Raw genomic sequence first — 71423 nt, forward strand, 5'->3', positions numbered from 1 at the left:
GGCAGAGTGGAAGAAGGGAAGGCAGTGAGGACAGGCTGATGTGGGAGGTCTGTTTATCACCCAGGGTAATGGTGATGACCGACCCAGGCTTATGCCAATGCCATTTGGGTCTGTGTCCTACCACAGCCAGAGTCTGTTGATATCTGTGGCCCATATTGCCCCCAAAGGCCACAAGGATTCCCAATGTCTCGGCTGCCACTAGTGACCATGTAGGTAGTGCAGGACCATACTGCTGCAGGGACCATGCCAATCTGAGCGGTCTGCACAGCCACCCAGTGCTATGGTGATATCTGGGCCTGAGCTGCTACCAAGGGCCATGTCTGGGTCCTGGTTCCGCAGCAGCTGTGATCTGTGTTGATATTTGTGGCCTATGTTACTACAGGGACCATAGGAACCACGCATGATGAAATCTAAGGGTCACATTGAGCGAGTCCTTTGCTGGTACTGCTTCTCACTGTACACTGCAGCAAGAGAGTTGGCCCCAACCCTCAAAGGAGAGCTGGCCCCAATGAATAGGTCCCAGGAGAGCTGGTCTCCCCAACTCCCACCTCTCCCTGCTCTCAGGAGAGATGACCCCAACCCTCCACGTGGGAGAGCTGGCATAGGATGATATTGGCATAGGAGAGCTATCTGCCCCATCTAGGACCTGCTAGAGAGTGTGAAAAAATTGGTCCTGCAGAATGGCACGCACAGGACCTCCATGACTTGGGGTGGTTGCGGGATATCCGAGAGGAATTTCAGAGGCTCCAGTGACAATGGTGTGTCAGAAACCAGAAGCCTTGAGCCAGATCAATGACTCATTGCAATGAACATTTGCAAGATAGGACAAAAGGGTCTACTGTGTGCCACACCGTGGCTCCCAATGCCACTAAAGTAAATGAGGAGGGGTTGGAGAGGCAGGAAAGACAAAAAAATGTGGAGTGACTTTTTGTTGGTTTGGTTTGGTTTGAGTTATTTTTAATTTGCTTTTGGGGGGCAATACAAATGTGAAGGACAGATATGGAGGGACTGGGAAATGAATGGAATTGGGGTGCATTATATGAAATTACCAAATAATGAACAAAGAAATTATGTTAATAAATAAAACAAAACAAACAAGCTAAAAACAGAGTCTGTGTAGCCTTGGCTGTACTGATACTTGCTCTGTAGACCCGGCTAGCTTCAAACTTGGGACCAGCCTGCCTCTACCTCCCGAGTGCTGGGATTGAGGGTCTGTAGCACCACCATCAACTGGGATGTAATTTCTAGTGCAGCTCTGCCAGCAATGAACAAAGTGTCTTTTTGGACTGGTCTTTAAATATCTCTATTTCCTTCATTTTGTTGATTAAGTGACTTATTTAATGCTATGTTTTGCCTACATATGTGTGTGTGCAGTACATGCATGCTGGCACGCGAGGAAGTCAGAAGAGGGTGTTAGATGCCCTGGAACTGGAGCTATGGGTAGTTATGAGCCACCATGTGGGTGCTGAGATACGAACTTCCTCCTTCGCAAGAGCACCAAATTGCTCTTAGCCTCTGAGCCATCTCTCCTGCCCAACTTTAGTTTATTTTAAAATTTTTACTTATTATTGTGTGTACACGCATACTCAAGTGTTCACACGCCGTAGTGCGTGAACCTAGGCACACACGCGAAAGTCAGAGGACAGCTTTGTGGATTCTGTTCTCTGTTTGCACCATGAGCTCGGGAGACAGAAATGTCATCAGGTTTATGCAGCAAGAGCATTTACATGATAAGTCCTCTTACCTGCCTTATTTCTTTTCATTTTAAAGGTAAACTTACGCATATTTAAACTATGAAATATCTGTGATGGCTCGATGTAGTGGCACATGCCTATGGTCTTTGCACTTGGGAAGTGGAGGTTGGAGGATGAGAGGTTCAAGGCCAGCCTCGTCTACATATTGACTGTAGACAGCCCTCTATCACAAACAACTTCTGTAGAGCAAAATTATCCTGTTGAGAGGCCATGCATCCACTCTTGGGTTTGAGAATCACTTGCTTAATTTCCAGTTTTCGAGCATAGCACAACATTACAAAATTGTATTTTTCATTTTTAAAAATCTCGAATATACAAAAAAGCTGAAAATGCAATGAATACTTAGATACCCACATCTAGTATTGCCATATATGTTTCAAGTGTGTGTGTGGTGTGTGTTCTGAAGGCATTTCAAAGCAAAATTACAGACACCATGGAGTTTCTTTGCTAAATACTTCAACACGGTGATGTCACCTCACCTTACCACCATCCCATAATCATCCTCAACAATGCTGAGAATTATCCTGTATTTTCACCAACCACCCAATCTATTGTCTAATTTACACATTTATCCCAAAAGTGTTTTTCCCCAAAGATATTGTCAATAATTACCTACTCTCTTTGGTCACAATGTCTCTTACTTCATCTCTGTAATCTTGGTTTAAAATGACTTTCTGTTTTAGAGCAATCTTAAACTCAGGGTGAATCTGAGCAGATGGCACGAAGACTTCCTTCTTACCTCCTGCCTCTGCAGCACAGTCTTCTCCTCGCTCCAAACTCTGCGTGGTGAGCCTACACTGGCTTATCATCTGCACCCAACGTACACACCTTTTGTGAGGGCTCGCTCTTGGGAGCCGTGAGTTTTATAAGGTCTAAGAAATATATATGACATGTAGCTATCATTGAAGTATCGAACAGAGTAGTTTTGACTTTCCCTAATTCTTTGTCAGGCTGGGAAGATTGCTGACTTAGTAAAGTGTTTGCAAACCAGAGTTGGATCCCCAAAATCCCCATAAGAAAAAGAAATAGGGTGTGATGGTGTGCTTGTATTCCTAGCCCTGGAGATGGCAGGATCCCTGAGGCTCATCGGTCAGCCAACCTACTTTGTGAAATCCAACCAGGAAGAGAGCACTTGCTACTCTCGCAGAGAACTCAGCACCCGTGTGGAGGCTCACAACCATCTGTAACTGGTTCTAGGGGATCAGACAGCCTCTTCTGTCTCCAATGCCTTCGTGCACATCCTGCACATCCTGCTCACACTGTGCACATACATACACGCAGGCACACACTCATACACAAAATAAAATAAATAAATCTTAAAAAAGAAAGAGAAAAGGCGGACAGTGCCTGAGAAATGATACTGAAGCTGTTCTCTGCCCACCCCATCTGTACACACACAAAGAAAAAGGAGAAGAGAAATCGTCTCTTCCCTGTTCTCATGTCCCCCACCCCTGCCCCTGGCGACAACCAATGCTTTTTAGTTTTTATAGCGTTGCCTTCTCAGAATGTCATATAATTGGAAATGCACAGTCCACAGCCTCCTAGATTAGCTTCTTTCACTTTGGATTTTGTATCGAGTTTGCTTTCGTGGCTTTTCCTAGCCTGCTAACTCATTTCTCCTTAGCGCCGAGTGTCATTTCCGCTGCCTGTGTGTACCAAAGCGTATTCACCCATTCACAGAAGGACATCTTGGTTGCATCCAGCTTTTGGCACAAACAGAACTGTTGTAAACATTCATGTGTAGATTCTCATGTAGAATTGACTCTTTGACTCATTTGGGTAAACACCACCGAGCATGAGTTGCTGATCGTATGGTAAGGCTATGTTTAGTTTTGTAAGCAACGGCCACCAGCTGTCTTCCAAAGTGGTTGCAGCATCTTGCATTCCTCCAGCAATGAATGAGAAGTCTTGTCCCATACCCTTGCCAACATTGCTGCACAACGTGTTTTGGATTTTAGCCATTCTATTTAGTGTGTAGTGGTATCTCATTGCTATTTGAATGTGTAGTTAACTACAGACGCATGACACCATGCATCTTTTTGTATGCTTATTTGACAGATGTGTGTCTTAATTGGTGAGGTGTCCAGACCTTCTGCCCGTTTTCAAATTGGATTATTTGTTTTGTTATTATTGAGTTCTGAGAATTATTTATGTGTTTTGGATAAAACCACTTCATCAGTATTTTTTCCCAATAGCTTAGCTTGTCTTCCTTTTCTTTCTTTCTTTCTCTCTTTCTTTCTTTCTTTCTTTCTTTCTTTCTTTCTTCCTTCCTTCCTTTCTTCTTCTTCTTCTTCTTCTTCTTCTTCTTCTTCTTCTTCTTCTTCTTCTTCTTCTTCTTTTTGTGGGTGGGATGGAGCGAGGGCTATGTATGTAAGTGTGGTGTGTTGCGATTAAAACAAAAGCAGCAGTAGCAGTGCAAGAGAGAAAGGTGCCATGAAAAAGAATTCGTGTGGAGGAGTTTTTATTAGTGGAAAGGGAACATAAAAATGGAGAAGGGAAGGGGGAGACTGGTCTCTACAAACAGGAAGAGGAGAGAGAGAGAGAGAGAGAGAGAGTAGGTACGGCCCTTAAAACGGGAATTTAGTGAATGTGGTGAATAGGAGATGCTTAGTAGCTACAGCTGAGGGCGTTTCCTGTTTCCTGTCAGGACCTCAAGGGCAGGCCAGTGCAGATGCCTGAACACTAACACTCTTGTCAGGACCCCAAGGGTAGGCCAGTACAGATATGCCTGAATATTAACATTGTGTGTATGCATGTTCAAATGTTATGTAGGTACATGTGTATGTATGAAGGTGCACACATGTGCGCTTGTATAGAGGCCAGAGGTTGGCATTGGGTGTCTTCCTTGAACGTTCTCCACTTTATTTATTGAAGCAAGATTGCTCTGTGAACCCAAAGCTAGATGATTTTAGTCTGGCAGCCATCTTGCCTCTGCGGATCCCAGTTCCATCTCTGTTGTGCTAGGATGATCAGCAGGCTGTCATGCCCATCCAGCTTGTTTGTTTGACATGGATAAGACCATGCTGGTGCTGGCCATTCCGGACCCTTTGGCTCTTCACATATGCTTTACAATCAGCCAACTGGTCTCTAATACAACCTGCTGGAAGTTCTGCTGGAGTTGTCCTGGGGCTAGGGATGAGCGTGGATGGTAGAGTGCTTGTCTAGCCTGCCTGGAGCCCTGGGTTTGATTCCCAGCACTGAATAGACCCAGAATGATGTTGAGCATCTGTAGTTATAGCACTTGATGGGCAGAGGATCAGGAGTTCAAGATCAGCCAGGTGTGGTGGCACACGCCTTTGATCCCAGAATTCAGGAGGCAGAGGCAGGTGGATCCCTGTAAGTTTGAGGCCAGCCTGGGATACAGAGTAAGTTTCAAGATAGCAAGGACTACATAGAGACTCCCTGTTTTAACAACAAACAAAGTAACTAAGTAATGGCACTAACTGTGATATTTTATGATGCTCTGTGAACAAGTTGAAAATGTGCCTCACTTCTTGGAAGTTTTTGTTTTGCATTTTTTGTTTTGTTTTTTTCTTTTTTGGGGGGAGACAGGGTTTCTCTTTGTATCTTTGGAGCCTGTCTTGGAACTTGCTATGTAGACCAGGCTAGCCTTGAGCTCACAGAGATCTGCCTGCCTCTGCCTCCCGAGTGCTGGGATTAAAGGTGTGCGCCACCACTACCCGGTAGTTGTTTTCGTTTTTTTAAAATAATTTATTTAACTTTATTTCATGTGCATTGGTGTGAAGGTGTCAGATTCCCTGGGACGGGAGTTACAGAGAGTTGTGAGCTGCTATGTGGGTGCTGGGAATTGAACCCGGGTCCTCTGAAAGAGGAGCCGGTGCTCTTAACCTCTGAGCCGTCTCTCCAGCCCCTGTTTTCATTTTTAATTCATGAATAGGTACTGTATTTAGCCAAGTGCCTTTTCTGCATCTGTTTTCGTGTTTGTTTTTGTGTTTTGAGACAGGATATCTCTATGTCAGTGATTCTCAACCTTCCTAATGTGGTGACACTTTCATACAGTTCTTCATGTTGTGGCGATCCTCAACTGTAAATTATTTTCATTGCTACTGCATAACTGTAATTTTGCTACTGTTATGAATTGTAGTGTAAATATCTGTGTTTTCTGATGGTCTTACGTGATCCCTGTGAAAGAGTCGTTTGACTCTCAAAGAGTTCTGGCCCACAGGTTCAGAACTATGGCTCTGTCTTCCTGGAGCTCACTAAGTAGACCAGGATGGCCTCACATTCAGAGAGAGCCTCCTGACTCTCGCAAATGCTGGGATTAAACGTGTCTGCCGCCACATCTGGCCTCTGCACTCGGCGATATGGTTGTGAGAGTTCAAGATTTTCAAGCGTTGAGGCAGACTTGAGGGCTGGGGATGACTCATACTTGGCGGTGGTCTCAAGTTATTTTACACGCTGTTGGACTGGATTTGCCCTTGTGAAAAGATTGGCTGAACTGACATCAGGCCAGGACAATGGACTCAACAGACATCCCTTGAAGACAAGGGGTATTTGCAGAGTGTTTGCCTCCATACTCCAGCAAATATTTCCTTGAATAGATGCCGAGTGAAGGAGTCATCTAAAGAGTCCTCGGATGTACCGGGAGCTACTTCAACAGCCTTTGCACAAAAGGAGTTTGGTTGAGGATGTTGGCAGGCACACTGCTGCCTCAAGTTCTTAGAATTGTCGAACTCTGTTTTTAGTATGTCCTCGGGAGACTTTGAAATTGGTTACACAGCCACAGATATATTCTTTCGTTTTGATTATTATTCTTACACAAGCACCTACCGTCCTTTGTTTGATAATTCAGTAGGGCATCAATAGCACAGACTCAGCTCAGAGCTCAGTGAGCCTCTGCGGTGGGGTCCTCGCTTTCTGCCAAATCTCCTTTCGGGTGTCTGTTGTACCTGCAGCCCCAATATCTTTCACATCTGGTATTGAGTGAGTCTAAAATTATTTTTAATATTTATTTATTATGTATACAATATTCTATCTGCGTGTATGTCTGCAGGCCAGAAGAGGGCACCAGACTTCATTACAGATAGTTGTGAGGCGCATGTGTTTGCTGGGAATTGAACTCAGGACCTTTGGAAGAGCAGGCAATTGTTCTTAACCTCTGAGCCATCCAGCCCCAAGCGCGTCTAAAATGTATGTTCGTGAGAGATGTTAGTCTATAGTTTCTCCCTTATATTTTTGGTTGATTTTGTTTGGTTTGGTTTGGGTTTTGTTTTTTCGAGACAGGGTTTCTCTGTAGCTTTGGAGCCTGCCCTCACACTAACTCTGTAGACCAGGCTGGCCTCAAACTCACAGAGATCCTCCTGCCTCTGCCTCCAGAGTGCTGGGATTAAAGGCATGCACCACCACTGCCCGGCCCAATGGTACTTTCTCTACTTATCATTCATGTTTATGTAGCCTTATGTTTAAAGTGTTTTTTTTTTCTAAACAGCATAGAGTTAGCCCATGTGAGGTTTTTTAAAAAGATTTATTTTATTTTTAAGTTATACATCTGTCATTATGTCCATGCATGTTAGAGCAGGTATGCAAGTTGCCATGTTCAGGAACTGTCAGATCCCCTGGAACTGGAGTTATAGGTTATTCTGAGCCACCTGACATGGGTCCTAGAACTTGAACTCAAGTCCACTGCAAGAATATTACTCACCCAACCACTGAGCCATCTCCCTAGTCCTAGGCCATGTTTTTTAGTTGATTCTAACTTTTTCTTTTTACATTTATTTGCTGTGTTTGTATACCCTCGAGTATGGGTGTGCTACACTGTGTTTGTGGAAGTCATCGGAGACTTTCAGGGAAAGGTTCCCTCCTTCCACTGCGTGAACTCTGGGGACTGAACCGAGGACTTCAGGCTTGAGAACAATTACCTTTGCTCTCTGAGACGTCTTCCTTACCCAGGAAATCTCTTTTCCTTGGTGTAGTAAGCCCTGCTGTTAAAGTGGTCATTGATTTGCTTGGTTTAAAATCTACCCCATTTTTTTGGGTCAAATTTCATTGCCCTTACTCATTGTCCCCTACTATTGGTGATTTCACTGTGCCTTTTGTGCTATTCTGATTTCACTTCATCCCCAGCTTCTGGTACAGCTGGTTAGTGACTGTTAGGGTGTGCTCTGGCTAGCTGGTTGTTAGTGACTGTCATAGGGTGTGCTCTCTACAGCTGGTTGTTAGTGACTGTTAGGGTATGCTCTGGTCAGCTGGTTGTTAGTGACTGTTAGGGTGTGCTCTCTACAGCTGGTTGTTTCTGACTGTCATAGGGTGTGCTCTCTACAGCTGGTTGTTTCTGACTGTCTTAGGGTGTGCTCTGATCAGCTGGTTGTTTCTGACTTTCTTAGGGTGTGCTCTCTACAGCTGGTTGTTAGTGACTGTTAGGGTGTGCTCTCTACAGCTGGTTGTTTCTGACTGTCATAGGGTGTGCTCTCTACAGCTGGATGTTTCTGACTGTCATAGGGTGTGCTCTCTACAGCTGGTTGTTTCTGACTGTCTTAGGGTGTGCTCTCTACAGCTGGTTGTTAGTGACTGTCTTAGGGTGTGCTCTGATCATCTGGTTGTTTGTGACTGTTAGGGTGTGCTCTGGTCAGCTGGTTGTTAGTGACTGTCTTAGGGTGTGCTCTCTACAGCTGGTTGTTAGTGACTGTTAGGGTGTGCTCTGGTACAGCTGGTTAGTGACTGTCTTAGGGTGTGCTTGCTCTATACAGTGACTCATTCCCTTCCACTTTAAAACACCATCTCCCTCTGGGAGTACCATGGATGACAACAGATTCTTCCTAGCCTAACCCTCCTCTCCCATCGTTGCTGTCATTCATCTCATGCATGCATCTTCGAACACATGTCCAGCACACGCTGTTCCTATCATCCTCGAGTTTGCACTGCGGTTCTTTGCCCAGCGAGCCAGCTTCTACTCTTTTCTCTGATGCTCTTTCTATGTGTAAGTCGGAGTTTCTGACCTAGATCAGTTTCCTTCTCACTAAAAGACTTTTTGTCTTTACCATTTAAAAACAAAAAACCAAAAACAAAACAATAAATAGATGTTAGTTGTTTTGAGCTGCCTGGTAGACCTTCTATTTTTCTTTAGAAGATAATGACACAGGATGCAGATTTCTAGGTTGAGCTTTCTCTCTCAACAATTTATGTCTTTAAGTACTGCATTTTGTTCTCTTCTTGGTGACTTTGAGACAGGGTCTCATTATGTAGCTTTGCTGTCCTAGAACTCACTTTGAAGTACAGGCAGCCTCAAACTCACATAGCTCTCCTTGGCCCTGCCTCCCGAGTGCTGAGATTAAAGGTGTGTGTCTGCACACCCGGCTAGTTGTATGCTTTTAAGGTGTCTGATATGACCCCTATCTTTACTCTTTTGTAGATAGGGTGCTTCCACCCTGTTTTCTGTCACTATTTTCTTTTTTCGTTTGGCTCTTTGCGGTAGTCAGTGGGACATGCTTCGTAGGCTTCCATTTCTGCTCTTCGCATTTATCCTGCCAGCCTTCTCGGGGCTTCCTGGATCTTTCAGCGTCTGGCATTAATTTAGGGAAATTCTCCGTCATGATTGCTTCAGATTCCTCTGTTCCTTTCTTTCCCTTCTGGAGCTCTCGTTATGTGTAACTCACTCCTCCGCAGCCATGCCCTGGTCTGGGATATTTGACTTGTGCTAGTTCTTTTCCAGTCTTTCTTCTCTCAGCTTTTCTGGCTTGTACGTTTCTATCTACATCCCCTCAGACCAAGAGAGTCTCTCCTCAGCTGTGTCCAGCCTGCTTTGAGCTCATCAAATGCACCGGACATTTTTGTTATGTTATTCTGTTTTTTTTCCTTTTCTTTACTTACTTACTTACTTATTTATTTATTTATTTATTTATTCATTTGTGTGCGTATTTATTTATTTATTTATTTATTTAGAGGCATGGTTTCTCTGTGTGGTCCTGACTGTCCCAGAACTTGCTTTGTAGATCAGGCTGGCCTCCAACTCACAGAGATCTGCCTGCCTCTGCCTCTCAAGCCTGAAATGGTTTTTTTTTCTTCTTGTTGTTGTTTTTAATCTCAAACACTATTTTGTTTGTGTTGTTTTGGTATTTAAAAAAATTATAGCTAGAATGGTAGTGCATGCCTTTAATCACAGGAGGCAGAGGCAGGTGGATCTCTGTGAGCTCGAGGCCAGCCTGGTCTGTGTAGTGAGTTCCTGGACAGTTAGAGCCACCATAGTGAGAACTGTCTTGAAAAAAAAAAAAAACAATTTATTGCATTTCTATTTTGGTGTGTGGTGTGTGTGTGTGTGTGTGTGTGTGTGTGTGCCACAGTGTGTGTTAGAGGACAAGTTACGGGAGTTGGTCCTCCTCCATCACCACACGAGTCTTGTCATCAAGGTTGACAGCACTTTTACCTGCTGAACACAGACTGACTTGGGGTCCCTTCCCCACCACCACCACCACCACCACAGGGTCTTACAGTGTAACCCAGGCCAGCCTGGAATTCGCTAACACAGGCTGTCCCGAGACTCACAGCCCTCCTAACTCAACGTTACAAGTGCTGGGATCACAGGTGTGAGCCACCACTCTTCTCTGTTCTGTTTACTAGAAAGCCCATCTTTCCACCTACATTATCTACCTAGTCTCCTTTTCTGTTTTGTTTTGTTTCTCTGGACAGGGTTTCTCTGTGTAGCCCTGACTGTCCTGAAACTCCCTCTGTAGACCAGGTTGATCTTGAACTCACAGAGATTCACCTGCCTCTGCCTCCCAAGTGCTGGAATTAAAGGTGCATGCTACTACCTCCCAGATGTCCACTTATTCTTTATTTGCATTCCTGTTGACTTTCTTTCTGAGAGAGATGGTATCATTATATTGAGACTGGCCTCAAACACAGGCCTCTGTGTCTTGATGAACCTGTGTGGTGGAATAAGAACGGCCCCATAGGTTCCTATGTTTGAATACTTGGTCCCCTGTGGATGGAACTGTTAGGGAAGGATTTAAAGGAGTGTGGCCTTGTAGGAGGAGCTGTGTCCCTGGAAAGACTTTGAGGCTTCAAAAGACCCCATCCCCAGTGTTCTCTTCCTGTCTCCTACTTGTGGGCCAACCTGTGAGCTTTCTCAGCTGTTCCTGCCACCGTGCATTTGCCCTGCCTTCATGAACTCTCACCTTTTGAAACTGTAAGCCAATTAAACACTTTCTTTTACAAGTTGCTTTGGTCATGGCATTTTTATCACAGCAATAGAAAAATAACTAGAGCAGTCCGATTTGGTGGTATATGCTCATAATCCCAGTATTTAGGAGGTACAGGCAAGAGAATCAGGAGGCAAGGCCAGCCTGGGTTACATGAGACCCTATCTTAAAGCAGAACAAAGACAATGAGATGACTCATTGAATAAAAATATTTGCAAAACAAATCCGATGGCCTGAGCCTTGAACCTATGATAGAAGGACAGAACCAATTCATGAACGTTGCTCTTTGGTCTCTGTGTGTGTGTGCCTGCATTCATTTACTCCCAGCTAGCTGGCCCTCAAGCTTCTGGATGATTCTCTATCTCTACCTCCCATCTACTACTAGGAATGCCAGGGTTACCAATGCCATCTCATCTGGCTTTTTTACATGGATTCTGAGATGGTGGCACCCAGGTTGTCTGGCCTACATGGGAAGTGTTTTCACTTGCTGAGCCATCTTGCCAGCCCTGCCTTGCTGTATCTCTAAAATTCAGCAACAACTTTAAGTTGGGCATGGACATGATGGTAATGTCTGTAATCCCAGCGTTTGGGAGGTTTAAATGAGAGCACTACCATGAATTTGAGGCCAGGCCAGGCTACATGGGAGTTCCAGGCTAGTCTAGGCTACAAGTATAAGACCTTGTTTCCGAAAAAAATGGATAAATAAAATAAAAAGTTTTGTTGAGGTATAATTTGTATTCCATATAAAATGTATAGTCCTATGATTTTAAACATATTCATAGCTGTTTACCACCATCAACACAAGTTCATCCTTCCAGCTCCTGTTGTGCGATATATATATATATATATATATATATATATATATATATATATTTTTTTTTTTTTTTGGTTTTTTGAGACAGGGTTTCTCTGTGGCTTTGGAGCCTGTCCTGGAACTAGCTCTTGTAGACCAGGCTGGTCTCGAACTCAGAGATCCACCTGCCTCTGCCTCCCGAGTGCTGGGATTAAAGGCGTACGCCACCATCGCCCGGCTTGTGCAATATTTTTACACTGTGTGAACTGCATGGTTATGACTGGTATAATAAAATGCTAAATGGCCAACAGCTAGGCAGGAATATAGGCAGGATATCCAGGGAGAGAAAGGAAGAGGAGGAGAATCTAGACATGTAGGAGACACAGAAAGGAAACAGGAAGTGCAAGATGGAAGAAATGTAATGCCATGTAATAGAACCAATATTAATATAAAGGGGCTAATTTGAGTTATAAAAGCTAGTTAAGAAAAAGCCAAGCTTTCATAATTAATATGAAGTCTCCATGTCATTATTTGGGAGCTGGCTCGCAGGGCAGAAAAAGACAAGTTACATTTGGTGCCTCATGTGGGGCTCAGATATCCACATAGGGTCTTAGAAAGTGGTCTCATGGGTAGGCTCGATGTACCGAGGCATGACTCTTTAAGAGGACCTGCTGTCAAGTTGAACACTTGAACAGCCGACACTAGGTACAAACTATTCCCAGAGCTGGGGCAGATAAACGGGGCTCTGGGGCTGGTACCTGCCAACATGAGACAAGGATCTCATGGAATCGGGTGGGGGGCGCAGAGACAGCTGCCAGTGCAGCACATGCTAAGCAGAACCCCACGGCAGTTTAAGATTTGGCTCATGTGGTCAGAGGATGCTGCCGACATTTGCAAAAAAAGCCAATTCCAGGCCAACAAAACCTCTGAACAGGTTACAGTGTGTTTAAAAATGTAGATGTTAAATAAAGAAAAAGAAAATGAATATAGCCAGTCATAGAGAAAAAAACAAATAATTTAAAATTAATAAAATCTTTAAAGAAAGAATAAAGTAACATAAAAATAACAAGCCACATAAAGATGGGAAATAGACATGACATCTGGATCCTGTATGATGATTTGTGACTTTGAATTTTTGAGGTGCTAATGTATTAAAAAAAAAAAACAGTAGTTGCTGAGAGACATTAGCTTATGGAAGGTGCTAAGTTATAAACCAACCTATATATTTTAAGAATGTCTTCACTTCAGAATGGAAGTCAAATAAATTAAGTTGCATTAGGGAAGAGGCTATGTACGCTTTTGTTTCCACAGGAAACAAAAAGTTATGGTTCTCTTCAAAATTAATGAAGATTAGATTTCATTGGGGGAGACCCCCTGAAGATCTTGACTACAAACAAGAAGAAGAAAAAAACAAAAAGACCACAGGATAGGTGATGATACCTCTACTGTGGGAACAACCTTGAGACTGGATGAGACACGATAAATCTTCTTGGCTACAGAGTCCTCATGACATTATTACATGCCATCCTTTCATATGGTATGGATAGATGTTTGCTTATACAGTCCAGACAGACTTATAAAGTTGACAGACCCCTTTTACCTTCTCAAACATAAAATGAAAATTCGTGTTGGAGAGATGGCTTAGCGGTTAAGAGCACTGCTTGTTCTTCCAGGGGTCCTGAGTTCAATCCCAACAACCACATGGTGGCTCACAACCATCTGTAATGAGATCTGGTACCCTCTTCTGGCCTTCAGATGTACATGAAGACAGAACACTGTATAAATGAATAAATAAATCTTTTTTTAAAAAAAAGTTCATCTTTACCTGAATTGTACATACTGCGCATTCCATACTTTTGTTAATGTAGATGTATATGTTACCTTTAAAGTTTATGTGTTTTCAGATAAAAAGGACCATACACCAATAAAAACACACAGCCAAGGTGATCCAGCCTCTCAGAACGCCTCTGTTGCAGATTCTTCAAAATTCTGTATCCAGAACAACTTCAAAGTTGCTGTCATGGTCCAGCCTCATAAATTTCCAGCCAAGACTTTAGATAAGCCCTATACTTTCCCATCACACTTGTCTAAACAAAAAAAATATTACAGCTAGCTCTCCCAGAACTTGAACATTATCCCAGTTTTCTCAGGGTCCCCTAAAAAATGCCATCTCCCTCAGACAGCAGGAAGCAGTCTAGGAATATGATGTGCACATTCCCAAGAGGCAAGGTGGGTAGTTTTTGATCACTTGGTGGGTATAGATATTTGTCATTGTTTAGGAGGTTTGGTTACAAGTTGTTATTAGTAATGGTCAGAAGAAAACTAAACAAAGGAGAATAGATTCAAGGATCTCTTTCTGAAGAGAAAAAGAAGGGATATAGTATAGAAATGATGAGATAAAAGGGTGGATTCTTGATTTTAGTTTTGAAAACCACTAGTCTCAAATATTTTATACTGTAATAGATTTTTAAATATAAATTTTGACACAAATTTAAGATTATTTTTGTTCAAATATATATATAATACATACATACAGTATATATATATATATATATACTGTTATTTAAGGTATTATACCTATGCATCTCATTTTAAAATGTAATGTAAAGTTTTAGTTCTTGAAAGCTATTTAGGATAATAAAGAAAGACAGATTAGAAGTTAGTAATCTACAACAATCAAACTTATAGTCATGGTAGGCATGTTTTCAAGGTCAAATACAGATATATTTTAAATAGGTAGATGGTCTTCAAACACTTCAAAGACTTGCAGAATATGGCATAAAATGTTTTAATAACATAAGACTTTTCTTGACAGTGAGACATGTCTGCTCCCAACAGCACCAATTTACTTCAAAAAAGGATAGTGGGTATCAAAGAACTGCCAGATGGAGTTTGCTTTTTATGTGGCAAAGCTAGCCACCTGGGCGAGAAACTGCCCTTGACTCAACTGCTGATCATATGCTGTCCAAATTGAACCAACAGGACACCAAAGGAGGTGACTACTAAGCTTTACCAAGACAAGGTAGAACATTCCTTCAAAATTCCTGCTTCAAGCCGGGCAGTGGTGGCACACGCCTTTAATCCCAGCACTCAGGAGGCAGAGGCAGGTGGATCTCTGAGTTCGAGGCCAGCCTGGTCTACAAGAGCTAGTTCCAGGACAGGGAAACCCTGTCTCGAAAAACCAAAAAAAAAAAAAAAATTCCTGCTTCATAGAAAAGTCTGTCAGATATTTAGGCCTGTAGGCCAAAGGCAGAGGCCCCAATGTTGCAGAGGAACCTTGGGTGACTGTCCAGGCAGCCAGTTGTTCTATAGTTTTGGAAGATGTTTGTTTTGCACTTCCTGTTTACTCAGGTAATATTATATCATTCTCGGGTCTCTGATTGGGTTGAAGACCAGGTAGTTATAGTCAGTTTCCTGCTGTGGGACAATGGTCTTGTATTGTTTTAATAAAACACTGATTGGCCAGTAGCCAGGCAGGGTGTATAGGCAGGAAAACCAGGCAGGAAGTAGAGGCAGGGCAACAAGAATAGGAGAATTCTGGGAAGAGGAAAGACTGAGTCTGCAGTTGACACAGAGAAAGCCAGAAGCAGAAGAAGCAAGATGAGACTGCCTCACTGATAAAGGTACTAGGTCACATGGCTAACACAGGCAAGAAGTATGGGCTAATATAAGCTATAAGAGTTAATAAGAAGCTAATAGGCCAACCAGTTTATGATTAATGTAGACCTCTGTGTGTTTCTTTCATAAGAGATATAAAGTTTATAAGGTTGAGGGCCGGGCGGTGGTGGCGCATGCCTTTAATCCCAGCACTCGGGAGGCAGAGGCAGGTGGATCTCTGAGTTCGAGGCCAGCCTGGTCTACAAGAGCTAGTTCCAGGACAGGCTCTAGAAACTATGGGGAAACCCTGTCTCGAAAAAACCAAAAAAAAAAAGTTTATAAGGTTGAGAAGCATAAAAGCTCAGTTGTCTAAAGAAGATGTTTTTAGAATGGTAATACAAGTTATGGTAAAAAATGGTTAAGTATAAAACTTTAGACTGACTAAGATAGGATAGATAATATAGTACTTTCTCTAAATTTGCCAAATAAATATGGACTAAACATTGTGAATGTAATTCTTACCTGATAGTTGTTCTTATTGTATATAGTTTGCTGTGTTACTACTGTCTTTTTCACTTGGACAGAAAGGGAGAAATGTTGTGGGATATTTGTACACTGTGTGAAGGTCTATTTCTGTGATTGGTGTAATAAAAAGCTGGATGGTCAATAGCTAGGCAGGAGGTATAGGTGGGAATTCTGGGAAAGAAATAAAGAGGGGGAGGAATCTATGAGCATAGGAGATGCCAGGAGACACAGAGAGGAAACAGGAGGTTTAAGATGGAAGAGTGTTAACATCACATGCAATAGAACATAGATTAATATAAATGGGTTATTTAGGTTACAAGAGCTAGTTAAGAATAAACCTAAGCTATAGGCCAATTCATAATTAATAAAAGTCTCCATGTCATTATTTGGAATCTGGCTGGAAGCACAGAAAAAGACAAGTTACAGTCTTCATTTGCGGCCCTGGCAGCCACCAGTCTACTAAACTGAATTTCTTATTCTAGATGTTTCATAGAAATGGAATCACATGATATGTGAACTCTCATGATCATCTTACTTCATTTAAACAATGCTTTGGGGATTTGGCCAGATTGAATAACTGATTCATTTTTATTGAGTATTAGTTTATTGTTTAATGTATAAATACCCCATTCCTTTTTATGGCTAAATAATATTCCATTGTTTGACTATAGTTCATTTTTTATGATCTGTTCATCAGCTGAACATTTCTGTTGTTTCTGCCTGTTTGCTCTTATGAGTAATATTGTTGTACACATTCATGTACAAGCCTTTGAGTGGACATGTTCTCATTTCCCTTGGGAATACTTAGGGATGGAATTACTGAGTCATACGTTAACCCTGTTTCATCGTCCCAGAACACTTTCCTTTCTGGCAGAAGATGATTCAGGCTTATCGTGTACTTTCCCCTCACCCCACCCCTTCTCTTGACCCTGTGATCAGACATTTTCCCAAGAAGCCTTGGTCGCTTCAGTAGACAATGGCATTTAGAAACAAAAGAGGATGGTGGTAATGTCTTGCTATTATTAAAGTCATGGTTCCCCTAGACCTCCTCAGTGGATGAAGCTGTGAAATACAACATGTGTGCTCATGATCTTACAGACACTGACACATATACACCACGTAAATACACCATTACTCTTAAAGCAATCTATTCTATAGCTGATTTTTAAGGAACCATTTGATTTTTAATTGTGTGTATATGTGTGTGGGGGGGTGAGTGTGTGCAGGTGGCTGGAAGAGGGTGTCAGACCCCTTAGCATTGGAGTTAAAGACAGTTGCTAGAAACTGAGCTTGGGTCTTCTGGAAGAGCAGCAAGTACTCCCCCATTGAGTCACCTCTCCATCCCCTCCAACCTTACCTCTATAGCTGTTTTAAAGTCACAGATTCTCACGAACACCTCCATGACCAGTTCAGGTATGCGGGACTTCGGGTGTCTACGCCTTTCCATACTTACGACACTCATTATAACAATGACAAATCTGTCTATTTCTGCTTGCTAGGTCACATTTGCTTCCTGAATCAGTCCCACTTCATTCAATCATCATCCCATCACCTCCCTCCCCCCAGAACTGTCTTAGTCTCAAGTTCTGACCCTTTCACTGGATCAGCCCACTACTTGGCGATACCTTATCTGTTTAGGCTCCAGTATGCCTTGGCTCAACCTCCACACAGCATCCCAGCGTGCTTACCCCACACAGAAGTGCCCTTGCCATACAGGCTCTTGCCTCCCACACTGAGGTCCCTGGGTACCCTATGGGCTCTCTGCTGGGCTCCACTATCTGCTTGTCCACTAGCTCAGCCAGGGGCCCTCTTCACCTCTCATGAACTGGCTGCCCTTGCTCGGCTGGGCCCAAGTGGACAGGATCCTTACTTCACTGGGATTCTTGATGACCCACACCAGCCTGTCCTCCTGCCTGGATGCTCTCTTCTCTCCCACCTCCACCCCATTTGAGTTGTCCTTCTCAGTTCATTTGTTCTGAGGACCACTGTATATCTCTACCCAATACCTGGAGGACATTGTACTTTGCTTGGCTGCATCTAGAGGCTTCTGGAAGAAATTGGTTTTGAAAGGAAAAGGAAGAAAATGGAGGTAAGGACAGGAAAGAGAAGGGAGAGGGGAGAAAGGAACCAAGAAAGGAGGAAGAGAAGAACATGGGGTCATAAAGAGAAGAAGTGGAAGACCACAGAGCTATCTGGGTATGTCACATGGAGTACTGGGCATTGTGTGTGTTTGTGTGTAGGGGTGGGGAGTGGGTAGGGGCTTCTAGCAGCTCTGGTTGATAGTGTCTTCTTCCAGAGAGACTTCAGTTGCCTCTGGCAGCAGGCAAGCAAGCCACCTCAATGCTTGTCTTGCTCTGGTTTGCACTATGGCTTATTCCAGAACCCCAGTGGTCAGCCAGATTAGATTTGGTAGAGCCAGGAGCAGAAGTGGAGGGCTCCAAAGAAGAGGAGTGATTTAGAAGGGAGGACACAGCCTAGAAAGTGAATTGGAGGAAGAAAGACATGAGGATGGACACTGGTGATGGGGGGGCATCAAGCTTGAGGGAGGTGAGGAACTCTGGTGCTGAGGATTGTCAAGCCGATGGAGGTAAGAGGCACTAGTGTCTCCAGTATTTGGTAGGAAAACAATTAATTCATCAAAGGGAGGTGTGAAGCTCAAGGGAGGTGTGTGTGTGTGTGTGTGTGTGTGTGTGTGTGTGTGTGTGTGTACCACGGTGTGGTAATTGTCAGGAGCAGGGGGTGGAACCCTGAACCTGGGAGAGAGGGCTCTGGGTAGAGAACACTAACTAGTCACTGGTGAAGGCAAATGATCGGTGGGTCAGGTGACAGAGTTCCGGGTGGGAGGCTGCTGCTTTTGTTTTGGAGAATAACTGGAAACAAGGTCTCTGCACGGGGGCCCAAGAATAGGATGAGCCAAGAAAGCAAGCATGCACAAGCGCGGCGGGAAAACAGGGCTAGTCGGAGGAGAGGACTGTCTGTGGGAAAAGACTCCCTAAATGGGAGGTTCTGGCGAGGGACAGGGGGGCAGTGAGTGGAAGGGGCCTCAGAGATCGTATCCCTTGAGCCAGTGACTCTGATAACAGATACTGCGTGGGATCCAAGCCTGTTCCTTCTTTGCAGACAGTGAGGCCCCAGCCCGGAGACAGAGAATGGGGCAGTGAGGAGGGGCTTCTTCGCTCATTCCCTTCCTGGACTGTGGGTAGGGGGCAGTCTGCTGCCCCCACTTTCCACCCCACAGTGAAGGTGAGGAAGCAGAGGTCCCTCTGGTTCGAGTCTTCTGCCCTGGAGGTCCTGTCACCCGATAGGATGGGGACAGGGCTGGAGTCCCTCCTCCTTCTCCCTCCATTCACCACAGGGGTAGGTAGAGGACCTGACTGGCAGCTTCAGGCTGGATTTGTTTCTCATTTTGCTTTTGGCTCTTCTGGTGGAAAAATCGAGGCGCTCCCCTCGGTGCATCTGAGGCAGAGAAAGAGACCGTAGCGTGGCTTGGAGGCTGTCCTGGCTGGGAACTCAGGAGCAGGCGGGGCCTGGCGGAGAGACTGCCCCCCCTCCTTGTGAAGCCCCCACCCTGCACCCTCTGCTTCTTCGACAACGTGGCTCTTTGGCCCCGGATTGAGCCTAGCCGGGAGTCCTGAGGGAGAGGAGCAGCCAGGGCGGAGGGAGGCATCAGGGTGAGCCTTTGCCAGAGCACCCTCTCCAGACTCAATAGGAAGGGACGATTCTCTCTCAAAGGGGACTTGAAGTCCCTCAGGACGTTGAGGAAGCTGCAGCCCAGGGCTCAGGAGTATATCGTGGAAAGTCTTTCTCTTTCTTGCAGGGATCCTGCCTGACAGGGAGGCAGCTGTGTGTCACAGCCACCCCAAGGTCAGCATTAATCAACCCATTTTATGGATGTAGTAAGTGAGGCTTGTGAAGTTAACTATGCCTGATCAAGGATGGTAAAGCCTCCCTGAGGCAGAACCAGGATTTGAACTCCCCCTACCAACAAGGCTCTAGCACTCAGGAAGGGCACCTTGAAGGAGTCCTGCAGACCCAAGCCTTCACAGCAAGGCCACTCCTTTCTGTGTCTGTGCTTGCCTCAGCCCCTTATTTGGTAGTGAGGTGTCTCAGAGGTCCCCTCCATCTGCCCTCCTGTGGAGCCAGCACCCCCCACACGCTGCATTTTCCCAGTGGCTTGCCCCAGCCCCCTCCTCAGCCTGCAGCCTAGAGGAGCCCAACCGCTTTGCCTGGAATCTGCTGCCTCGGCTTTCTGTTGAGGCACCATCTGGACTGCATTAGGCATTGAGGAGAAAACTGAGAGCAGGAACATGGAGCTGGTCCCAGCTCCGTCTGCAGGAAGGGCTCCCTGAGCTTCGGGCTCCGTGCTCTTTCAGGGGCTATCCAACCTTAGCCCCCACTTTCCTGGCTCCCTAGAGATCACACAAAATGTGTGCAGGAGAAGGTGGCCCAGAAGGCAGAACCCAGACCTTCACAGAGCCCTGTTTGAACTGGTGGTCATCTCACCACCCTTCCTATTAGAGAGAAGACTAAGGTCCAGAGAGGGGTAGTAACTTTCTCAGGGTCACACAGGGAGCCATAGGAACCATAGGACAAGGCTTAGGAGCCTTCTGTGCATACATGTTTCTAAAGAACACTGAAGTACCCGGCCAAAGCAATGACTTAGGGAAAAGCTGAGTGTTCCCCCCTGAAGCCCCAAGAGCTGAAGGAACAAGAGAACCGGCAAGGAGCAAGCAACCTTCATCTTTCTGGGTCTAGTTTCTTGCTTTCGAAGCCCAGGTGCCACACTCCCCCTGGCACCCCGTCCCTGAGGTTAGGTAAGTCTCAGGGTGGGGACCCACTAGTTCTTCCTGAAGCTCTCCCCCTTGCCTAGCCCCAGCTCCAGACGTGGCAGGGTGAGAGCTGAGAGCATGGAGTGAGGTTTCTCTGCTCCCTCCCCAGTGCTGTGCTGGCGGCTCCCGAAATAAAAATCGAATGTGGGCTTGGCAGAGGCAGAGGGTGGGAGAAGCAGCCACAGCAGCGTGCTGGGCCTTCATTCTTTCCGTTGTAACTTCACCTCCTAACCTCTGGCATTTTAATTATGTCTCCTACCCGCTGGCTGTGCCTGGGCCCGCTTGTGAGCTCACCCTTTCCTCCAGCAGGGGAGGGAGGGGGCAGTTGCTGTGGTCTGGGAGCTGGGGGGTCCCTGAAATCTGAGCAGGGGGTCAGGCTGGCTGACCTCCTGCCCCGCCTCCCCCTGCCTTTCTATCCCCAGGAAGGGTCGGTCTTGGGAGGGGTCTAACTCTCAGACATTCAGCCTGGCACCTCTGGTCCTTTGTATGACTCAGTCCATCTTCACACCCTCGGCACCATTTAATGGTAGTCACTGCCTAAGGGAGGTGTGACAGGTTTACTGCCCTGCTTCATGGCCAGCTCAGCCTCAGCTGGTCTACCAGGGCAGAGCTGAGTCTAGGAAGAGGGACCGGAATAGCCCAGGCTTGATATTTCTTCACATTCCTGGCGTGGCCACTTGCCCAAAGGGACAGGATGGAAGTATTAGTAAACACACAGGAGGGCTGGGGGTAAAACTCAGTGTGTAGAGTGCTTGCCTAGTGTCCCTGAAGCCTGGGCTCATTCTCAGCACTGCATGCTCTGGGCGTGGCAGCACGTGCCTGCAACTCCAGCGCTCTGGAGGCGGGGACCAAAGATCAAGGTCATCCTCAGGTACTTAACGAGTTTGAGGACAGCCTGGGCTACAGGAGACCTAATCTCAAAAAAAGTCAGCAGGTGGTGGTGTCCCCAGATGGTAGGATTTGCTTAAGGAGGAGGAAGCAGGAGGATCATGAATTCAAGGCTGGCCTGGGCTATACATTTAGCCAGGCATGGCGGTGCACACCTTTAATCCCAGAACTTGAGAGGCAGAGGCAGGAGGATCTCTGTGAGTTTCAGGCTGGCCTGGTCTACATAGTGAGATCCAGGACAGCCAGAGTTTCATAGTGAGACCCTGTCTTAAACAACACCAGCAAATCAATTAGGGGCCAGAGAATTGATGACTTAGTGAATAAAGGCATTTGCCACTAAGCCAAACTACCTGAGTTGGACCCTGGGGACCTACATGATGGATGGAGAAAAGTGACTCATAAGGTTGTCTTCTGACTTATACACACACACATGCACACACACATATACACACACATACAATTTAATAAAAAAATAAAAATCAAGCAAAGGGATGGAGAGATGGTTCAGTGGTTAACAGTTCTTCCAGAGGATGTGGGTTTGGTTCCCAGCACCCACATGGCAGCTCACAATTGCCTGCAACTTCATTTCCAGGAGATCTGATACCTCCTTACATCCATGGGCACCAGATACTCCCATGGTACACTTATATATAAGCAGATAAAATACTCATACATATAGAATAAAATAAATCTTTTAAAAAGTCAAACAAACAAAGACATAGTAAGGGCTAAGAAGTAAAGTACCTAGGAGGTTTTTTAATGTATATAAAAATTAAATTTTGAAAAATTCTATTTTTTATGTTTGTGAGTGATTATTGTTTGTTTTGTTTTGTTTTGCCTGAATATAGTATGTGCACCCTATGTGTGTCTGGTGTCCACAGAGGTCAGAGAGAGCATAGGATCTGGTACAGGAGTTATAGGCAGTTATGAGCCACCATGTGGGAGTTGGGAATCGAACCCTGGCCTTCTGTAAGGACAAGTACTCTTAACCAATGGACCATTTCTCCTGCCCCTTTAAAGTTTCTTTTTTTTTTTTTTTTTTTTTGGTTTTTTGAGACAGGGTTTCTCTGCAGCTTTAGAGCCTGTCCTGGAGCTAGCTCTTGTAGACCAGGCTGGTCTCGAACTCACAGAGATCTGCCTGCCTCTGCCTCCCGAGTGCTGGGATTAAAGGCGTGCGCCACCACCACCCGGCTTCCCCTTTAAAGTTTTTAAAGTAAAATGATTCCCCAAGTTCAACACTCTAGGTTGTAGCCAACTCTGGGAGTCATGCCCCACCCTAGCATGGCCCAGAGCGGGCAGGAGTAAGATGCTCTCATGCTCCACCCTGGTTCACTCAGTTCCAGGCTACTGTTCAAAATGCCAGTGGCGGCTGATAAGGAACCCTGGTCCTTCCTGAGACAGCAGTCCCTGGGTGTATAGGTGGGGATGGGGAGCTCCACTGGTTCCCTGGAGGTCAGCTTCTCCAGGGCCAGCATGAGACAGCTTCAACTCTGCCTCAAGGTCACTACCCCTGCCAAGACTTCCTTGTTCTAGTCCCCCCAAGACCCTGGACCTGCCTGTGAGGGCAGCCATCTGTTGCCTTCTTAAATGAAGGTTTCGTCAGCAATAATGTAAGTTCTGCTTGGTCTCTCAGGCCTAACTGGGGCCTTGGTGGAGCTCTTAGGTGCAGAAAACCAAGACTCATTCAATATGCTGTGTTGGGGGAACGGTGCAGCTCATGAAGGGGGTTTTTGACCCAATCTTGACTGAAGAGCACAGAAAAGGCTCCCAAGGATATGTGACTTCCAGGCCCAGGAGGAGACAGAATCCATACAGCTTAAGTAAGGTGTGAGGATAGCATGAAGGTGGTCAGCACGGGTGGACCCCTAGGAGGTTCCAACTGAATTCTAGGTATCAGGCCATGATGGACAGGTCTAGCCTGTGGTAACAAGGTGGAAAAAGGAAACTGATGGCAGAAGGATGAGGACCAGAGTACCCTGAGATTGGCTTCCAGTCTTCTGGTTTGACTGTCAGGTCAGGCAGTGTATGTGAAAAAGATGAATTTGGGTACCCAAGTAGAGTGACCTCTAAAGACATTAGATGCTCCAGATACCACGGAGAAAATACAGAAAGGAGGCTGGCCTAGACCCAGGGAAGAGGAAACCCACTTTATCTTACCCAGACTCAGGAAAGATGGCCTACAAAGGAGCTGAACAAGGAATGACCAGTGTCACCAAAACCCCCGTTCAGGGGTCTGAGCTAGTTTATGCAGTCTAGTGACCTAGAGGTCTTTGCCTTTCTCTGTCCCCGGTCCTGTCCCCATTACCTCCCTTCAGGGTCCCATCTCTCTCTTCCCTAGTCACCCTTTCTCTTTCGTCCCTGCTTAGAAAGCTCAACCTTTCTATGGGACACCCATTCCACCCTATCTGCTCAGGCTCTGAAATCACCCCCAACAGCCACAAACACACCTTCCACTGGAGACTACTGGAGCAGGCTCAGGTCCTGGCTCCCTCAGTGCCTCATGCCCAGATGAGCCTCTACAAGGTACCAGGCTCTGAGGCAGCTCCAAAAGGGTGGGGCTCCAGGGCCTTCAGCCTAAAAGAAGAAGAAGCAGGAACTGCAAGCTCTTGCAGAATGAGAAGGGAGACCCCAGGAAGGCTTCCAGTGCAGCCTAGGAACTGAGGAGGTGAAGGCGGAGTTTTGAAAGGACCAGCAGGATTTTACAGCAGAGGAGAGAAGAAAGGGAAGGAGGATATGGCTAGGGAAGCAGGGCAAGATACTGGAGCTTGGGATGGGTGGGGATCCCAGGAGCACAGTTCAGAGGGGCAGCAAGATGCAAGATGAAAGGGTCATATCACATCAGCCCAGAGGCCACAGGTCACGTGCTTTCTCCCTGGCCACAGCAGAGTCTTACCCTAGGGCTTTTTGGAACCGATGCTGCCTCTGAGTTCATTCAGTCTATCAGAAAACTCTCTGATTGTGTTTCTGTGTTGTGCCTAGGCAAAGTGTCAAAAACTCTAAGAGACAGAATAAGGTCCCAGAATACAAGATTTCAGTTACAGCTGGAAGACACACCCTAAAGCCAAAAATGAGTAAAAACTCAAACTAAAACAATAGAAGTTACTCTTTGAAGACTGGACCTGTGTCTATCTGCCCTGTGGATGAAAAAATCCCTAAAGACAGAATCTGTGCCTTCCCCCATTAGGCTAATACCAGGCCTGTGACGATTCCATCTGATTAGGGAAACCCTGTGCCCATTCCCCATTCCTTCCATCTGCATTCCACCCCTCTGCAGCAGGGTCTCTTCCTTCGGACAGAGGCTGAGCTTGCAACTTCACCGTCAGAGGGTGTGTCCAGCCTAGTTCAGGAAGAACATAGCAGAAGAGCTGGACTAGGAGCTAAGACATCTCAGAACCTTCCAGAACATCCTGGCCTCCAGTGCTTCTCTCCAACCCCAGGGGCTCCTGTTCCTGGCGGTGGAAGGAGGGCTGAGACCTGAGAACCAAACCCTCACGAGTTGGGATGGACAGCCCTTTGTTAAGGAGAGGTGCTAGGGGGCAGGAGGGCAAGGGTGGGGAGAGGAGACCCTGGAGGTTGCAGAGATCTTGGGAAGGAAGCTCCATTGCCAACCAGCCTGAATGGAAGGGTTTCCCTCTCTTCCTTCCCCAATCCATTAAACCCTTAAATTAACCTCAGCCCCACCCTGAGCTAGGAGAGAGTGCCCAAAATACATCCTAAATTATATGATGCTTGGGGGCAGCCACAATTCTTCCTCCCTCTCCAGCAGGCAGCCCAGCTCTACCCAATGCTTGAGGGCCTCCCCAACCCCCAAAGACTTATTTATATAGCTCCAGCTCCCCTTTTTTGCTGTCTGGCCCTATTATGCTTGGGTGAGGCCCAAGCAGGCTCCACAGCTCTTCCCAGAGGCCTGGGGAATGGGGGGTTATGCCCTACCAGTCTGCTGGGCTGAGGCATAATTTATGGCCTAACCAGGATACTTTAGGACACTGTTAATGATAACATCAGGCTTTGAGATAGATCTTGATAGTCCCAGACAGGCACATTGAACACATGGTGGTCTTCCAGAAATGGGGCCCAGGCTCCAGGTTCCTTGAGTGCTGAGACTTCACACATATACACCATATGCATGCACTTACGCGCGCGTGTGTGCGCTTGCACACACACACACACACACACACACACACACAGTGATCTGACTTCAGCCACGGTCACAGATTTAACTGTATCCTTCCCCACATCGTCTGGCAATGTCAGGATTCTGGCTCCAAGGACCCTAGATTCAAGGGAGCTCTGAAGAGTCCTGGGCAAAGGAAGGGCCAAGCTGGCATCACTGTTTTGAGATCATGGATTCAGCTGAGGTCTCTCTGGACAAAGCTCCTTTCCATTGCCAGGGAGAAGGCAAGAAGATATGGGGGTGGGAGATATCCCCATGTGTGACCTGGAAGAACAGGATAATGACACAGTGAGGAAGGAGCAAGGGGGGCTTCTAGAGTCCCGGCTGGCAACAGCTCCTCCCTGCCCTCACAATACCTATGGGCCTGGATGACTGCCCATGGCTGCTGGTCACTCTCTCCTGCTCTGAGCACCACTGGGCTTAAAGGGGTAAAGGGCCTCTGTCCGCTGGCAGCCCAGAGGAGGCCTCTCCCCTCAGTCCTTCACTGTCTCTCTAGCCTTGGGCAAACGGGGTCAGTACCTCTCCCGTTCTTGAGGGCTGAGGAGTGGTGGAGTTCCTCCTGTTCTCCCCAGCCTGCCTAGAGCTTCCATTCCCTCTGTTGTAGGCATCTCGAATCCTGTTAAGTGTCCCTCCTTTCTGCCCTCACAGGTCTAACTCCTCCAGATCCAGCCTCAACTCCCCCTGCTCTCCCTTAAGAGCTGCCCTGTGATATGGGAGTTGGTACCCATCCTGAAGGGCAGAGAGGAACATGAGGGATCTCAGAGGCAAGGCAAGCTCAAGGAACCTCTTCCAGGCCATGTGATGGACTGGGTGTGATAGGACAGAGACTGGGGACCAGTGGGACCAGGCGGTGGCATCATGGGGTGTAGAGAAGCATGCACACACCTAAGTTCATGCCTCATGCGGGTGATTCAGGAGATGGGGCTCAAACTCTCTGAGTTTCATCCCCTCACTGTAAAAAGTGGGACCGTGACTGGCAGGATCTCAGCCACCAACGGTGAGTATGCTCACGGCAAAACTGAGCAATACTGGAAGAGAAGCGGGGGTGCTGAGTGTGGATTCAGGGTGAATCTACAAATGTGTGAGGGTATGCTGAGAGTGGGCATTTATTGGACGACTAGAGGATTCGACCATGACCCCTTTGAGGAGCCAGAACCCCTACATCAAGGGAGACAGTGACCGCAAATACACCCCCAGAAGGTGACATCTTTTCTTCCTATTAAGCTTGATTATCCGTTTGCTTGACAGCCCCTATGTCTCCCCTACTTAACCAGAAAACACAATTTATGGGCCTGGGGCCTCAGACCTGTCATTTGGTGAGAGGATACAGCCCGGTCAGGCTGGGGCAGAGCTCTGTGTAAAAAGTCAGTGCCCAGCCTGCCAGGCACCCGCCCAGACACTTAGTGCCCTGTTTACCCTGGCCCTGGGTGGTTGGCACAGGTGGCCCTCTCCAGGGAGCGGCTGGCAGCTCTGTCTGCAGACCCACCTGGAAGTCAAAGAGGAGCCCAGGACAGCAGTTTTGTAGAGGCAGGAGGAGAGGCAGAACTGTACCCAGGTACGGCACACCAGCATTGCAGTGCATAGTGTGTCCACCTCAAACCTTGGTTACCTGACTGGACAGATCACCAGGAGGCTGGATGCTGCCTGGGGAGCCTAGGTCTTTGGAGCCTTGGTCTAGGGTACCAGCAACCTCTGTCTGCCTCTCACTCCCCAGAGTCCACCCTCAATGCTTGGTACTGTGACTTTTGGCTTAGACACATTTGTTGCAACCCTCTGCCCACTAAAGCCAGTGACTACAGACACACTGTCTTCCTGTTTCTTCTTCATCATATGGACCAAGATTCTGCTCCTCCATCCTGCCATTCATAATATACAGAACATTTCCCCAGCAACACGAAAGCTCACAAACTCCAGAAGATACAAGGTCTTCATCCAGCATGGCCCCTCCATTGTAGCCATGAAGCCACTCATACCCACACTCCCTCACCCAAATATTTACTCCTTTGTACCCTCCTCCCAGTGGCACAGTTCTGAAACAGGTCCAAGGGAGGCCACCATGTTTGCCCTGGAATTCTCCCAGCCCTTTCCCTTCCCAATGCTCCCTCCCCTCCCCCATTTCCCCTTTCCAGTTCCTTGAGCACCACCTCGTCTCCTTCTCTGTTCCCTGGTGGTCCCCTTTCCAGAGGCTCTCTCTTCTCTCTCTGAGCATGTATTGGGATGTGCAAAGTTGCACATTGGGGTAGCTCTCACTTGACTAGCAGTGAAGTTGGGGGGTTGCTCTAGGGGACAGGGAGCAGCAGCTGGAAGTGACTTTGGGTCTCACACCACCCCGTTCCACACCCCCACATCGACTGCCCACCCCTCCCCATCCAGAGTGAGTCATCCCCACATCTGGAGCTGACCCATCTGGAGGCAATACGACCTACTCAGGCAGCTCACAGGGGCACCCCGTCTCCCCACTGTATCTTACCCTGTCCTCTCCAGGCAGTAGGGTCTGGCCTCCTACCCCACCCCCACCAAAAAAGTGGCCTGGTCTCCCAGCACGCAGGCACCCAGGGTCAGAATGGAGTAAGGGTAAGACATCCAGCCCATAGGGCCTCTCCCCAGGAGCAGTAAGCAGTGGCTCAGTGTCCACAGCTTGCACAGACTGTGCAAGTGGCCTTGGAGGAGCCCAGATCCAGGGCTGGGAGAGGCAGGAGCCTGGCAGTAAGGAGGCAGTGGTTTGGCTCAGAAGGCAGGGGCAGGCAGAGGGAGTTTATCCTGGCCAGAGGCCCTAAGCCAAACATCCTCCACTAACCTAGCAGACACATCAAAGCCCAAAGGGAAGGGGCCCTTTAGTAGAGGAAACCTGCAGTCCTGGATGTCTGACAACCTGGCTCTGGACACAGGACCACCCTGTCCCACTCAGCAGCAGCAGGCCGAACCAGACTGGAAGCAGCAGACTGGAGGGGACATTTCTATCCACATTCCCCGCCCCCTTAAACCTGCTTTGGTGCCACGAGGTGGACAAGTTAGCATAAAGTCCTAGCTTTGGTCCCTAGAACACTTTCTTCCTACACTGCATGTGCCTCCCTGGTCCACACCCACTCTTCAGGCAGAGAAGGTTGATAAAGGTCACTTTGCACCCTAGTATTTCATTCACAGCTTGGAAGAAAAGGACCCTTAAGCTGTGACGGACTGGGTGGAACTTGCACTTTCTATATAGACACGGCAAGGGTGGGGAGGGGGGCGGTTAGGAGACAGAAGGAGAACCCAGCATCAAAAAAATAAAAGCTGAAGTAGAATCAGACGGCGAGAACTGGGCTGCGAGCCACGGGGCCTCTCTGGGGGCCTCGAAGGGGCAGAGGGAGAGAGTCGGGCCCTGAGGCGCTAACACGGGAGCGGGAGGCGTTAACAGGGCCACTGCAGAGAGGCGGGATCCTGGAGCCAGCTTGGAGATAAAGAAGCTGGGTTGGAGTGAGGGGCGCGGCCACGTCAGCACAGACGCTGGCTGGGAGCATACAGCACGTGCACACGTATGTACTCGGACGCACGCGCCGTCACATGTGTGCGTGCACACGACTGGAGCCAAGTCTGTCCTCAACTGGGAGCCAGATGATGTGGCTGCTTTGCGAGTCCAGGATCGCAGGAAGAATGCGCTCTCCACCCACCTCCTTCCCCCGCCCCTCTCGCTCTCATTTTTTTTTTCTTTTGCCTTCCCTGCTTCCTTCCGGGATGTTCCCAGGCTGTCCCCGTGTCCAAACTTAATCCGCAGCCCCAGACCATTAAGAGGCTCTCCCTTCAATGTGTCCGTCCTCAGAGTAGCCCCCAGCTTCTTTGGGGCTGGGAGATTTCTGTAAATGTAACCGCAAGCCCCGTCACATCATGGATCGCTGGACGAAAGATTATGCACAGACAGGGTACAGTAGAAGCCTCTTTCAAGGGATAAGAATAGAATTGGAAAGTGAAGGACCCAGGAGTCACAAATTCTTTGCTTCTTTGTGGTTCGAGGCGCCCATCACAAGGAATAAACAGGGAGGGCAGAGAAACCATACTGGGGAGCCTGGTGGATGGAGCCCCAGAGAGAGTAGACTGGGGGCCTCCAGACCCTCAACCCAGTTTTTGCTCAGCCTCTCCAGTCTGCATCATGGTGGTTCTGTTTCATTTTCCACCCCAGACAGCTATAGTCCATTAGTTCAACAGTCTCCTCTCCTGCCACCAGCCCCCCCCCACTTCCTGGAGCTGCCCCCCCCCACCTCTGGTCTGGGCCCCGGAAACCTGCACTTTGGAAGTATAATGGTTCCCAAATGCCATTTCTTTGTCTCTGTTAAGCCTTGGGGAAGGTGAGCATTAGTAGAGACCCTCCAACCCAGTCATTAGGGTAATAAGCTCCCTGTACCGTTAATTGTCAGGTGCTCACCCTCCCTCTGCATCTTGGCCAACAGATTGGCAGCTCCGACTTGGGGTCAACTCCAGATGTCACTTAACCAACCCCCATGTCTATCACTCAGGAGGAAGGGCTGGATGACTTCCATAGTCAAAGAATGTTGGGAAGAAGACAAAGACCCTGGTCCCACTGGCAGAACCCCCGCTGCTCTTTGCCCCTCCTAGAAGGTAGGTCAGCAGTTGACCCTACCCCCATGCACTCCCAGAGTAGCTCAATTCCGGGGTGTAATCTTGCTAGGAGAAGGATGCATAAGCTTCAGCATACTATTGGGGGACAGAAAGCAAAAAAAAGCAGATATCCCCAAGCGAAAAGCAAGTAGGGTCAGTCTGAAGCTCCCTAACCCAAGGCCCTTTACCAAGGACTTTGGCAACAAATTTCTCCTTAGAGAAACCCAACTCTGACCCTGGAGGCTCCAACCAGCTTCCCCTCGGACAACACAGCCTCTGTTTACTTGGAACAAAGCACCATGGGGAATGAAGGCTGAATCAGAGCTGGCTGGGTCACTGCAGCCTGGTGGGAACATGAGGACATGTCCACACGTCTTCAAGAGAGAAGGGAGAGGCCCCTAGAGAGGGTGGAGAGGGCACTGAGAACCACTTTTCCAAGAAGATACATCTTTACTAAGAATGCGTTCTGGGGGAAGTGATAAGAATTCATTGGGCTTCAGAGAAGTGCATGGAAGATATTCCAGGTGGGAAGTGACCTAGGCTAAGGCCCGCAGAGAAATGGAGAGAGTGGGGTGAAGGTCTCTAGAATGTGGCAGCGAGGCAGAGAGAGAGCGCACATTGGATGAGGGACAGGTATGGCCGCCCTGAAGGTCCTCCTGCTGGAACTTTATGCAAGTGACAGTTGGAGCTCCTGAAGATGAGAGAGCAAGAGAGAAGCATGCTCCATCGGAGCCAATGGAGCCCAAGCTAAAGACCTTATGGAAGGTGACTGTGATGTCCCTAAAGAGCAAGGCTTCACGGCATCTCACAGGGGACAACTGTGATAGCCCCCAGTCCCTGAGAGCTCTCCAGGGACCCATGAGGGATTGGAAGGAGGGAGCAACCTAGAAAGAGAAAAATTTTCTTGGGTCTCATTGATGGTGCACCCCTTTAATCAGAAGACAGAGTTAAGGTGATCTCTGTGAGTTCAGCCTGGTCCACATTGTGAGTTCCAGGACAACCAGTGTTCTGAAAAGACCCCCCCACACACACACACACGAGAAAAAAAAAAAAGAAAAGAAGGAAGAAGAAGGGAAAGGGAGAGGAGAGAGAGAGGACGAGAGAGAGAGAGAGAGAGAGAGATGAGAGAGAGAGGAGAGAGGAGGAGAGAGAGAGAGGAGGACAGAGAGAGAGAGAAAGAGCGTCCTCAGGGCTCTCCCAATGTCACATGTGGAGAGTGGTCAATACCAATCATCCTTCCAAGCAGGTCACTGCCCTACCCCTTCTAACTGACCTTAAGTTGGGTGCAGATCATGTACTGAACAGTAGAGGGGGCTGCTGAGCCAGGCATTCGGGTATAGCGGTGCTTGCACCTGCAGCCCTTTAAGAGGGGCAGAGTGACAGCTGCTTTGAAAAGAGACAAGAGCCTTCTTAATCCCTGGGTACCTCATTCTGTCACAAAACAACAACCAGCTCAGCCTGGCAGTGGTGGCATGCATTTTTAATCTCAGCACTTGAGAGGCAGAGGCAGGCAGATCTTTGAGGTCAGCCTGGACTAAAAGGTGAGTTCCAGGACAGCCAGAGTACCCAGAGGGATCCTGTCTCTAAAACAAAACAAAAGCAAGCAAACAACAAAAACCACAGGTAGTGTTTATTTGCCATCTGCTGTATGCCAGACACCGAGCAATTGGGAGTGGGGGAGGGGAGACCTTGCCTGTGCCTGCCCAGCTTGTGCGTGAGGCAGTAGGAGAAGTAGGCTGTGTTTTGATTTGCATAGGACCCCTTAGTGTCACTGAGTAGCTCAGGCCATCCACTCTACAGTCTGTGTGTCACGCTGTTCTCTGATTCGTTGGTCCTCCCTTTGCAAATGAATTTAGAGAGAGCCTACCATCACACAGCAGACCACAAATGGTGTATTTGCTAAAATAACACAATACTGCCCCTATAGGCAGAGCTCCAGAAGAGTCAAGTCGCCACGAATACTAGGATATCAAGGGATGAAACAGGACACAACCTAGCTCTTCCTCCCCAGGGTCAGCGAGGCAGGTATAGGCAAGGACTCCTTCCCCCAATCCCCAGCAGTGTTCCTCCAAGAGATTTATGGCTCCCCTGGCTGAGATGTAGCCACTTGAGCTGTGTGTGGGGTCTCAAAACCTGCCTGGTTGTAATGGTGATTCAGCCCCCATGTCCTCTGTGAGTTGGCCTTCCTGGCCTCTGGGCTCCAGCTGCCTTCTCTGAGAAAGCGTGGGAGACCAGCTGACCTCCAGGCCCTTTCAGCCAGGCCCTACGAGGGCCCACAGACAATCAACTCCTTCTTCAGCAAATGGCCTGGAAAAGAGTGGACATGAAGGGAGCATGGGGACTTTACCCATGTTGGGAAACCCCAGCTGGAATCTGGTGTGGAATCCAGAGAGTCACAGAGATTTCAGAAGGTCTCTGGATCTTCCTGCCTCTGGTTCCCTGCAGGCAAGAGTCTGTCGGTGCCTGTCTGCATGCACATGCCACCCTCATTGCCAGCTCACTGGGTGGGATTGGGGGTGGGATTGGGGGGTGGGGAAACAGTCCTTAAACAGGACTCCTGTCTCTCTAAACAACTTTCATGCTGGGCAGTGGCAGCACACACCTTTAATTCCAGCTCCCGGGAGGCAGAGGCAGGTGGATCTCTGTGAGTTCGAGGCCAGCCTGATCTACAGAGTGAGTTCCAGGACAGGCTCCAAAGCTACAGAGCGACCCTGTCTCGAAGAAACAAACAAACAAAAAATCAAACAAGCAAAAAGACAGTTCTCACTGTTATGGTGGTGGCACACGCCTTTAATCCCAGCACTCTGGAGGCAGAGGCAGGTGAACTTGGTGAATTCGAGGACAGCCTGGTCTATAAGGCAAGTTCCAGGACAACCAGGGCTACACAGAGGAAAAACCCTGCCTCAATAACCCAAAACAAACAAAGAAAAAAAGCCAACTCTCCACTGAGCTTCATACCTGACTTCATCTACCAGACTGCTGAGCCTCTGAGTCTTAGTGGATGCTGGCAAGAGCCTTGGGCACTTGTCCCTTGCAGGAATTCCCAACATCCTCCCTATCTTCAGAAAGGGACACAGAGGGGCAATTTGGTATTATGGAGGCCAGAAGCAATTTCTAGGGACCCGTTGGACTCTGCCTGATGAAAGTCTGGGGACCACACTTTCTCCTTTTAGATGATGAAGGGAAGAAGAGGGAGCAGCTGCTCCCCAATGTCTACTCCTGTGACATTTTAAATGTGAGCAGGCACAGGCTTACCAAGCAAAATCCAAGACACTTTGAATTTATTTATTGGGGGCCATGGTAGCCTTTAATCCCAACACTTGGGGAGCAGAGGCAGGCAGGTTTCTGAGTTTGAGATCAGAAACTCTATCTATAGAGTGGGTTTCAGGACATCCAGGGCTACACAGAGAAACCATGTCTTGAAAAAAAAAAAAGATTATTTAGGTAACTTTGAATTTCACATTACAAATAAATTTTAATATTACCTAAATGCAACTTTAATTGGGTGTCTCTTTTTTGTTGTTGTTGTTGTTTCTTTTCTTTTCTTTTTTTGATTTTTCAAGACAGGGTTTCCCTATAGTTTCTAGAGCCTGTCCTGGAACTAGCTCTTGTAGACCAGGCTGGCCTCGAACTCAGAGATCCGCCTGCCTCTGCCTCCCGAGTGCTGGGATTAAAGGCGTGCGCCACCACCGCCCGGCCTGAATTTTTTTTTTTTTTAAGACAGGGTTTCTCTATATAGCCTTGGCTGGTCTTGAACTCAGAGATCCACCTGCCTCTGTCCCCCAGTGCTAGTTTCTTTTCTTTTGGCAACAATAGATCTGGGTAAAGTGGATGCCAGAAACCCAGAAGTAAATGACACCAGCTTCATTCTACCCCTCGGGCCACTGGCACAAGCCACTTCCCTTCAGTTCTCCAGCCCCACCTCATCCCCCCCCCCCACTACAGGATACCCCCTGTCCCTGGAGTCTTCTCCTCTTCCCTGAGGCATAATTCTACAGGCTCCAAGCCTGGACGTTTGGCAGGGTAGCAGGGAATGAACGGGCAACAGAAGTATATCTCAGGACATGGATGCTGAGAGACACTGGGGCTTGGGTAGGCGCAGGAGGATCAGAAGTCAAAGTTAGCAACAATTTCACTCAAGAGGCAGAGGTATGAGTGTTGTTCCTCCTTGCCTGGGGCCAGGGGGCACTAGTAAGGCTCCTAAACTAACTGCTGCAGAAGTGGGAAGTGGAGGCAGGCAGCAAGAGGCTTACTCCTTCTCATCTCTCTCCCCAGACTCAGTCACCAAAGGCTGCGAATGGAGAGGGAAAGATTTTCTGGGGCCAGATCCCAATTGCACTTGGCTTAGTCCTGGAAGGTTCTGTTTTTAAGAAGTAGAAAGAGCCAAGGGATAATGAGAAACAGAGGCAGAAAGTGGGAGAGAGACCAGAGACCTATTCCTTGGAGGAGAAAGAGCGAGTTGGAGGGTCCCTGGGCGTCAGAAGGGGGGGGGGGGGAGTGCAGGACCAAAGCAGTCAAAAGAATGCAGAAAAAAACAAAACAAAACAAAACAAAACAAAACCACAAGTCCCTTTCCTCCAGGGACCCACAGTGGTGACGGAGGAGAACAAGAGCAGGAAAACGGAAGCGCCCAAATTGATACCTTTAGAGATGTGGCAAAATACTGAAATCGGAAAATGGAGACTGGAAGAAAAGGTGAGGTTTAGAGAGTCTTTCAGTATGAAGAGAAAACGGGGATCAGAAGGCGGGGGAGGGCTCCAAGAAGCCAGCTGTTTCCCAGTGGCCCAGTCAGAGTGGACCCCGTAGCAGGGGATGCAACCACACCAAAGCCTCCCAAAGTGACCTTCCTGCGTCCCCAGACCAGGCTGCGTCCCAGCCACCACCTCAGTGCTCCTCTTCCCTGGGCTCGGCCGCTACACATCTCTCTTCCACCCTTGACAGTTGTCACGCATACACTTGTCTACCTGCTTTCTGGCCAGAGGCCTCTCAGATCAAGTCCCAGGTCCCTGCGTGCACCTCGGCCCTGGGCGATGCTGCCACCTGGCGGCCCGACTCTGACCGCCTGAGTCCTTCCAGGAATCACACCCGATTTAGAGCTATAGGCTTTTTGATCACAATAGACAAGTCCGTAGCCTCGGTTTCCGCATTAAGTACTTAGTAATTAAGTCCTTAGCCTCAATTTACCTTTAATTGAAAGGAAATGTACCAGCAACTTCCCACAAAGTTGCAAGGGGGGGGGGGGGGACATTAACGTTCCAGTACCGTGTGGATGCGTGCTAGGGTTTTCCCTCCCCAGCCCAGATGCCTTTTCCTCTCTCCTTGGGCAAAACACAAAGGACCTTCATAGTTTATATGACCACCCCCACCGCCACCACCGCCGCCACCAGTATCCCTCTTGTTCCTTGGCCTGACTTTCTGAAATATCTGCCTTCTTCCCTTTGCATGCCTTTCTCATCTCAGGAACAGCATCCCGCCTTTCATGTGAGATGAGGGGTGGGGCAAGGCATAATTCAGCAGTCTTGAGCTGATCACTCAAATTTTTTATTTTAAAGATATTTTTGTTCGGGGGGGGGGGGTGGTGCACATCTTTAATTCTAGCACTGGGGGACAGAGGCAGGTGGATCTCTGAGTTCAAGACCAGCCAAGGCTATGTAGAGAAACCCTGTCTTTAAAAAGAAAAATTCAGGCCGGGCGGTGGTGGCGCACGCCTTTAATCCCAGCACTCGGGAGGCAGAGGCAGGCGGATCTCTGAGTTCGAGGCCAGCCTGGTCTACAAGAGCTAGTTCCAGGACAGGCTCTAGAAACTACAGGGAAACCCTGTCTCGAAAACCAAAAAAAAAAAAAAAAAAAAAAAAAAAAAATTCAGGTTTTTCAGGGTTGGCAGTAAGCCCCTTTACCCACTGAACCATCTGCTGGTCCTGTTTATTTCCTTTGTTTTTGTTTAAGATTTATTTGTTTCATCTTCTGTGCGTATTTTATTGCGTATATGTATCCCACCATGTGCATGCCTGGTGCCCTTAGAGTTCAGAAGTAGGTGTCATCTCCTGGAACTATAATTCTGATGCTTGTGAGCCACCGTGTATGTAGATGCTGGAAACCCAACCTAGGTCCAAGGACAAGTGCTCTTAACCCCGGAGTCATCGGCATCTTCCCAGACTGCCCCTGCCCCATATTCGTTTTCCTTCCTTCCTTCCTTCCTTTCTTCTTCTTGTTGGTTTTTGGTTTGTTTTTTGTTTGTTTGTTTGTTTGGTTGGTTTTTTTTTTTTTTTTTTTTTTTTTTTTTTGAGACTGGGTTTTTCTGTTACTCTGGCTGTCCTGAAACTTGCTTTGTAGACCAAACTGATCTTGAACTCACAAAGATCCACCTGCCTCCACCTCCCAGATGCTGGGATTAAAGGTGTGTGCCACCACCACCCGGTTTCTTTATTACTTCTTTATTACTATTATTATATTATTAGTGTTGCTGCTTCTACCATTATTATTATTATTATTATTATTATTATTATTTAATGCTGGCCGGCCTGGATTTCATTAGGTTAAATCATACTGACTTTGAACTTACTGAGATTTTCTGACGGTGGGATTAAAGGTTGGTGTCACCACGCCCTGCTCTAACTACTTAAATGCAGCCCAGAAGAGGGATTCCCATAGTGCTCTGCTACATCCGGCTTACAAAGTGGTTAAATTAGCGGCTCCCACCTCCCAGTTCCTCAGACTCGAGCAAATTCAGCTCCTCTCCACTTCTATTCCCTGAGCTCGGACTGGAAGCCTTAGTCTGGCCCAACTCAGGTGTGTTAACTCCGCCCTCACTCCGAGATTGGGCCCCAGAGGTGGAGGGAAGTTGGAAAGGTCGTTCCCTGCACACGGAAGCTCAGTGACCCCTTGCCAGGATGCCGGACGCCTGGGTCCCGGGCTTCATTTTCACCCTGCTCTTCGGCCTACTCTCCACCAATCTCCAATGTGTAAGCGCCAACGAGGTAAGCAAGACTTCTGAGCCTTTTCTCCCTGCATTACCTTGGCGGGAGTTCCTTGTAACCACTGGCAATTAGCAACTTCCTTTCTGTTTTGCTTGGGGAATGTGGAGGTAGGGACCTCGGAGGGAGGCTCTGGGAAAACCTGGGTCGCTAGACTTGGTCGAGTTGTGTTTTTAGTGGATCTGACTCCACCCACAGCCCTGAGTGGGAATTTTGACCCTCGTTTTTGTCGTGGCTTGTCTTATTAGCTTCTCTGTGTACGGCTGAGGAACCTGAGGTCTCATGTGTCTGGGCTAAGTGGCTCTCCTTCCCTGTTCTCCGTGACTGGAGAATATACCTTGGGGGAGTATATCAGCCCTCTCTGGGACTTTTCATAAGTGTACTAGGGAAGAGGAGGCTCTTGATTCGTTCACGCTTGTCCTCAGAGGACTCCTGACTTCCTTGACCTGGGCTGGGTGGCTTCTGGCTTGTGATCCAAGCAGGCAAGGTTTTGAGGGCTGCCCCAAACTCTTGTTTCTCTTAGTATCTTGGAGTTCCTGCAAACTGAGAGGTGGTCAAATAAGTCTTTGTTTTGTTTTTCGAGACAAGGTTTTTCTGGGTAGCTTTGGCTGTCTGGTACTCTCTAGACCAGGCTGGCCTCGTACTCAGAGATCTGCCTGCCTCTGCCTTAAAAATTAATAATTTACAATCTTAGTTGAGAATCTGTTGGGTTGGGGGTTAGGGGTGAAGACCCAAGCCTGCTCCTCAGAGCAGTTAACCGGATGTTTGGAATTGAAGCTCTCCGTCCAAAGACACGCGTGAACCCAGGTTCAAGGCATTCTTTTCACTTTTGGACACCAGCCTCCTTTGTTGACCCCTCTCTGCAGTCCCAAGTATAGGCATTGTCAGTCTCCCCCCAGTAAAAGCTAATATACCCCACGTTAAATCCCATTCTATGCTAACTAAAACTCGGGCTCCTAACCATCCCATATCAAACCACTCCCTGGTTAAGATGGGAAGGGGATAGTCCTGGTTCAGGTTTGTGTGTCTTCGTCCATTCCCCATCTCCCCCAGGGTTTCTCAGTAGCTATGGAGCCAGTCCTCTGTAGACCACGAGATTCGCCTACCTCTGCCCCCAGAGTCCTGGGATCAAAGGCGTGTGCCACCACCACCTGATCTGGTTCAGTTTATTTATTTATTTTGGTTTTTTGAGACAGGGTTTCGCTGTAGTTTTAGAACCTGTCCTGGAACTAGCTCTTATAGACCAGGCTGGCCTCGAACTCATAGAGATCCACTTGCCTCTGCCTCCCGAGTGCTGGGATTGAAGATGTGCGTCACCACTGCCCAGCTCTGGTTCAGTTTATTAACTTTCCTATTAAACCACTACTTTTTAAATTCTTACATAGTTCATCAACACACAGATTAGGCTGACCTTGAACTCAGCAGAGGTCTGACTTTGCTACCCCAGCCCTGGAACCAAAAGTGGATTGGAATTAAGGTGGGTGTGACCACTGCTTAAACTGCCTACGGAAACAAGGTGCTGGCAGTAGTTACTCAAGCCTTTAATCCTAGCCCTCAGGGCACAGAGGCGGGTGGGCCAAACTCTGAGTTCAAGGCCAGTCTGCTATAGCACTAGTTCCCGGACTACCAGGGTTACAAAGAGAAACCTTGTCTCAAAAAAAAAAAAAAAAAAAAAATGTAGTACAGGAAGAGGGGAGAGTCTGATGTTTGGAAGAGCAGGGGATGTGACTGAGTTCCTGGGCCCCTTGACTGTGTTGTGTTTTTGTTTTTGGCTGTCCTGAAACTCGCTTTGTTGACCAAGCTGGCTTTGAACTCAGAGATCCGCCTGGCTCTGCCTCCCAAGTGCTGGGATTAAAGGCGTGCGCCACACCACCTGGCTTCCCTTGCTGTGTCTTTAACTTCCTATACCTGTTCTCGCTAAACAACAGTGCTCCTGTGAGCTTGGAGAGAGGGAATGGTTCCCAGGGGTGACTGTCACTGGTGCCCTTGTCTTCACTCAGCCCATGAGATGCTATTGTACTGATCCTTAGCAAAGCCAAAAGCTGGCTGGCTTTCTATTCTTTATTTGTTGAGACAGGGTCTAACCCTGGCTGCCCTAGAAATTGCTATGTAGACAAAGCTGGCATCAAAATCCACCCACCTCTGCCTTTGGTGTGCTGGGATTAAAGGCAAGGACTGCCATGGCTGGCAATGGTTGTCATTTTAAGTGAGGTGGCCAGAGAGGTAAATTCCTTGAGGACACCTAAGAGATGAGCTTAGACACAGTAGAGCTATCAACAGGGTGGATTTCTGTATGGAGGCCCTGAATCTCCCCATGCAGGGACCTGTGGATGAATGGGCCAGTTTAGGGAACTCTTTAGAGATCTCTCTACCTGGGACGTGGGGTGCAAAGGGGGAGGAGCTTGGGTTGCTTTCTGGCGTTTTCTGGAGCCAGGCATCCACTAAAGGTGGCTTCCTGGGCCAATCCCCAACTGTGTGTGGCAGGGGGAATCAGCTGGGAGCCAGGTATAATGGTCCACACCTTTAATCCAGCAGTCTGGAGATAGGCAGGTAGATCTCTGAATTCCAGGCTAGCTAGGGCTATACAGTGAAGCCCCACTTGTCTCATAAAAAGGGGGTGAAGGAGCGAGGCATGGTAGTGCATGCCTTTATTTAATCCCAGCACTCAGAAGGCAGAGGCAGGCTCTAATCATTAACCCTGAACATGGAGCTGGAGGGAAGGAGAGACAGAGTCTGAGACCCACTGCCTGAGATGTCCGGATGGAGCAGTGTCTGAGACCAGCCTCCCATTCTTTTTGAAACAGGGTCTCTTGAATCCCACTCTGGCCTCACACTGGCTATGTAGCCTTGGATGCTTCTCCTGCCTTCTTGGGTTCTGGGATTTTGGACATGTACCACTATTGCTGGTTTATGCACACTCGATTTATTGTCATTGCTGGAAACTGAACCCAACACCTAAGTGTATACTGGGCAAGCAGTCTAAAGACCCAACGCCCAGTTTTTGAACTGTTTTCTGACTTTTGCTGTTTTTTTTCTCCTCCCACAGGTAATGAAATGTACCACCATGTAAGTATCAGACTTGGGCTATAGTTGTCAGTCAAGGCTTGGGGTAGAGGGAGTGGTGTGTGCTCAGATTATGCCTGGATAAGGAGACAGACACCTCCTCATTCAACCTACTTTTGTTGAAACCATAGCCCCTCTCCCACCTTCCAACCTTGGGAGCTGCATGACTGGAGCAGCTCTGGCTGCTGTTAATCCCCAACCTTTCTTGCCTGGAGGGTGAGTCAAAAGAGCAAACCCACACTTGAGCCCCATGCCTGCCCTGTAAAGTTAGTAGTATGATCATTCTGCCTGAGGAACAATGGTATACCCATTAAACTTAGGTCTCAAGTCTAGGCCCCCAGTTCCTGCCAGTAAACCCAGGACAGATCTGTACCCCATACCCACTAAGGGTGGCTTGCAACCTGAGCATTGGTGTCTGGGGAAACAAGGTCACCCTTTGATCTGACACTTTATGGTATCATCAATGTCTCCCCATCCCTATCTCTCTTGACCAGAAGCTGCCCCAAAGGATTCAGATGCTGTGACCGTGGATGCTGCCTAGAAAAAAAGATATTGGATCTTTCAAGTGAACCCTTCATGTAAGCCCAGGGTCAGCCTTTCTGGGCACTATTCACAGAGCGCTGGGTCCACCAAAAATAGAATGGGGGTGGGTGATGGAGAGGATGCGGCAAGGGGGAGTGGTCCAGGCACTCAGGGAGATGTTATCCGCTCCCCAGGGTCTTGTTCATCATTTTCATGGTCATGCTACCTCTCCTGTGCATCTGCGGCGTGGCGAGACACATTTGTCCTGCGTGTAGACCACAGCAGAGCCTCAGAGCGAATCATCAGACACCTCCAGAACCACCTTCCAATGCCCCGCTAGAGACTATGATCTGGGTCACCAACTTGGATCCCCCACCACCCTATAATCAGGTGGGTCTTTCTGTCCCAATGCCTAACTGGTTTCACGGCTCCCTAACCAACTTGTTGAAGTAATGGATTGGGGAGGGCTGCCAACCGACTTTGTCGTGCCTTACTCAGGCCCGAAGCAAACCCAGTACACACTTTTTCCCCGGCAGGTTGTTCCGAAGTCAACTCCCACAGAACCACCTCCTCCCTACAGCCTTGAGGCCCCTGTTGGCCAAGTGAGAAGCACAGCCTTTTGAGCTACCTCACCCCCGCAAACTTCTTGGATCAAGCCCAGGACTTCGGAGACTCTGGAATGACTTTCGTTGTGGGAGCTGAGCTGGAGCCATAGTCTCTGTCCCAACTCCCAAGCTAAAGATTGAGGGTGCCTGCCGTGGGGTGCAGGGAGATCATTACTGGCGGAATGCAGATCTTGACTGGACAGCTCGCTCTGCCGTCCTACAGAAGTATACTTCTGTGCCTGGAGGAGATTGAAGACTGAACTGCATGGACTCCGAGCCACCTTCCAACAATGCCTGCACAGACAGGCCTCCCACTGTGCACCTCCATAGCCACGCACAAATCCTTGCTAAAGTTTCACTGACTGCTCTTTCTCTGGCTGGGAAGTAGTGATGGAGATGAGCTCAGAGGCCAAACTCCAATCAACTCCTTCCAATGGCACTGGCCACCTGGGAGGACTATGCATCCAAGCTGTGAATGAGTGCTTTGACTTTAAGATCCCTGGGGCTTGCGGGTACTAAAGAAATGGACTGGAGAGCTCCCCCGTGTCCTGGTCTCTTCTGCTTTCTGGGAGATTAGAACTTGATAAACATGGGACTCTTAAGGGTGGTAGCATCCAGAAAACAGGCCTCTAGAAGGTAGGGTGGGGAGGGAGCCCGGAGATATGGTTAGACATCTGTGGAGGGAAGCCTACAGAATGTGTCCTTCCAGATCCTCTCCTGGAATCTGGAGGGAGAGGGGTGGCAGACCCCACTCTACTCTGAGCCCAGGTTTAGCCCCACCTACAATTAAACCCCTAATGGGGAAAATCTGTCCTGTGGCTGAGGAGCTGAACAGAACTCAGTCCTTGCAGGGCCTGCGTGGGGCACAGCTTGGAGCTCTCTGACTCACCCTCAGTTGGGGCAGCGAAGCTAGGTAGGTCCTGGTGCCAATGCTTGAGATTTGGCAGGGAAGCTAGGTACCTCCACCTCATCCTCCACTTCGCCATGTGTGCTGTGGTGGACTCAAGGCCAGCCTTCCTCCTCAGACACTAGAGAAGTCCCGCAGCTGACGTTTGACCTGCAGGAGGAGGTCACCTGCTTGTCATTGACTGCAGCAGTGGCGTGGCCTGAAGAGACCAGGGACTGAGATAGCTTATTTTATGACTTTTAATATTCATTGGATTTTCTGTGAGGGCATTGGGTCCCCTGGAATGGGCATTTAATAGGTGGTCGTGAGCTGCCATGTGGATGCTGGGAATTGGACCCACGTCCTGGAAGAACAGCCAGTGCTCTTCACAGGTGAGCCATCTCTCCAGCCTCCTGGAATGACTTCTATTGCCATTCCAGCGGTGGGAGTGGAAGAGTTGCCACCTTTTCAGAGGTGATCTTGCACTATCCATTCATGCCACCATGTACATATGTGTACTATGCCTGGCCTGGCATCCAGGATAAGTTCAGGCGCAATTCTACAGATAAGTCTGCAGAGGGGCCTACACACTGAATCTCATGGAGCTATGCCTCTCCTGGTGCACTGGGGTGGGTGGGGTGTGACAATGGTCCGTGGATCTATGGAAGCTTGCTCTGAAAGCCATGTGCACCCACACTAGCACCACCCATTCCCTAGGCACAAAGGATCTGCCATGCAGTCCTGTATCATGTCTGTCTTTTACTGTTGGGAGAAAAGGGAAATTCAGAGCAGTTTATTTTTTTAAATAAACTCTGCCATTATATATTAAATGTGTGTGTGTTTGTTTCTTTACATATCTATTAAGATCTAGAAGAGCCAGGTGCTGTCTCTTCTATTCCAGAATCTGAGGCAGGATTAAAGCCAGCTCTCATCTCAAAATTTCAAAGCTGGGATGGAGGCGGGGAACTGGGGATACACCTCAGTGGTAGAGAACTTGCCTAGCATAATCAAGTCCAAGTCCCCAGTTCCTGCCCCAAAAATTCTAGAAGGATATGAGCCACACAGCAGAGCTGCTGGGAGCAGTGTGCAGGCAGCTAAGTGTGGGGAGGATCCCCCCTTCTAGACAGTTTCTTTGTATAACCCTGGTTGTCCTGGAACTCTTGTAGACCAGGCTGGCCTCGAACTCACAGTGATCCACCTGCCTCTGCCTCCTGAGTGCTGGGATTAAAGGCATGTGCCACCACCGCCTAGTTTAAGATTTTAGTTTTAATCTATATTAGTGTTTTCTGCATGTGTTTCTGTACCAGTGGGCATGCAGTGTTCTTGCAGTACCTTAAGAGGCCAGAAGAGTCACCAAGATCCCCGGAACCAGACATAGCCACACCATGGGGGCTGGCAATTGATGCTGGGTCCTATGGAAGAGCTGCCAAAGCTCCAAACGCTGAACAATCTCTCTAGCCCAATGAACAAACCTTGCTTTTGTAGATTAGAGAGATGTGTTTAGGGAATTTATTTATAGGCAGATGTAGAAATTTCTGAAGGGCTGGGGATATAGCTCAGTGTTTGTCTAAGATGTACAAGGCCCTGGGCTCAATCATTAGCACTGGAAAAAAAATACTAGGTGAAATCTGATCAATGACAATTGCTATAATTTTCAGTCCTGTTATGAAGACAGAGGCAAATAAGACTGACAGGTGGCACACATGACATGTAGATGACCCTGAGGAAGAAACAAGCAACAGATATGGAAAGGCCTGGATATCTGCGGACATAGGAAAAACATGGAAAACCCATGCACTCAGCCTCTGAGTCTCATGATGGGCTCAGGGTCTTAGGGGTTGGGTGAGAAGTAGCCAGCTGGGGACTGGATGACCAGTTTGCCAATGAGTGAGAATTCATCCTTTATGGAGATTTAGCATCCCAGATTCTCGAGTGACTGATGAAAGACAGTGGGTGAATGAGGAGGAAGTGTGTGAGGGAATGGAAACAAATAGCTTGGTTAGCACCTAGAAGCTCTTTGGACCGCCTTAACTTCCTGAGAATGCTGGGAGGGGCAGAGTGGCCTGGATACACAATGAGGAGTTAAGGAAGCTTGTTCTTGGGACAGAGGGAGAAGACACTGCAGGTGCTGGATAAGGGAAGAAGTGGGGATGCCATTGCTGTCATTACCTCACCCCAGAGCTGAAATTCAGGACCACAACTTTTGCATCCAATATCACCAGGACTCAGCTTTCCCGTTTGCACAAGAAAGAGATGAGCCCCTTCCTAAGTCTCTGGTAAAATAGACCTTCCTTCCTTCCTTCCTTCCTTCCTTCCTCCCTTCCCTTCTTCTTCCTCCTCCTGTGTTTTTTGAGACAGGGTTTCTCTGTGTAGCCCTGTCAGTCCTGGAACTGGCTCTGTAGACCAGGCTGTCCCCTAACTCAGAGATCCATCCGCCTTTGCCTTAGAGTATTGGGATCAAAGGTATTTACATATGTCAAGCTAGGATATACCTTTCCGGCTCCATTTTGAGAAGGACTTGGTGGGAGGATGTGACAGTCTGCTTAAGGCCTGAAGTCTTTTCTGTTTCCTGTATCTGGCTAAGTCAACTTGACACAAGCTAGAGTCATCAGAGAGGAGGGAGCTTCAGAAGAAAATGCCTCCCTAACATCTGGCTGTAGGCAAGCCTGTAGGGCGTTTCCTTAATTAGTGACTGACGTGGAAGGGCCCAACCCATTGTGGGTGAGGTACTGGGTTCTATAAAAAAGCGATCTGAGCTGGATGTGGCGGCATTTGCCTTTAACCCCAGCACCAGGGAGGCAGAGGCAGGTGGATCTTTGAGTATAAGGCCGATTTATTTTATTTTATTTATTCATTTTTTTGGTTTTTTTGAGACAAGGTTTCTCTGTAGCTTTAGGTCCTGTCCTGGAACTAGCTCTTGTAGACCACACTGGCCTCGAACTCACAGAGATCCTCCTGCCTCTGCCTCCCGAGCACTGCCCCATTTATAAAGCCAATCTTGAACAAATCAAGTTCCTGGACAACCAGGGCTATTACATAGAGAAATCCTGTCTCAGGGAATAAAAGGGAGGAAGAGGAATGGAAGGAAAAAGAAAGAGAGAAAAAGAAAGAAAGGCTGAGCAAGCCTTGAGGAAAACGCCAGTAAACAGCACCGCCTATGGCCTCTGCATCAGCTCCTGCTTCCAGGTTCTGCCCTGTTTGAAATCCTGCCCTGGCTTTCTTCAACTATGGATTATGATGTGGAAATGTAAACCTCTCCTTCCCAACTTGCTCTTGGTCATGGTGTTTCATCCCAACAATGGTAACCCTAACCAGGACACTCTCCCAACCCCCCCCCCCCCCATTCTGAGCACTACCTGCTGCTCACTGGCCGTTCTCCAAGCTCTCCAAACCCTCCCAGCACCCTCGCCCACGTAGTACTATAATTATGACTGTCACATCTAAAGTCTACCCAGTTCATCTAGGACGACTCCGGGTTCTGGTTAAATTAGTCTTTTACCCAAGAGCCAGCACACCTGTGTGCATGGACCCACTTGCAAATCCAGCCCACGTCTCCTGAGGCCCCCACTCCTCCAACACACCCCCAGAGTCCCTTGAGGTTGCTCACCCAGACCTGCATTCCCAGACCTCTCATACCCCTGCCCTAAGTTCCTTATGCTTCAAAAAAATATATATGTCAGCTAGGTATGATGGTGCACACCTTTAGTCCCAGCAGTTGGGAGGCAGAGGGAGGCAGTTCTGTGAGTTTAAAGCCAGCCTGGTGTACAGAGTGAATGCAAGGCCAGACAGTCAGGGCTACATAGGAAGACTCTGTCTCAAAACACAAAGCATACAACAAAGGAAGCTATCTCACGAGGGCATCTCACCATCTGTTGTCCTGGAAACCCAGCAAGACCCTGGATGACCCCTCTGGCTCCCAATTCCCTCTCAAGCTCACTCCTGTGATACTTCCCTCATGGAAGCCCTGCCCCAGCACCGGACTCCTCAGAAACCTCAGACCCCTGTCATCTGCTCTTCCACTGCCTCTTCCCACCTTCATTTCTCTCCCTTTATTCTCACTATTCCGGGACACAGCTTCCATCCGGGGCACTGGTGACCTCAATTCTACTGAAGTCAAAAGTCCATTTTCCAATCTCGCCTCTCAGCGTTTGATCCACAGGCCAGTGTCCCTGCTCCAACAATCTTCCCATGCCTGCGTGACTCCTCTCTGCCTTCCTGTCCCCGGCAACACTGGCTGCACCTGCTTTTCTCTTTCCTCTGTCACCTCTGAGTGGCAGTGGACCTGAGGCTCTATCTTTGGCTCTCTCGCCCTAGCGCTAGCATGCTCACTCCCGCGGCACTAGTCCTGCCTCCTGGGACTTTGTTATAGAGCTCATACACCTGCCCAGCGAGAAACCACTCCGAGCACACAGAGATTAATAAAGGAAAACTGTAATAATAGCGGCTGACTAGTTCTGGATAATGCACAAAAGGGAACCAGCCCTGCACAGAAATTGTTAGGTAATAACCTCTGATCATGAGGAACTGAGTCAGGCTGTACTGGGCAATCACCCCTAGCCATAAAGAATTACTTGGCCCAAGCCTGATCGGTGCGCTCCACCTGTAGAAACAATATGCAGGGGTACCGAAAACAACCCATCCCGGCTCCCAGTCAAACCATTAAAAAAGAAATAGCTGCAACTTCCTGGTAGCTATGATACATGTCCTCAGCCCCTCTGAGTGCACTCAGCCTTCATCCAACGGAAAGGTTCGAGTCCCTCGCTGTTCCAACGAAGCACCCCAGCCTGTTGAGATCAAGTCTGTCTTCTTCTCTGCCTGTTCTTCTTAGCTATCCATGCAGCGTTGCTCGGAGACTCTAAACGTCAGTTCTATCAGAAGCACAGATCCTTCCAGCCATTTTTTTAAGGAGCCTGGTTACCGTACAGCGCACCCTGGGTGCTCCTGTAGCCAAATGTGACTTTGTGTAACTTAGCATGTCCTTAGCAAGTTTAGATCTTCTGTACCATCCGTTTATTACTCCTAATCATCAGTTTCATAGACTGTGTTTGGAACCTGGGATCTTTATCTTTGGCCAAGACTTCCCTGTTGAACTCTAGATGTTCTTCACCATGCAGCACGTCCCCTTAGAGCTCATGGAGCACCTCATAGCAAAAGTGGGCTCTGGTTTCCCTTCACCCTTTCCCAATCCATCCTTCCTGATGTCCCCTCACAGGCAGATGGCCTAGTTCAGGTTAAAAACAAACAAAGCAGGTATTTTCTGTTTTTTCTTTGCCTCATTCCTTCATTTTTCTCAGTTATACCCCAAACAGACCCACATCTATCTCTCCCTATTTCAGGGTCACAGTCCACATCAGACCACTCCAGGCTCGGCAAACCCACTCTCTCCAGGCTATGCTAAGGCCTCTCGCCCAGGTTTCTGCCTCTGCTGCAGTCTCCATCCTGCCCCCTGCAGCTCATGTTGTGCAACTACACTAAGGGAGATCTTTGTTTTTTTGTTTGTTTGTTTGTTTTTTTAAATTTGAGACAGGATCTCAATACTGGTGGCACAGGCTGGCCTAGAACTCACTGTATAGCCTAGGAGACCAATAAGCTCACAGACATCCTCCTGCCTCGGCTTCTTGAGTGTTGATATTACCGGTAGGGGTCACCAAGCCTGGCTACCCACACCCCACACATATACTGCTGGTGACTGAGTCCCTCAAGAACCGGGACCTACCATGGTCACTAGGCCCGTCCAAAGTAGTTCCAGGCCCAGTTCATAGTGGGTATCCGACCTTGGTGATTGACCACCTGTGGACCACAGCAGTCACGGTCACCTCATATGAAAAGGCAGCCAGCCCAGGCAAAAGGAGGGGGCTTTTTTGCTGATGGAAACTGATGGATGCAACCTGAAAATAAAAGAAAAGGGAGCCAGACCTCAAAGGAAGCTGATGGTCACTTATCAGAACGTGCAGGACGGCAGGTCCTCTGCGGGAGGGGAGACTCTGCGCAGAGGTGCAGGGGCCTGAGGTTTATAGGGCAGCAAAGAAAGGGAACCTTTGGAACAGAAAATTCCGTCTGCAGACTGCAGATCTGTTACTTCCGTGTTGCGTCCTGTTCCGTCCCCTCCCCCACCCCCAGTCTTAGGGTCATAAAAAGCCAAAGGAGGTCCTTTTTCTTTGAAGTGTTATCTTGTCAGGTGTTTCCTGGCTCGTTAGTGCCTTAGAAGTTCTTATCTGTGTCGCTACTCTCCTCAGGCAGGTGCTGGGATCCTTTGTGCTGAGTCAGGAGTTTCTAGCTAGCCTGAGGCTCTTTGTTTAGGTCATTAACCTTTCTCTGTGAGTACACACTTTCTCCTTCTTCTTCCTTCCTCCTTTCTTTCTTCAGCCAGTGAGACCCTCCTGCACATATCAGACACTGTGTGTGTGGTGGGGGTAGCTGGAGGGCAGGAGGTACCGAAACGGACGCCATTCCGTTCTCCGTGGAAGACACACCTAACCCAACAATCCCTTGTCTGTGCCTTTGTTGCCTGCTGAGTGCCGGAACAAAAAGTCCAAACGCGGGTGAGAGAAGTACAGGGCTGCTGTAGACTGCTCAGATAAGGTGGCCAGGAATGTTCTCTTTGAGGAAGTAACATTGAGCCAGTTGTAGAAGACTGAGAAGTAGATTGTGGCGTGCAAAGTGCATTGGGTTACCCCACAGGGGCAGCAAGCACATGCTGAGACCCTGAGGAGACTTGCCTCTGAATCCCAGGGTTCTTATCAAAGGGCATATTCATTTCCAAGCACTGCTGTTAACTAGTGGCGTACTTTGGGTAGCTTTCCCAACAAAAAGCTATTTTTCCACAGTTCTGGAGCCAGAGGTGTGACATGTATTGACTAAGCTGCTCCTAAAAGAAGCTCCGGAAGAATTTATTCCATATCCTGTCCTGGCTTCTGGTGGCTGCCAGTAATCTTTGGTGACCTGAGCTGGGAACTGCCGTCAGAACTCTCTCTTTGACTTTGCATCTGATAAGGACATTCCTCCACCGACTGAGGTCTCAACCACAACCAGAACCTTCTGTTAATTACTTATGCAGGGACAGTGTACAACAATTTCCTCGAAGTTAAACCTCGGTCTTGGAGGAAGTTCCTTAAGACAAAAAGTTTAAAACCAGTTTGAAACGTTCACGCAGGGAAACTCCTTAAGCTCAGGAAGTAAACAACACAAAGGCTTCAGGAAGTCCCTGAAACTGACAAGACTCCCTGGTCTCTCCCTCCTCAAGCATGTATAAGCACTAAGGACACTGAGAGCTGCTTTCAGATCAGTCAAGTTGCATGGAACAGACATAGTCCAGCTCCGGAGCTCCCTGAGAGTGACACTCGCTAAACTCTTGAGTTACCCACAGACTGTGCAGCGTGGCACAGGATTCCAGCTTCTGTGAGCCATCATCCATGCTACAGTGGACTTTGGTGATGCAGTTGCCTTTGAGTCATTTCTGTTCCTATAAGTAACCCTTCACCCATACTTCTATAAGTAAATAAAACTCACTGGTTCACAAGCTGGGCTTCGGTGATACCCTTATTTGGGTTCCCTGTACGGGGAACGTAAATGTTTGTTCATGGGTTCCCAAGAATAGTGTCACGCAACAGATACCTTATCCCAAATAAGGTCTCATCCTGAACTTTCAGGTGACCTTGTTCTGTTGGAGGCTCGGACTTGCCCTTGCATGGTCCCAGGAAGCCCCATTCTTCTCTCTCTCTCTCTCTCTCTCTCTCTCTCTCTCTCTCTCTCTCTCTCTCTCTCTCTCTCTCTCTCTGTCTCCCTCTCCCTCTCCCTCTCCCTCTCCCTCCCCCTCCCCCTCCCCCTCCTTATTTTTTTAATAAGAAAAACTTATTAGACATATCCTTAGGAGCTTCAGAAATGAGAGCACAAACTCCTGGATATCCCTAACGAGAAAGGACCTTAGATGTGGCTGGAGAGAGGCTCAGTGGTTAAGAGCACTTGATGCTCATGCACAGGATTTCTGATCCGCAGCTCCACATGGGGGCTCACAACCACCGGTAACGCCAATCCCCAGGATTCTGATGCCCTCTTCTGCTCTTTGAGGGCACTGTGCACACGTATGTGGGGCATGGACATATATGCAGGCAAAACACCCAGATACATAAAATAAAAATAAATAATCCTTTAAAAGGGAGAAAAGAAAGGACCTACAAGAACACCCCAAACAGCACATCTCACAGCGTATTCCCATGCCCTGCCCCATCTCTCTCTCTCTGATGCTATTCTTGATTGTCAACTTGACTACATCTGAGATCAACTAAAATCCAAGTGGCTGGGTACACCTGTGAGGGATTTTTTTCTTAAATCATTTGAAGTGGGAAGATCCACTTGTTGTTGTTGTTGTTTGTTTGAGACAGATTTCTCTGTGTGACAGCTCTGGCTGTCCTGGAACTCACTCTATAGACCTGGCTGGCCTTGAACTCACAGAGATCTCCCTGACTCTCACTCCTGAGTTCTGGGTTAAAGGCCTGTGCCACTCCAGACTGGCTTGAAGACCCACCTTTAATAGAGATCTTTTGAGGTAGGAGGATTAAATCTGGGCAAATTCAGCCAGGTGGTGGTGGTGCACACCTTTAATCCCAGCACTCGGGAGGCAGAGGCAGGCAGATCTCTGTGAGTTCGAGGCCAGCCGGGTCTACACGAGCTAATGCCAGGACAGGCTCCAAAGCCACAGAGAAACCCTGTCTCGAAAAACCAAAAAATAAAAAAATTTAAAAAAAATCCGATCAAGTTCATTCCTTCATTGGCATTAGAATCTACTTCTTTGGAATTCTGGTGTATACTGAAGACCAGCAGAGACATCCCACCTTGTGGTCTGAATCCTAGTTGATTATTGGACGTTCCATCGGTAGACAGCCATTGTTAGATTAGCTGGATTCTAGCCTGTAAAGCCATTCTAATCCCCTTCTCTCTATATAGAGTCATTCTACCTACCAGTTCTGTTCCTCCAGAGAACTCTGACTCATGTAAAGAGATAGTGGGAACTTTCCAGATTCGAGTAAATCACCTCTCACTAAAGAACCCTAATTTACCTGAGCTGGATGCCAAAGGGCTGAGGAGTTAGTCACGGCCAGGAAGCCACTTTATTATTCTGTAACGCAGGACTTCCCCTGTTGCGGTACACCATAAAATCCCGACGTTCTGCCCCTCATCCCTGGGGGATGCTGAGTTCTCGTCATGCCACAGGCATGTGGGAAGATTATTGACGTTGTACAGCCTTGCCTCATTATCAATGAGACTGAAGGCAGAGGTGACTCAGCTAAGATCACATGGCTGAGAGAGCCGGACTTCAGACTCCTCCAAGTGATGGAGACGGAGACAGAGACACACTACCGGGTAAAGAGGTGCCAGAGTGGGTGCTCCTGGGCAGGGTTCGAACCAGGGAACCAGGGAGAGCTTTGAGCCAACGCAACAGCTTTGTATCTTTTACAAATTTTTGATTACATTATTGTTCTCTCTCTCTCTCTCTCTCTCTCTCTCTCTCTCTCTCTCTCTCTCACCCTCTCACCATAACCTGTGTGTGAAAGACAACTTCTTTTGTTTTGTTTTGTTTTTGTTGTTGTTTTGAGATAGGGTTTCTCTGTGTAGTCCTGGCTGTCCTGGAACTCGCTCTGTGCTGAACCATCCTGTCACTATGTATTTGAATTGCTATAATAGATAAATTTCCAAATGCGAACCTGGCATGGTGGTACTTGCATTAATTCCAGCACTTAGGAAGGAGAGGCAGAAGGATCTCTGTGAGTTCAAAGCCAGCCTGGTCTACATGGTCCACATAGTAAGTTCCAGGCCAACCAGGGCTATATCGTGAGACTCTTCCTGTTTAGTTTGGGTTTCTATTGCTGTGAAGAGACACCCTGACCAAGGCAACTCTTATAAAGGAAAACATTTAATTGGGGCTGCTTTATAGTTCATTGTCGTCATGGTGGGAAACATGGTGGCATGCAGGCAGACATGGTGCTGGAGAGGCAGCTGAGAGTTCTACATCTTGATCTGCAGGCAGCAGAAGGAGACTGTGTACCACACTGGTTGTAGATTGAGCATCTGAGACATCAAAGTCTGCCCCCACAGTGACACACTTCCTCCAACAAGGTCACACCTCCTAATAGTGCCACTTCCTATGGGTATTAAAGCACATGAGTTTATGGGGGCCATTCCTATTTAAACCACCATGCTTCCTCAGACAAAAGAGCAATGTATATGTTTGTATATACGGTGTTAGTTCCGTCAACCTGATACAACCTAGAATTACGGGGAAGAGACTCAGTGAATACTGTTTACATAATACTGGCCTGTGGTGTGACTACGGGGGTTGTCTTGTACTAACTGGTGGGTGAAGACCCACCCTACATGGGAGTGGCACCTCCTGGAAGCAGCCCAATAAAGGGATCCCCCTCTCAAGAAGGAAAGCCTTGCCTTTTGTTCCCTTGCCCTTGGCTTTCACTGGTCAGTTCATCTACCCTGTTGCTGCCTCTGCTGATCCCGTTAGTGATATTAGAACTGGCTTCTTCTGGCTTCCAAGGTGGACTGAAGACCAGGGGCTATCTAGGATTGCTCCAGGCACCAGATTGGAACTGCTGAGGCACCCAGCCCCATGGACTGAGCAAGCAAGCCAGTGGATATGCATGCATTTGTTTCTCTCTGCTCTTGACTGTGGATGAGACCAGCCACTTCAAGCTCCTGCCACTGGTACTTCGCTGCATGATGCAGTATAAACTTGTGCCGTAAGCCGAATAAACTCCTTTCTTCTTCAAACTGCCGGTCGTCAGGATAATTATCACAGCAGTGAAGCTAGGACAGTGTGCATGTGGGCTCTGCGTATTGGTACTCACACATGCAGTCACGTGTAGTGGCCAAGGTGGCTGGCGAGATGCCCTCTTCTATCTACACTTTTTCCCCCTTCCTTCCTTCCTTCCTTCCTTCCTTCCTTCCTTCCTTCCTTCCTTCCATCTGTCCATCCTGAGACAGGGCCTCTTTTTGAACTCAGTGTTTGCCATACCACCTAAGGTGCTAATCTGGCTGGCCAGAGAGCCTCTGGAATCCACCCTGCTAGACCTGGGTTTATAATTCATGTGACCATGACCAGTCTTTTACATGGTGCTGGGAATCCAAATGCAGGTCCCCACAGTTGTGCAGCAAGCACTTTTCCCTAAGCAGTCTCTCCAGGGTCCTGATACTCGAGACCTTGAATTCTCAATCCTGCCTATGCCATACGGAGTGGTAGAATTGCGAATTACAGGCATGTAAAGATACATGTCCAACACCTGCTGGGTTGTTGTCCCATCTTTGTGTCTTCCTGTGACCATTTAAAGTATACTGACTAGCCGGGCGGTGGTGGCGCACGCCTTTAATCCCAGCACTCGGGAGGCAGAGGCAGGTGGATCTTTGTGAGTTCGAGACCAGCCTGGTCTACAAGAGCTAGTTCCAGGACAGGCGCCAAAGCTACAGAGAAACCCTGTCTCAAAAAGTAAAAAAAAATAAAAAATAAAAAAATAATAAATAATAAATAAATAAAGTATACTGACTAGAAACATTAGAAGTTTTTAAAAATGTTTTATTATTATAATATTACCGTTTTCTGTGTATGGGTGTTTTGATGAAACATGTCTGTGCACCACAATCCTGGTACCCAGGGAGATTAGAAGAGGATGTGGCGTCTCCTGGAGCTGGAGTTACTGATGGTTGTAAGCTGCTGTGCTGGGACTGGGAATGGAATCTTGGTCCTCTGCAAGAGCAGCCAATGCTCTTAACTGCTGAGCCATCTCCTCAGCCCCTAAAAGTTTTTTGTTGTTGTTTTTTAAACTCAGTTTTCTGCCACCAGATCTTTTCATAGGGGCAAAAGCCATTTGCTGAACGCAGGTCTTACTCCTAGTGGCCAGGAAAGGACATTGTTTAACCAGCAGGAATTTAGTGCCACAGAGGAAATTAGCAAATGTTTCACTGCAGAGATGAAAGACAGTGGAGTTATATACTCACCAAAGACCAGCCTTCACCAGAGATGACTGCAGGAGGGAGACTTCAGCCTCTGAGACAGCAGCATGGCACTGCGGTGGAGTTGGAACACACACACACACACACACACACACACACACACACACGATCCCACTATGTAGTCCAGGCTAACCTTAAACTCATTGTCCTCTTGTCTTAGCTTCCTGAAGGCTGAGATCACAGGGATTTGCCATTATACCCAGATCTTTCATGTTCTCTCTCTCTCTCTCTCTCTCTCTCTCTCTCTCTCTCTCTCTCTCTCTCTCTCTCTCTCTCTCTCTCTCTCTCTCGTGTGTGTGTGTGTGTGTTTTCCTCATGCACTGTCCATCTTTCCGAGACAGTGTATCTCCCTGTCCTGGAGCTCTGGGCAAGTAGATTAGGCAGACTGGCTACTAAACTCCATAAACCTGCTGTCTGCTATTGTGCCTGGCTTTCTTCAGGTGTATCCTAAGGACTGAACTCAGGTCCACACACTTGAAGGCAAGCTCACTCTGTAGACCAGGTTGCCCTCAAACTCAGAGATCTGCCTGCCTCTGCTGGGATTAAGGCATGCACCACCTTGGTCCGACCTTGTTTCATGGTATTTAAAGAATCTGTCTATCTATCTATCTATCTATCTATCTATCTATCTATCTATCTATCTAGATATCTATCATCTAGATATTTTTATATGGTGTTTTGCCTGCATGCCTGTCTGTGTGAGGATGCCAGATCCCCTGGAATCAGAGTTATAGACAGCTGTGAGTCATCATGTAGGTGCTGGGAAATGAACCCAGGTCCTCTGGAAAAGCAGCCAGTGCTCTTAACCAGCTTCAGGACATTTTTTTTTTTTTTTTTGGTTTTTCGAGACAGGGTTTCTCTGTAGCTTTGGAGCCTGTCCTGGAACTAGCTCTTGTAGACCAGGCTGGTCTCGAACTCACAGAGATCCGCCTGCCTCTGCCTCCCGAGTGCTGGGATTAAAGGCGTGCGCCACCGCCGCCCGGCGCTTCAGGACATTTTTAAACCCAAGGGAGATCTCCAAAATCCTCAGTTAGAGGGAAATGGAACTTTACCTTCTCCTGGAAACAAAACAAAAAATAACCGCGGAAACACAACTGGAGACCTAAGACCTGAGAGCTGGCACTGGAAATTGAGGGCTGAAGAATAACATCCACCTTGTGAGAGGCAGAACAGAGCGGTGGTGCACTCCGCTGAGACCCTGCTGAAACACAAAGAAGAAAGCAGGAAAGTGGGTCTTTACCTCTTTTGCAAAACCTTCGTGCAGGATCCACATGAAACGGAGCCACAGATGTCTTCCTAAACCCAGCTAAAAAGAGATCAGAGAACCACGCAGGTACTGGCTGCCTGCGGATTCCCACGCCTAGCTGTCCTCAGAGTTCACCATTCCTTTGAACAGAATCAGATAGTTTACGAAAAAGAAACAGGCGTCCTGTCTGCCCTGCGCAGTTCCCTGCAGATGCCCTTAGTTCCCACAGCTAAAACCTCCTGACCCCTTTGCATCCAATGCCTTCACTCCCCAAACCAGCCCTCCCTCCAAGTCCTCACAGTGCCCCAGCATGCCCACAGGGCTCTGAGTGCCTCTCAGTCATCCTGAAAACCCAGGACAACAGAGGTCCTTCAAGCATGGATCAGATGTCACAGCTACTTTTCCTGTTATGATAAAATAGTCCGACAAAAGGCACTCGTAAGAAAGATGGTTTTTTTCTTCACTGTCTGAGGTATAATCCATCGTGGTGGCAGTCGAGGTAGCAGGGGCCTGAAGCTGCTGGCCACGCTGTCTCTGGAGAAGAATGGAGGGCAATGAGGTCCTTCCCTCTTCATACACAGTCCAGGACCCTCCTCCACAGCAGGAGTGGTGGTCCCCAAGATCGGACTCGCCAAAAGCAGCTTTTGAAACCCCATGAGGGAATTGTGGCCTCGCGGGAGGAGGCGGCACACAGTTAGGTGAGCCAGGCAGACTCTCATGGCCACCACCCAGGAATGCATGGGGACCAGAGGCTCCAGTCCTGACAGTTCGTAGCCATCCATCCATGGTGCTGAAGCAGACAGAGGACCTGGGGAGGAAATTGAAAACCAAGCCCCAAGGAGTGCTCAGGGTCACACTGCAGAACATGGCATCATGTGCCATCGTTATCCCTAACGGTTGCACTTTGCCCGTTTGAAGGGACCCTGGTACCCAGTTGCATCTGGGCTTCCCCTCCTGAGGGTCCCAGAGGATCTTGTTATCCAGACTGTCGCCCACTCTGAAGAGCCCCTTAACTCAAAATTTTGATTCTGACGAACAAAAGGAAGCCTCAACCCAGCCCTAGATTTTTTTTTCTTTCTTTTACTTTTAAGCAGTCTCTCACTATGTAGCCCTGCTTGTCCTGGACCTCCCTGTGTAGACCAGGCTGTTCTCAAACTCAGAGATTCACCTGCCTCTGCCTCCCAAGTGCTGAGTCTAAAGGCGGGTACCACCACCAACCACTATATTAAATATTCTTTTTTTTTCTTATTTCCCACGCCACGAGAGGGCGTGGAATGGCAGGCATACTCGGGACAGACGGCCACGGCTGCTCTGTGACAGAATTGAACTCGGGACAGACAGCCCACGCCGCTCTGTGATCGGACTCGGGATTTGGACTTGGGATTCGAACTCGGGATTCGAACTCGGGACCTCGGGATTCGCAAGCGCTGCACTTAACACACTGAGCCACCGCTCAGCTCGCTATATATTAAATATTCTTAAGAAGCAAAAAACAGGCAGTGGTGGTGCACGCCTTTAATCCCAGCGCTCGGGACGCAGAGGCAGGTGGATCTCTGTGAGTTTGAGGACAGTCTGGTCTACAGAGCTAGTTCCAGGACAGGCTCCAAAGCTACAGAGAAACCCAGTCTCGAAAAAAATAAAATAAAATAAAGAAGCAAAAACCAAGCCTTTAATCCCTGCACTCAGGAGGCAGAAGCAGGTGAATCTCTGAGTTTGAGGCTAGCCTGGTCTATAGAGTGAGTTCCAGGATAGATAGGCCAGAGTAACACAGAAAAATCATTTCTCAGAAAACAATAATAATAATAATAATAATAATATAAAATAATTGAAATTAAAAATTAAATGTCCACAGATTAACAAAAACAAACATGTCAAAGTTTATAAGACAAGCTGGGATGTAATTCAAGGGTGGGGTGTTTACCTAGCCTGCAAGAAACCTTGGGTTCCATCCCCAGCACTGCAGAAATGAAAAATATATGAGCTGAGACAAGAGCAGTTTATTGTCACCCAGATTCTGGTTTATGGAACAATAGACATTGCAAGTGAAGGAAAGCCTCAAATAAACAGCTTGTCATTATACCTTCAGGAACAAGGACAATCTGACAATCTCAGCATGGTGGAGCTGAGAGAGAAGGATCCCTTGAGCACAGTGTTGAAGAAGGAAAAAAAAGTTCAAAGTTAGCAGAAGGAAGGAAATAATGAGGATCAGAGCAGAAGGAAGCAGACAGACTAGAAAAATAAAACGAAAATAGTCAGGCCAACCTGATCTCCATAGTGAATTCCAGCACAGCCCGAGCTTAAGAGTGAGACCCTAGCTCAAAATAATAATAATAAAACAAAAATAAATAAACATACCAACAAGTCACCAAACCTTTAGCTAGGCTAACAGGGAAAGCAAGGCTGTTTAACATGAACCTCATACAAAGATGTCTCTGCTGGGCATGGTAGCCCCATCATGCCTTTAATCCCAGCACTCTGGAGACAGAGGCAGGTGGATCTCTGTGAGCTGAAGCCAGCCTTGTCTATAGAATGAGTTCTAGGCCAATCAAAATTATATAGTGTGAGACTGTGTCTCAAAAATATGTAAATAAATAGTCTGTCATGGTTGGTCATATGTCTCCACATGTCAGGGCATGAATTTCACATGCAGTTTCATTTGACCATAGGGCAAGATTTCCCTTGTAGGGCCAGTCCATGTGTGACTTGTAACAATGAAGATAGCTCGTTGTTCCTGCTTTCATTCATTCATTCATTCATTCATTCACTCAGTATTGAGTTTCTTCCTTTTTTTTTCCAAGACAGGGTTTCTCTGTGTAGCCCTGGCTGGCCTGGAACTCACAGAGATCCACCTGCCTCTGCCTCCTGAGTGCTAGGATTAAAGGCGTGCACCACCACTGCCCACCCAGTCAGTACTGAGTTCCTATTTTGAGTCATTCTTTTAGACTCTGTGGATAGGGCAATGAAGAAAGCAGAGAAAAAGGAATGTCTTCACGGAGTTTATGTTCAGGACAAGAAATGTAAATAGCAGCCTAGCACTCGCAGAAATGAGGCAAGTGTAAGGAACAAATGTGTTATAGAGTGTGTTAGCAGGCGATGTTGCCATGAAAACCCAGCGGAGAGAAAAGCCCATGCTCAGCCTAACAGGGAGGTACAAGGTGGCCTGGACAGTCTCCTGAGCAGAACTTTGAGGCCACCTTGGAGATGAGGAAGTGTGACACAGACAGAGGGATGGCAGGAGCAGAGCTGCGTGTTTGTCTGGACAGGAGGGACTGGGAACAAAAACCTCCCAGCAGCGTCTTTCAGTCGCAGTGAATTAATCTCCTATTTGGGCCGGGTTGCTCAGTGGTAGAGCACTTGCCTAGCTAGGGCAGGCTCTGGCTCCACTCCCAACACCGGAAAAACAAAGTCTTCTGTTTTCTTCAGCTTCTAGAGTCACCAACTATGGTGGAGCCAGGTAACCTTAATAAGCACACTCTGATGAGTGAGTTCCAGGAAAAAGAAAAAAGCAGGAATCAAGCCAACACTGCCCCTTATGGGGATATCTGCAGCCTAAAAATACCCAGGATCACTCGGGGGAGGCAGAGGGGTGTAGAGTTAACTCCTGGAGCCCCAGCTCTGCTGTGTAAAATAGCTTTCTCTCTCTCTCTCTCTCTCTCTCTCTCTCTCTCTCTCTCTCTCTCTCTCTCTCTCTCTCTCTCTCGATTTTATTTATTTATTATGTATACAGTATTCTGTCTGCATGTATGCCTGCAGGTCAGAAGAGGGCACCAGATCTCATTGTAGATGGTTGTGAGCCACCATGTGGTTGCTGGGAATTGAACTCAGGACCTCTGGAAGAGCAGCCAGTGCTCTTAACCACTGGGTAATCTCTCCAGCCCTTTTGTTTTTCAAGACAGAGTTTCTCTGTGTAGCCTAGGCTGTCCTGAAATTTGCTCTGTAGACCAGGCTGGCCTCAGACTCAGAGATTTGTCTGCCTTTGCCTCTCTAGTGCTGGGATTAAAGGTGAGTTTCACCACCACCCCACTACATGTATAAAATAGGATTCTGCCTCCCTAGATTGTAATGACAGATGTAAAAGAAAAAGGTGGGTCCAATTTCAGCCTGATCCAAAGGCTGGCTGCCTCCTCCCTCTTGGCTCTGGATACCCAGAGTGCTTCACTCTTGACCCCCAGAAAGGCTTGAACTCTAAAGTTTGTGCTCAAGGGTGAGCTAGGTGCCAGGTAAGACCTTTGTAGGGCTTCTGACTTTTTTTTTTTTTTTTTTTTGGTTTTTCGAGACAGGGTTTCCCTGTAATTTCTAGAGCCTGTCCTGGAACTAGCTCTTATAGACCAGGCTGGCCTCGAACTCAGAGATCCGCCTGCCTCTGCCTCCCGAGTACTGGGATTAAAGGCGTGCACCACCACCGCCCGGCGGCTTCTGACTTTTTATTTTATTTATTAATTCACTGCCCCTTTGCTTTTGGGACAGGGTCCCAAATCAGGCTGGCTTTGAACTCACAGAAATCTACCTGCTTCCCAAAGTGCTGGAATTAAAGGCATACATCACCATGCCCGGCTATTTTACTTTCTTGGACAGTCTCTATATGACCCAGGATGGCCTTAGCTCCTGATTCTCCAGCCTCAACTTTCTGGATAATGGAATGATGGGATCACATAAATCTCCACAAATGGGCTTCCCCCCACCATCAAAGGTGGCTACCCCTCCACATAAAACTTTTATGCAAAGGAATTCGAGTCTTTGAACCTCCCCAACCAAAACCAAACACACAATAAATAACTAAATAAAATAAAAAGTCAGAAACCCTGTAAAAAAATCTATGAAATGTTTAATTAACTTAGAGGCCACATTTCCTCCATTTCCTGTGCCAGTTCTTCTCCTTCTCCCTCCCCTTCTCTCTCTCCTCTCCTCCTCGCTGCTTCTCTTCCCCCTCTTCTTTCTTCCACAGTCCTAGAGTCCAATGTGTGGAGCAAACTGTCCTTGAAGTCACAGAGATCTTCCCAGCCCTGCTGGAATTAAAAGCCTCCACCACCAAGCCTGGCTGCCAATTCTATTAAAACTAGCCAATCACAGAAGACTGTGCGGTCAGACCCAGTCAGGGAGGCAAAGAAACAGTTATCATCTGAACTGGAATAAAGCTAAGAGCACTTCCTGGCTCGGTGTGCTGGCTAGCCTGCTTTCTATCATGCGGTACACTTCTTACAAAAGTCGCCTTGCTGAGTTACTTTCGCTTGGTCCATGTGCTTCTTTTTGTGATACCAAGAATATTTGCTTTCAACAGGCGTGTACTGCAGTGCCTCACAATGACCTATTTTCAATTCTGAGCTCTGCCCATGGCATCATACTGAAATGCTGGAATCTAGATTCCAAGCAGGTGAAAGAATGTGAATTAAAATTGGTGCAATTTGTCTTGGAACCTATTAAATGGGAACTTGAAATGTCTACAAAGTAGCTAGCTGTGGCATTACAGGTGCGGAACCCAGCCACCTAGGGGATGAACCAAAAGTCTGAGAACGGTGTGGACGGCAAAATGAAATTCTGTCCCAGAATGAACAAAAGAAAGAAAAGACGGGGGGAGGAGAAAGAGAGAGAGGAGAGAAAGAGGGTGGGGAGAGAGAGAGAGGAGAGAGGAGAGAAAGAGGGTGGGGAGAGAGAGGGGGGGACAGAGGGAAGGAGGGAGGGAGGGAGGGAAGGAGGGAGAAGAAGGAAGGAAGGATAAGAAGTTAGGCCTATTGATACATATACCTGGAGTTCCAGCTTCTAGCCAGGCTGAATCAGGAAATCACAAGTTCAAAGGCTGCTAAGGCTACAGGGTAAGTTTGAGGCCAGTCTCAGCAACCCTTAGGGTACACACACACACACACACACACACACACACACTTAACAAATACCCACCTATTGGATCCAACTCCATCTTCTGGCCTCTGAAGGTACCATGAACACACATCATGCACAGACCAACCATCACGCAGGCAAACACCTGCACATAAGATAATAGCCATAATAAATTACAAATACCGACCTGTCAAGGAATTGGTTAGAAGCCACCCTCTGGGACGCTCCTGGACCTCTGCTGCCACCTGCTGGTAGGAATAGGGACGGCAACGACACAGCTGAGGAAAAAGGCAAGAACGCAACAAAGGATTAAGGGGAGGTCAGTGTGGGATTGGGCAGGGGAAGGGGAATGACCTAAAAAGCCATCTAGAGGGCTTTTTCAGTGTCTGAAGAGACTCAGGGACCAATGAGGAATTTTATGTAGGTATTTTTTCTTTTTCAAGACAGTCTCACTATGTGGCTCTGACTGTCCTGAGACTCCCTATGTAAATCAGGCTGGCTTTAACTCACAGAGCTCCACCTGCCTCTGCCTCCTGAATGCTGGGATTAAAGGTTTGTGCTACCACACCATGATTTTATTATTATTTTTTTCAAATGTTGGTTTTCTTTTTGTTTTAAAGTTTTATTATATTATGTGTATGAGTGTGTTGCCTGCGTATATGTCAGTGCACCGTGTGCAATTGAGTGGCCAGGAGAGGGCATTGGATCCCTTGGAACTGGAGTTAAAACCATTTTGAGCCAACCTGGGTCCTCTGGAAAAGCAGCCAGTGCCCTTAACTGGGGAGCTATCCCTCACAGGGGTCATGTTAGCATTCTAGCTCTGTCTCCATGTCTTTGGTTTTTTTTGTTTGTTTGTTTGTTTGTTTGTTTGTTTTTTGAGACGAGGTTTCTCTGTGAAACAGTCCTGGCTGTCCTGGAACTTGCTCTGTAGACCAAGCTGGTTTTGAACTCACAGAGATCCGCCTGCCTCTGCCTCCCAAGTGCTGGGATAAAAGACTTGCGCCACCACTGCCCAGTGGCTTTGAAGTGCTTTTATGATTAACAGCTGTGGTGGTTTGAATAGGAGTAGCTCCCATAGATCTGAACATTTAGTCATTAGGTGCTACTTGACAGGATTAGGACGTGTGGCTTTGTTGAAGGAATTATATTACTGGGGTGGGCTTTGGAGTTTTAGATGCTCAAACCAGGCCCGGTATCTCTCTTTGCCTGCTTGCCCTCACTGCACTAGCATGCCTATTCCTTCACTGGCATTAGAGCCTACTTCTTTGGGATTCCAGCATATACTGAAGACCAGCTGAGACACCCAGCCTTGTGGACTGAGCAACTACTGAAAGCAAAGAAAAAGGATAGAGAAAGTCCTTAGAAAAAGAAATATAATAGCTGGGTGTGGTGGCACACACCACTAATCCCAGTACTTGATAGGCAGAGGCAGGCAGATCTCTGTGAGTTCAAGACCAGCCTGGTCTACAGAGTGAATGCTAGGACAGTCTCCAAACCTACAGAGAAACCCTGTCTCAAAAACTAAAAAGAAGGAAGGGAAGAAGGAAGGAAGGAAGGAAACCCTGTCTCAGAAAACCAAAAATTAAAAAAAATAAAAATTAAAAAATTCGGCTAAAAAAGCCACATAAAGATGGAAAATACACAGAGAATCTGGATACTGTATGTTATTGTGTTGTCTTTGAATTGTTTGACTTCTGAGGAAGGAGCAACGGCTGATAAAAGACACTTGATTGTAAATGCTGCTGGATTAATCCAACCTATATATTTTAAAAATGCCTTGACTTCAAAATTTAAGTCAAAAGATATAGTCCTTTGGAGAAGAAGTTTTGCTTTAATTCCACAGGAAATGAGAGGCTGTGGATTCATTCTGGTTAAGAAAAAACAGGATTGATCGAGGAAGACCACCTGAAAAATCTCTGATAGGAGCGGATGGCCCAGATGATTCAGCATCTCAGATGCCTCTGTTGCAGTTTCCTCTGAGTTCTACATCCAGAACAGCTTCAAGATGACTAGTTGAGATGATCCAGGCTCACAGAACACTCTAGTCAGGACTTGATCATAATCCTAAATTTTCTTTGTGTTCCCATAAGATTATCAGCATCCCAATCAGCAGGAAGTAGTCTTAGAAAACTATGCCTACATTCTCAAAAAATGGATTATGTATGATTGTCTTTGCTTAGTGTATTGTTTACAAGTTGTTATGGATAGTAGTCAAGAAAAAAGTTAAACAAAGGAGATTAGATTCAGGGTCTTGTTCTGAAAATTAAAAAAAGGGGAAATGCTGTGCTCTTGTACACTGTAAAGATTTGTCACTCACACTGGTTTAATAAAATGCTGATTGGCCAGTAGCCAGACAGGAAGTATAGGCAGGGCAACCAGACTAGGAGAATTCTTGGAAGAGGAAAGGTAGAGACACAGACATCATCCAGAAGCAGAGGAAGCAAGATGAGACTGCCTTACTGAGAAAAGGTACCAAGTCAGGTGCCTAAACATAGACAAGAATTATGGGTGAATTTTAGTTGTAAGAGCTACTTAAGAGTCTAAGCCTGAACAATAGGCCAAACAGTATAACTAATATAAGCCTCTGTGTGTGTGGGTTTTTTTTTTTTTCTGGTTTTTCGAGACAGGGTTTCTCTGTGGCTTTGGAGCCTGTCCTGGAACTAGCTCTTGTAGACCAGGCTGGTCTCGAACTCACAGATATCCGCCTGCCTCTGCCTCCCGAGTGCTGGGATTAAAGGCGTGCGCCACCACCGCCTGGCCCTCTGTGTGTTTATTTGGATCTAAATGGCTGCAGGACTAAGCAGGACAGAAACTACTGTTAACAACTGAATTCTTGAATTTTCTGTTCACAGCCAGCCATTGTTGGATTGGCTGGACTGCAACCTGTAATTTAGTATAATAAATCTCCTTTCTTTTTATATATAGCGATTCATTCCATAAATTCTGTTACTCTAGAACCCTGGCTAACACACAACATAATAAGGAATAATTAAATCAAACTAGTTAATTTATCTCATGATTTTTATATAAAGGTCAAAGGTTAGGGGCTGGAGATGTCATTCAGTTGCTTACCTAGTATTCAGGAAACTGTGGGTTTGGCCCCCAGCATCAAATAAACCCAGCAGGGTGGTGCATTTCTATAATCCCAGCAGTTAGGAAGTAGACGCAGAGCAAGGTGGTAGTGGCACACAGCTTTAATCCCAGCACTGGGGGGGGGGGGCACAGGCAGGTGGATCTCTGCAAGTTTGAGGCCACTCCCCCACAGGACATGACTCAAGAGAAGTAAAAACAGGAGTCTTTCATGACCTAATATGTTGTGACATATAATCATCACTACCGCATTCTGTTGGTATCATAGTTTAATCCTGGGTAGCAAGGTTGGGAGTGGACTCTCCCATGGGTAAATGCATCAGGTGGGTGCCATCTTGGGAACTCCAACCATGGGAAACTACCAGCCGTTTTATTAACTCTTCATGGGAACACACATAAAAATGAGCAGGGTCTCCCACAGTCTTTTGAATAAATGGCAAGACCTTGAAATACTCTCCAAGGCCCCATACAATCTGAATCCAACCTTAGCCCTCCATGTGCCTCCCAGCCTCAGCTCATGGCTTGCCCCTTGCCACCCTCAGCTACCTGAGGCACCAGCATTCTCAGATCTTCACCCAAATCCTTTGCCTTCCCCTTCCACACACCACCCTCCCACTCAACGGAGACTCCCTTTCACCATTAGACTCAGCCTGAAACATCCATCCCAGCAAGGTCCTCCCCGATTCCAGCCTAGACTAGGCTCCCTTGGTATTTCTCTCCCTGCAGCACCCGGAGCTCTCTAGTTTTGGCCACACTGAGCACAATGCATTCCACCTCTATTTGAATAAGCATTTGTTCACGTTCCTCTCATCCATCAAACTCAGTGGTCCATGGAAGTAGGACACGTGCATCCGTTGGGTCGAGAACTCATTTAAGAGTATCGCTGAGTGCAGGGCCCAGCATGTAGCAGATGCTCAATCAATGCTTGCTGACAGAATGAAAGGAATGGGGGAATGTTGGGGGTCCTCGAGTGCACATTTGGCAAGGGTTTCTCCTCTGTCGTGTGGGTCAGGTTCTAATTCAGAGCCGCTGAAGAGTTGAAGATCTCTCTGGCGTATTTGCAACACTGCTCTGCAGGAAGTTTTTCTAGCAAGGATGCCAGGGAGATTTTATTCCAAGTGCTGGTACCCAGTGAGCACTCATCCTTCTTGGTGGCATGGTTGGTGCAGGGGACTCTCCTTCCCACTCAAGCTTTTAATGCCCCAAGTTTTCCTGTGTCTTTATTTCTCACTAGAGAGAATACACAGAACAGAATTTACCCAGAAATCTACTGGGAGATGATGTCATAGGGTGACGCAGTCATTTACTACACATGGACTGGAGCTAGGTATGGTGGCACGTATCTATAATCTCAGCACTTGGGAGGCTGAGGTGGGAAGCCACAAGGCTGAGGCTGAAGAGTCACAAGTTTAAGGCCTGCCTAGGCTACCAAGTGAGTTCCTGGCCAGTCTGGAAGTGCTGTCTCAAAACAAATAAACTAGATGACTAATAAAGGGATGAACAAACTAATTAAACATAGAAATAGGAATTACCAATGTGCCAGGCATGGTGCTGACAGTGGGTCCCCCAAAAACAGTGAGGACAGAATGTCTGCTACAAATAGCCCACAGCTGGAAGAGAGGAGATAAACCATCCCAGTACAGAAGCAAGGTTGGTACCAAGAGCTGGGAGCCACAGAGGCAGCACAGAGGGATCACAGAGGCAGTAAGGAAGGACCAATTCTTCCCAAATTAGGAAATGCTAAATGCAGATAACTATATGGTCAGTAATTCCATGCCTAGGTTTACACCAAAAAGAGAATTAAAACAAGTTCTGTGTCTGTTCCCCACTCCCACTTGGTACCTCATTCCTGGAAATAATTTATTTTTTTAAAGATTTATTTATTTGTTTATTAAGCATACAATGTACTGCTGGCAGGAAGGCACTAGGTCTCATTACAGATGGTTGTGAGCCATGTGGTTGCTGGGAATTGAACTCAGGACCTCTGGAAGAGCAGCCAGTGCTCTTAATCTCTGAGCCATCTCTCCAGCCCCCTGGAAATAATTTATACCAGCCCCTTTGTTGTAGGGAAGTAAGCTCAACAAAGTTGACGTTCTCAGAGTATCAGATTATGTAAAGTTAAATACGTGAAGGACATATAGAGTCTCAACACTGATCACAAATAAACTGCTTTGTTGTAACACACACACGCACACACACACACACACACACACACACACACACACACACACACACACACAATTCTGGCCCTAAGTGTTCACAGCCAAGCTATTCACAATGGCTAAAAGTGTGGAGGAAAGAGCCATCTCGGTTCTATCAATCAATGGAGAAGACAAAACAACAAGGTACCACTAGCTGTACACTGCCATTTCATCCAAAGCAGTGAGACGCTGACCCTGCTATGACGCTGGTGCACCTTAGCAACACTATGCTAACATTGCCTGACTCCACTGATACAAAAATGTCCAGAAGAGGTGAATCTGTGAGGAGAGAGCGGATCTCTAGTTGGCAGGGATGGAGGAGCCTATGGGGTTTCCTTCTGGTGATGAACGGGTATTGGGGAGATGGTGGTGACAGTCACAGTACTATTTTCAGTGCCACAGTCTCCATGTGTTCAAATGGCTAAACTGGGGGTGGGTGTTTATGTGTGTGTGTGCGCATGTGGTGCTGGGGATCAAATCCAGGTCTTCACATGCTTGGCAAATGTTCTATATCCCAGATATAAAATGAGTAATTCTGTGTGTTGTTATCATATTTTTTTAAAAATGAGGAAAATGGAGTACGAAGATGGTAGCAATATTTAAAGTGCCTACTTGGGGCTGGGGTGTATAGCTCAGTTGGTAGAGTGCTTGCCTAGCATGTACGAGAGCCTAGGTTCCACCCCCAGGATGGAACCTAGATGTGGTGGCACACATCTGTAACCCCAGCGTTCAAGAGCTGGAGGCAGGAATATCAGAGTCTCAAGGTCATCCTCTGCTATACAGGAGTTAAAGGCTAGCTAGGTTATACAGACATTTTATTAGAAAAAAAAAGCCTTCTAAAAGTGTCCCTAATGCTTTGAGCTTTGAACATAGGACAAAAAGAAAATGTGCTACTCAAGGAAATACACATTGGAATCCTTTCAAAGGAGCATTTCCCTCCTTCTATCTCCAAACAAGAAGTAAAGAAAGGGGTTTGGTGTGATGGTTAATTTATCAATTTGATGGGACTTAGAAACACATCTCTGGGCACGACTGTGAATTAATTGAGGTGGGATGGCTTCCCCTAAACTTGGATTTCTCCATCCCATAGGCGAGGGTCCCGGACTGAATAAGAGGAAGGCAGCAAGCTGAACACCAGCATGTGCATCTCTCGGCTCCCCACGGCCAGCTGCCTCAAGCTCCCGCCACGCCTCCCCTATCATGATGGACTGCACCCGCCAGCTAGGACAAATAAAGCCTTCCTTGTTGCATAAGACAAGTAACTAATACAACCAGAGAAAGAGTTCAGGGGTCGAGTGTTTGCCCTAGAAGCCGGAGTCTAGGTGTGAGTATCAGTCTCCTGGGGTAAACGGGGCATCGATGAATGGAGATCATCAGCTCAGACCTCTCTGTTCCCTAGTCCAGCCAGTCACCACCATGTGGCACCTGCTAGCTTCTGAGAACTGATAAAAATATATTGACAATAGGGATCGCCAACAGTGGGCACTGAAGCCGAGGCCATGCCTTGTGCTGAGCAAACATTTCCTGCCCTGAGAGGTGCGACTCATGACCACTCTGCAGGTGAGAACCAGAGATGCAGAGCTAGGTATGGCCCCGGGTCAGTTAGCTGCAAGTTTGAAGATTCAGGATTTGAAGAGCCAGGAGGCCTGCTTCCATAACTCAGAGGGGAATGGAGTGTCTTGTACTCACCCAGTCTGTGGTGAAGGGAAAGGACCCTTGAGTCTACAAGCATGTGTGGGGAAGGTCAGACCTCCTTCCTTGCCTGGCACCTTTAGGAATGACCATGGTGTCTGGGCCTCGGTTTCCAAACTGGAAGTGATTCTGGAGAGTTCAGGATGAGATGGGACTGTGGGGTGGGTTCCAACTGCTCTGGTCATTCAAGTAGCTTTTCTGTCCACTGTGTTTCTGGAAGATCATGGTTCGGTAGTGTGTGGCAGGGATAAAAAGCAAGGTTAACTTCTACGGGCAAGCCAGGTGTGATGGCACACTCCCTTAATCCCAGCACACTGGAGAGAGAGGTAGGTGGATCTCTGTAAATTCGAGGCCAGCCTGGTCTACAAGAGCTAGTTACAGGACAGGCTCTAAAGATTCAAAGAAACCCTGTCTCGAAAAAACAAAAAACAGAAACAAAAAACAAAAATAAACTTCTATGGGTAGAGCAGCAGAACGGCTCTGTGGCTGTTAAAAACAAAAGGTTGTGGGGCTGGAAAGATGGTTCAGCTGTTAAGAGTGCTTACTGTTCTTCAAAAGGACCCAAGCTCAGGTCTGAACACCCATGTTCAGTGGCTTCCAATGCCTATAACCTCAGTTCTCGGACATCCACCTCCCTCTTCTGGCCTCTCTGGACACTGCATGCACATGGAGAGCGTAGACTTAAAACTCAAAAGCAAATCTTAAAATAAAAATACTCCCCCAAAACCAACCAACCAACCAAACAAACAAACAAAAAATACTTGTTCTGTAGGAGAGAGATTGATGGGCATTGGACCCGTGTGACAGCGTGAAGCAGAAAGCTTCACTGCACGGGACAACGTGCCAGGCCGGGCTGCAAGAGGCACGTCCATCCATCTGGGCAAAGCTGCAAGAAGGGCTTTATCCCTTTGTCTCAAGTTCCCTGCTGTCCGTTGGAGGAGAGGTCTCTGGAATGTGGCCTGGAGCCTCCTGGAGAAAGAGGGCTAGAAAATGAACTCAGGCGGAGGTCTGAGGACAGCGGGAGTCCAGGAAACACTCAAAAGTCTCAGTGTTTATAAACGGTCTCGCTTCCAAGTTGAATCAAGACTTATTTGGCAAAGAATGTCGTCCTCCCTGGGGAAGGAGGCAACCCAGAGATGGGAACCCGTAAGGGAAGCCTCTCCTCCTCCGTATGGCTCTGGCATTTTTCTCAAATAAACAATTGAATTGTTGGGGCTGTGAAAATGAGGGCAGCGCGAAGATTCTCAGTGTGTAGGACCGGGGTGTGGGCCAGCCGAAGCTTGTGTATATGCGGCCGATTTCAGCAGCGACGGAAGTGTGACTTACATCTGTACTGAATGGTGAATGGCAAAGGCTTTTCTCTATAGAAAATGCACTCGTAGGGCTAGAGAACTGGCTCAGAGGGGAAAGGCCCTGCATTCGAGCCTGTGTTCCATCCTTGGAACATACATGGTAGAAGGAGAGAGCCATTTCCTGAAAGTTGAAGGAAAAGAGGCGTCCATACACCTGCCATGGCATGTTTGAGAGCGAATACACAAAATAGTACATGTAAAAAATAAATTAGAGGAGACTTGGAAGATGCCCTTGCGGGAATAGATTTGGGTTTTTGTTTGTTTTTGTTTTGTTTTGTTGAGACGGGTTTTTCTGACCATCTTGGAGCTGGCTCTGTAGAGCAGGCTGGCCTTGAACTCAGAGTTCTGCTTGCCTCTCTCTGCCTCCTATATGCTGGGATTAAAGACGTGTGCCGCCGCCACCTGGATAAGTAGATTTGTTTTAAATCACCAAGCTGACAGTATTTAGAGTAGTGTTTAAATCACTAAACAAGGGATGGAGAGATGGCTCAGCGGTTAAGAGATCCTGAGTTCAAGTCCCATCAACAACGTGGTGGCTCTAGTGAGATCTAGCGCCCTCTTCTGGCCTGTGGGCACACATGCAAGACAGAACACAGTATCCATAATAAATAAAATCTTTAAAATAAATCACTAAACAAGCTATTTTCTAGAGTAGTGTGGCGGCCGCACTTACATTTCGCCATTACAAGATGGCGCCGAGGGCTAAAGTAAACAAGTATGTGGCGCGAAAAGTTCGCGCCACATCTGCCTAGCAACAGGTTTCCACCAATCCTTTTCTGCCACGTCACCTAATCAGTAGACACGCCCCGTCCTCCTGTATATAAGCCGCCACCCAGTCCGGCTGGGGGGGGGGGGCCCTGCTTCCAGCTCTCCCTCAACCAAGCAGCGCTTCAATAAAGTGTGATCAGAGAAGAATCCTGTGTCGGTGGTGATCTTTCCCCGCTGGTCGGGGCTCGCTCGCCGCAGAGTAGGGTTTGGGTTCTCAGAAATATCTAGTGGTGATAAAAGATAATTCTCCCTAAGTCTTTACCTTCACACACACATTTTCCTTTCACTAATATTTTACCTTTGTGATACATACATGCACACTTGCACGCACATGCAGAAGAGAGGCATAAAGCTTGGAAATGTGCGTATCTGCAGCACCAAAATATGATGTGCTATCTGTCCTACCACAAGTGTTTTTCTGTCCCAGCAGCTCCCAAATAATGACATGGAGACTTCTTAATTATAAAACATTGTTCTATAGCTTAGGCTCATTTCTAACTAGTTCTTATAAATTAAATGAACCTATTTATATTAATCTATAATCTGCCATGTGGCTTGTGGCTGTTACCTTTCCTCCTGCATATCCCTCTTGCTCTGGGTCTCCTGGTGTCTCCATCTTTCTTCTTCCCAGAGTCCTCTCTGTCCCCAGAAGTCCCACCTATACCTCTTGCCTGGCTATTGGCCATTCAGCTCTTTATTACACCAATCACAGTAAAACATTTTTACACAGTGTACAAATATTCCCCAACACTACCCGTCTGGGGTCCGAGGAGACTTTGGGTGACCAGCCCAACACTACACAGGAAGTGGTTTCTCCAGCCTAGCTCAGAGCATCTTGTGTGGATTCCATCCAGCTCATTTATCCACAAGTG

The 71423-nt window shown here is 47.6% G+C and overlaps 1 protein-coding gene across 1 annotated transcript; it reads left to right on the top strand.

Annotated features, from left to right (window-relative positions):
• The first annotated feature begins 37198 nt into the window (after positions 1–37198).
• On the top strand, positions 37199–41490 carry Tmem92 (transmembrane protein 92). The gene is made up of 5 exons (XM_042054872.1): positions 37199–37285; positions 39603–39787; positions 40774–40923; positions 41062–41257; positions 41404–41490. The coding sequence occupies exons 1-5, from the start codon at positions 37199–37201 to the stop codon at positions 41488–41490; spliced, it is 705 nt and encodes a 234-aa protein (XP_041910806.1).
• Positions 41491–71423: the final 29933 nt, after the last annotated feature.

Source organism: Arvicola amphibius, chromosome 4, assembly GCF_903992535.2.
Source record: "Arvicola amphibius chromosome 4, mArvAmp1.2, whole genome shotgun sequence".
Lineage (NCBI taxonomy): Eukaryota > Metazoa > Chordata > Mammalia > Rodentia > Cricetidae > Arvicola > Arvicola amphibius.

Coding starts and splice junctions, on each gene's coding strand:
- Tmem92 (XM_042054872.1), top strand. CDS start 37,199: ATGCCGGACGCCTGGGTCCCGGGCTTCATTTTCACCCTGCTCTTCGGC. Junction 37,286..39,602: donor AATGTGTAAGCGCCAACGAG/GTAAGCAAGACT, acceptor CTCCCCATGCAG/GGACCTGTGGATGAATGGGC. Junction 41,258..41,403: donor CCCCACCACCCTATAATCAG/GTGGGTCTTTCT, acceptor TTTCCCCGGCAG/GTTGTTCCGAAGTCAACTCC.